General features: G+C 34.6%; 1 protein-coding gene across 2 annotated transcripts; it reads left to right on the top strand.

Moving 5' to 3' along the window:
• Positions 1–31,300: 31,300 nt before the first annotated feature.
• LOC101887518 (transcription factor btd) lies at positions 31,301–63,445 on the top strand. Of its 2 annotated transcripts, XM_020038102.2 has the most exons (4): positions 31,305–31,559; positions 52,677–53,417; positions 61,302–61,427; positions 62,004–63,445. In XM_020038102.2, the coding sequence occupies exons 2-4, from the start codon at positions 52,709–52,711 to the stop codon at positions 63,443–63,445; spliced, it is 2,277 nt and encodes a 758-aa protein (XP_019893661.2). In that variant the 5' UTR covers positions 31,305–31,559; positions 52,677–52,708. The 2 variants fall into 2 exon arrangements, with proteins under 2 accessions (XP_005187275.2, XP_019893661.2); XM_005187218.4 differs by having other exon boundaries at positions 31,301–31,559; positions 61,302–63,445.
• The last annotated feature ends 8,644 nt before the right edge of the window (positions 63,446–72,089 follow it).

Raw genomic sequence — 72,089 nt, 5'->3', positions numbered from 1 at the left:
AATCGTGAGGTACGATTATATGAAGGCTATACCAGAACGTGGTATGGGGAGGTACCATTATGTGGGGGCTATACGAAAACGTGGACCTATACATACTATGTTCCGCCACAGGAACCAGAACCTATTACGAACTACAAATACCAATTTATAGACAAATCCGTGGAAAAATGTGGCAGAAAACACCGAATATCGGGAGGTAGGGTTATATGGGGGTTATACAAAAAAGTGGACCTATATATACAATATTTTGCCACCGGAACCCATTATGACCTACAAATACCAATTTTTAGACAAATCCGCCAAAAAATATGGCGAAAATCATCAATATACCTAACATTGGCAGGTACCGCTATATGGGGGCTATCCCAAAACGTGGACCGATTTATCTCATTTTCAATACAAACCAACCATCCATCGTAGACACAAAGTAAACAACTATGCCATATTTTAAAGCTCTACGTCAAATAATGTGAGCTGTGTCGTGATTTCAACATGATTGTAGCATAGAGTATAAAGCGAGATGGAACAATAATTCCTTTCGATGATATGCATTCTGAGTCGATTTATGCATGTCCATCCATGTCCGTCTGTCCATGTATATACACACGTCTCGTTTGTAGCCCGATCGAGATAAAATGTTGGACAAATCATTTGTTTGGCTCAAGGAACATATTGGAAATGGAAATAATCGGTCAAAATTTAGATATATCTCCCACATACAGGGTGAGATACAAAAACTGCAACAAAGTCAAATGCCATAAGCTTTACACTTTTTTTCTTTAAATTGTATTGAATGAAAGCAAAAAATCTCGGAAATAGCGTCAAATTTTAGAATAACTTTAGATTTGTTCGAATTGGTCACCTTTGCCACGAATTATGGCCTTCAAACGGCCAATGAAACCGTCACACGCTGCCCGAATGTTGCTCCGCGGTATTTTGGCCCATTCCCGTCGAAGTGCTCGCTTGAGGTGATCGACATTTTGTTTTTTTTTTAGTGTCAACCTTGCTCTCCAAAATACTCCAGACACAATAGTCCAACGGATTGGTATCCGGAGATTTTGGTGGCCATTGTGCGCTGGAAATGAAGCGAGGAACCTCATTTTGTAACCATCCTGTTGGAATGTCCAAGTTCTGCGGCCAAAATGTTTGCGAGCCCAAGGCTTTAATACACCCTCCAGAATATTTTCGCGATATTATTCTTATGCCACGGTCGGAGAGCGACCATCGGCTGTTATGGCGACCCACACCATCACCATTGTCGGGGCTTGAGTTCTTGTAGCCAACCAAAGGTGCACATTTTCAGCTGACCTTTAGACACGATGATTTTGTTTGTTTACAAACTGCTGGAAAACGAATGTTTTCTCATCGGAGAAAAACTAATTCTGCAGTTCACCACTTTCGGCCAGGCGAAGCAACTCTTTAGCTCTATTGAGTCTAATTTCTGTTGTTTCTGTTACGGTGTAATTTCTTGCACTTTTTGGAACTGCAATGGCTTTACCCCAAGCTCATTTTTCAATGTTTGCCGAATGGAATATTGGGACATGTTCAGCACACGAGCCATTTTTCGGCCCCTGCGACGACATTTTTCGGCCCCATTTTTCGGCTACGCTACCAGTACCACGGTAACAAGCGATGGTACGACACACAAAAGATTTATTCACATTTAAATGCTGGAGTGCGCTAACGATAACGACTTGTGGTTTTCCAGCCAAATACAAAGAAATCACACTATCACGCTTGAACTCCATCACGAATAACCTTTTTTCTGGAAAATTCACACCAAAATGCTGGTTGCAGTTTTTTATCTCACCCTGTAGCTATTTGGTATTTTAATGATTTTAGAGAAATTTTTCAGTGGTAGTGTTTTAAATTTTGATAAATTTAGCTTTTAATATTCGAAATATAGTCACAATAATTGTCTACATAGGTCATTGTTTTCTAATACCTTCTATATAATGCTACAATAGATTCTACCTTTTGTGGAAGATTATGGCCCAGGCACCAAGTTTTTAAAATTTTACATTTATTGTTCACACTTCAGCTTCTGGATGGCATACTCGTTTGGTGTTCGTTGTTCTACGAGTCTCTGTTCGGTATAAGTGTTTCACACAGCGCAACTTATTTCTTTTCTGGTACTGCAATTATATCCTCTATTGAGTTTCTCATAGTGACCTATATAACTGCTTGACGGTATGTTCTGGGACTATTATTGATCCACTCTTCCATCGCTTTCAGCCTCAAGGCTATCTCATACCTAATCTGCATTTCTAATGGCTGTATATAAAAAACAAGTAAAAAAACATTTAGTTCGGCCGGGCCGAATTTTTAATACCCTCCACCTTAGGGTAATGGAAAATTAGAACCAATTATGACACACAAAACACCTATTTTTAGACAAATCCGTGATAAAATGTGACAAAACCATCAAAATATTGACTATCGGAAGATACCATGGAAGCTATACCAAAGCGTGGACCTATACATACGATGTTTCGGCGCACGAACTAGGACCCATTATGAGCTACAAATACCAATTTTCAGACAAATCCGTGAAAAAATGTGGCATAAATCATCAAAATACCGAATATCGGGAGGTGCCGTTATATGGGGACTATACCAGAACGTGGACCGATATATCTCATTTTCAATACCAACCATCCTAGACACAATGCAAATAGCTCTGCTAAATTTTGGCGCTCTACGTCAAATAATGTGGGCTGTATCTTGATTTCAACAGACACGGACAGACAGACAGACAGACAGACGGACATCGTTAAATCGACTTAGAATTTTATGCTGATTATGAATATATATACTTTATGGGGTCTAAGACGAATATTTAAGGATGTTACAAACGGAATGACAAAGTTAATATACCCTTCTTTCCAAGGTGGAGGGTATAAAAAAGAAACAACGCTATTTCGTCATGCATTACAAGGCGACAATGGAAAATTTCGTTAGACCATGAAGTGGAAATTTGTTCTTAAGCGAAAAGGCCTTTCAGCACCAAAAGGATATCAAAGGATATCAATTTATGTCACCGTATTAAATGTTATTATATTTGGTAAATGGCATCAATTTCAAAAAAATTGTATATGATTTTTTTTAAATTTCATGAAATTGTGAAATATCATAGACATCAAATTTTCCCTACTTTATACTCATCTTCAAATCTTTACGATTTCAATTCCATGTTGTTGGCCTTCTACGAACACTTTAAAGATGATCAGTCGCACTGATCAGACATTTTCTTGCTCAGAGAGATTGTAAGTCATAATATTTTGTTGTTTTTTTTTTTCTCGAAAATACCTTGTTGTTATTGTTTATGCCATATTAAGTATTGTCAATGAGAGCAGAAACAACAACAACAATATGTATACAAAATTATTGCTGTTGTTGTCGTTGTTTGAAGATGATTACTTCGTTTCAATTGTTTTGTTGGGGTTCGTTGAAAAAAATGTTTCTCGTCTTGTCGTTTTCTTTGGTTCGTTCGAATTGTTTGGTTAACTCCACCTCTTTGGGTTCCATTGTATTGTTTGTAAGTAGTTGGTGTTGTTGTTTTTGTTGTTATCGACTCTCGTAATTTCACATAACATTGACAAAAAACGTGAAGGCATTGGTAGCAGCAGTCATAACAATAACAACAACAATTCATAATAATAATTTTATGGTTCAATTGTTGTTTTGTGGTTATTTGCCTTTCAGACATTTTGTCGATTTGATTTTTTTTTTATTATTTTTTTAAAATGATTATTTTATTTGTTGTTGTTGTTATTATATACAAATATGGAGAAAAATAATATTAATTTTGGTTGTACCATAGAGTGGGTCGCCTTGTTTAGGATATTTGTATAATCAGAATTTATTTTTTTAGCCACAACCCCATTCTTGTTATTAACGGTTTCTGATGAAACTCGATACCCAACAAACATTTGGGAGCAGTATGAGTCGAATAACCCATTAAAAGTAATTTAATGTCGATACACACTGTGAGCGACCAACTAAAAATCCGAAGTTAGGGAGTTCGAGACTCGGCCATGACAAATAAAAACAAACAATTAGAAACGGTGACTTATTGATGAAGTTGTAATGTTCGCATCCGGGCGCAGTGTGTAATGTGCTTAACTACATACAGGGTGAGATGAAAAAACTGCAACCAACTTCAGACTGCTATCATTTCTAAGCCACTCGTTCGACAGCTTTCAAAATTAATCCAGTGACAGCTCATTGTATTGCTTACAAGCGTACAAAAGCATTTTAGTTAGAATTTTCCAGAAAAAAAAGTTATTCGTGATGCAATTCAAGCGTGATAGTGTGATTTCATTATATTTGGCTGAAAAACCACAAGTGACTATCGTTTGAGCACTCCAGCATTGGAATGTGAATAAATATTTTGTGTCTCGTACCATCGCTCGTTACCGTGATTTGGTTTTCTCCGATGAGAAAATATTCGTTGTCCAGAAGTTTGTTAACAATCAAAATTATCGTGTTTACTTGCCAAAGAGGTCAGCTGGAAATGTGCACCTTCGGTTGGCCAGCAGAACTCAAGCGCCGGCCATGGTGATGGTGTGGGCCGCCATAACAGCCGATGATCGCTCTCCCCTCGTATTAATCGACCGTGGCATCAGAATAAATGCCGAATATTATCGCGAAAATATTCTGGAGGGTGTATTAAAGCCTTGAGCACGCAAACATTTTGACCAATTCGAACAAATCTAAACTTATTCTAAAAGTTGATGCTATTTCCGACATTTTTTGCTTTCATTCATTAAAATTAAAAAAATATTAAAATTATGGTGTTTGGGAGTTTAGAGAGTTGGGCGCCAATTTCGCTTACTTTGGGTAGGGAGGTACCAGAAAAAATGAGACGGTCTCTACCATCTTTATAATTAATTTCGCGTTTTCTGAGCTATATGGATATTCAAAATGTTGACCGTTTGTGAGAGATGTACCAGAAGGAGTGGATCGATATTTACCATCTTAACAGTAGATGTTGTGTTAGTAGAAATAATGGGTTGTGTGAAGTATTAAGACAACTGGATGCTTATTTCGGATCTTATAATCGTTTTGGCTATTCAATACATGGACACTTTGTGGGGGAGGTACCAGAAGGAATGGTCCGATCTCTACCATCTTTATAACATACCTTGTGTTGATGGAAATATTGAGATGGGGCATGTCTGAATGGAATCGGATGTTAATTTCGCGTTTTGTGAGCTCCATTGGTATTCAAAATGTTGACCCTTTGTAAGGGAGGGGCCAGAAGGAGTAGACCAATATATCCCATCTTAACAGTAGATCTTCTGGTAGTAGAAGTAATGGGATGTGTGAAGTATTAAAACAACCTGATGCTTATTTTGGATTTTATAATAGTTTTGGTTATTTAATACTTTGACCCTTTGTAGGGGAGGTACCAGAAGGAATTATTCGATCTCAACCATCTTTATAACAGACCTTGTATTGATGGAAATATTGAGATGTGAATGGAATCGGAAATAAATTTTGCGTTCTACGAGCTTCATGGATATTCAAAATTTTTACCCTTTGTAGGGAAATGGTACCTTCCCTACGGAGTGGTCCGATGTATCTCCACGATGCATCTCCACATAGACTTTGAATTAACAAAAATATTGTGGTGTGTGTAATTTGAAGACAATTGGACTCTTACATCACATTTTGTTCAAGTTATAATTATTCAAAATTTGGAATCTTTGTGGGGGAGGTACTTTATAGAGCGGACTGACATTATCCATTTTCGCAAGTGACCTAGTGCTGTTGCAAAAATTAGGATTTGCAAACTTGGAGCAAAATCGGATTATTCTTTCTCTTTCTGTGCAGTGAAATATTTTTTTGATAATGTCGACCTTTTGTGTGAGAGGTACCAGAAGAAGGGGACCGATATTGTCCTTTTTCGAATCCAATCTAAGTTTGATAATAATATTCCGATGTGCCAAGTTTGGATTAAATCGGATACTCCCTTCGAGAGAGAGTATATCGGGCGCACCAGCCAGACAGACGGTCGGGCGGACAAGCGGAAACCTCTAGATCGACCCCAAATGTCCTGAAACGGATTTAGTCCCAAGAGACCTAGTGTCTAAAACCGTTATTTCGATGAGGCACGTTTTAGCCGCATCAAATGATAGCCATATGTCTGATGTGTATACCAAGTAAAATAATTCGTATAGGCCGAACTTTAAATACCCTCCTCCATTAGCTATAAAAAAATCGTGAAAAAATCTGGCTAAAATTATCAAAATATCGAATATCGGAAGGTTCCGTTAAATGAGCGTTATAGGAAAACTAGAACCTATATATACAACGATCTTCCACCCCAGCTTAACCCCATTACGATCTTCAAATACAAAATTGTAGACAACTCCATTAAAAAATGTGGCTTAAATTGTCGAAATACCGAAAATCGGGAGGTACCGTTGCATGGGTATAGCCCCCCATACATATGTTCCTAAATCGAATCTTTTTTACTAGGAGAGAACAGATCTACCGAGATCCCTAATTGTTAAGTTTTAGCTAATTTGATTGAAAAGTGTGACCGGAACCTTCAAAATATGTAAAATCAGGAGGTACCGTTATATTGGGCCATACTAATTAGTGCACCTGTACCGAATATTTTTTCAAGGAGGAAACAGACCTACCAAGAACCCCACATGTAAATTTTTAGCTGATTTGCTTGGCAGAAATATGTGGCAGGAACCTTCAATATACCGAATATCTGAAGATACTGTCATAAGGGGGCTATACCTAAACCTGAACCGATATAACCCATTTTCAATTCCAATCGGCCTGCACATAATATAAGCTTTTGTGCCAAATTTCCAATATCTGGATTAAATAATGTGGACTCTATGGTTTTTTCGACAGACCGAGGGACGGACATCGCTATATCGTCTTATAATTTTATTTTGATCAGAAATATGTATGTATACATTTTGGGGTCTCCGACGAATATTTCGAGGTGTTGCCCAAGAAATGACATATTTATATATAACCTCCATTGTATGGTGGAGGTTTTAAAAATATTCTTATTTATACAATTTTTTTGAGCCATAGACAAATATAAAGCCAAGGTCTTCCCTGTCGTACCATGACTTCTTAGATAAGTGAGAAACAAGTTAAAAAGCAGTGTGTTTGGCCGGGCCGAACTTTGAATACCCTCCACCATTTGGAACAAATTTGGAAATTTTCAAAACAAAAAAAAATCCTTAAAAAAATTCTGTTGACATTTTAAAAATATCGAATATAGCCGTTATATTGGGGTCTATACAACGTGGACCTACATAGACATTGTTTTTCATACGCTATTACCATATCCAAATTCGAAACTTGAAATAAACGGTGAATAATGTAGCTAAAAATATCAACATATCGTATATAGAGCGGTACCGTTATAACGGAGCTGTGCGAAGACCTAGACCAGTATAGACAATTCTCTGTCACTGCAGCATCCATTACGAACTTCAAATACAACATCTCAAACAATTTCAGTCTGTATTGCACCTAAAATCGTCAAAACACCGAATAAAGGAGGGTACTGATATATGGGGCCTATACGAAGACTTGGACCTGCATATACAATTTCCGGATACAGACTGTAGTCCACATTACGAACTCTAAATACGTAATCTGAAACAATTCCGGTGAATAATGACACTAAAATCATCAAAATACCGAATATAGGGAGTTATTGTTATATGGGGGCTATACGAAGACGTGGACCTACATAGACAATTTTCCGTCATAGGTTGAAGTACCTATTTACGAACTTTAAATACGAAATTTGAAAAAATTCCGGGGAATAATATCTCTAAAATCATGAAAATATCGAATATCGGAAGTTATCATTATATGGGGGCTATACGAAGGCGTGAATCTGCACAGACAATTTTCTGTCTTAGGCTGTAGTATCCATTACGAACTTCAAATACCAAATTTGAATAAAATTCCGGTGAATAATACCGCTAAAATCATCAAAACACCGAATGTCGGAAGGTACCGTTATATGAAAACGTGGACCTACATGTCCAATTTACAAACTTAACCTGCCTACAGGAAAAATAACCATACGTGCAACATTTCAGCCTTCTACCTCAATCCGTTAGAAAGATAGCGTGATTACAACAGACAGACAGGCTGACATCGCTAAATCGACTTAGAATTTTACGCTGATCAAGAATATATATACTATGTTGGGTATTATATGAGTATTTCGAGGAGTTACAAACGGAATGACAAAGTTAATATACCCTCCATAGTATGGTGGAGGGTATAAAAATATAACTTTCAGTTAATTGAAAGAAAGTAGGACATAAGCCTGTTAGACGCGTCGAAGAAGCTTTAGATTGTGTGCATACATGTCGGAGAGCCTTTGGAAGACTCTAAAGCAATCGCACTAGGTTAAAATCATCTAAACTCGACTAAAGCCAACCTGCAAATAATACAAATACCCCTGAAAACCTCATTCAGAATATTCTCTCAGTGTACCATTTGTCACCTTAGGTACCAAGAAACGCCAAGTGTTCACGTAAAAAAAACACAAGCGTTTCTTTTCGGTTTTTAATTGCAGAGAAATACACTCAAAACGATTTGACGACGGACGACCTATGCCTCTCTAAACTAAGTTCACATCCCACTCATTGTTATTGGTGGATGGATGGATGGCTGAATGGATAGATATCTAAGTGTGGCAAATGTAATTGTGTGACTGAGTGGCGGATGGACGGACGGACAGACTGGATGATGACGGTTTGCTGTTTGTTTTTACCGCCAAGTAATAGTTTTGTTGCGTTAACTTGAGCTGGCTGACTGGCTGACTGGCTGGCTGGCATGAATGAATGAACGAACGGCAGCGTTTAAACTACGCGGTTCGCTTCGCATGAAATAAAATCATTTGAAATGAATCAATGTGATGAACGATCGAGCAACAACGAACAACAACTGACTACAAACACTTGGAACCAGTGACAGCAACAACAACCACAACAACCATTTGCAATTGTTTGACCATTTAAGGTAACCTGGTGTTACCATTTTCGTCTGCTGTTCCAGCTCCATTCATATTTTGTTTTTTTTTTTCGATATGTGATCGTTCGTTTCTTCATTTATCCAATGACGCAGTCTCATTAAGAGTTTGTTTTTTATTTCAGTTTGACTGGAAAGTACTTTATTTAGTCAAGACCGTTTTTTTTTTGTATTTGTGTGTATGTGTGTTTGTGTGCTGTGAGCCACATTTACAAAACATTTGATGTCAATTGGACTTGAAGTGAGCCAGTAAGCGAGCGCTGTTCCACATCAAAATGGCAATGGCGTTGATCATTGATGAATTGATTGTGCCGCTGCTGCTACTACAGCCGCTGATGTTGATCATGATAACGATAATGATTGTGAATGAATTATTTGAGGAGTTATCAATTTCGGATTTTTCGTCAAAAAATAGTTTTTGATTTATTTTTAGTCCTTGATAATGAAGATGAAAATTCTGCGTTGCAATGTTGTCACTTTGGTATATTTTAACCACAAATATTGGCATAGAATTTTCAAAATATTTAGTCAATTACACTGTGCGACAAATTTTATTTTTTTCAGTAATGTCGGGGTACATCGAGAAGATAATGAGAGTTGAGCTAATAAAGAAGACATGTGTATCGGTGTTTTGAAAGTTTACATCATAAAGTAATCTAAAAAGAGTGGACCATTTCCCCACTCTTCCACACTTTTAGAGACTTTCGAATTAAGATTTCTTGAAATTCGTGCAATACATATAGAGTTCGGCAATATAGCAGATAAAATAAGAAGAATATTTTGCTTGGAGCTTGTCAACAAGGAGGTCTTTTTGGTCCCTATTTTAAAATATGGTTAAAAACTTCCTTTAAACGGAATCCTAGCAAGTCAAAATATTCCACAAATTTCAATTGTGTGCCAAAATATTTTTGTATCAAAATTGCAAACAAAAATCCAAAAATATTTCTTAATATTTTTTTATCAAATTTCTCCCGAACTTTTTTCGAGTTTGACTTAAGACAAAAACGTTTAAAAGAAGAAATATTCTATACAAAATTTCACTAACAATCTCTGAATAAACTATATAATTATATTCGAAATTTATATATCATCAGAGATATACCTTTTTTAAAAAGGTCCAAAAAGACTCTTTTGGTGAAACGCTTGTGGGTTAAATTGTCCTTCCAAAATAATCCCTTAGAGATAACAATTTCTAAAATTCCCAAGAATCTTAGTCCGAAAATTAGAGAAAAAAAAAACAGTAAGGAAAAGTTAAAAGTCGGGCGGGGCCGACTCTATGATACCCTACACCACTATGTATATTTAGTAGAGATCCCGTAACAAAAGAATTTATTTGAAGTAGATCATATCACCTATCAAAATTTAGCTTTAGAGCAGTTATCTAAATAATAATAAACCTAAAATCAGACTAAATATATATATATATATGGGACCTATATTCAAATCTAAGCCGATCTCGAAAAAAAATTTGGTATTTCCAAGCTCATACATATCTGGTATCAAATATGATTGTCGAATGCATATTACGGATGTGAGGGACTTAAAGACCAAATCGAATGAGAGAACTATAGTTATTTCTGAACCGATGTACTTGCTTCTGGCCTGAATTCGGTCGGATGTACCAAAACCCAGGACTTTTGGACTGATATTAGCAATTTGGTGCACAATTAACCCGAAATCGGTTGAACATATATATGGGAGCTATATCCAATTAAGAACCGATCTTGATACAATTTGGCAGAGGTATTTCTGGGCTGTATCTGATATCTGGTGCCAAATACCATTTTTGTCGAATGCATATTACGAATATGAGGGATTTAAACACCAAAAGAAATTTAGGTCATTTGGACAGATATTAACCAGATAGAGATAAAAAAAACAGTAAAGAAAGTACTAAAGTCGGGCGGGTCGACTTTATGATGCCCTATACCACTTTGCACATTTAGTAGAGCTTCACATAACAAATAAAAGTTTTAATGGGGAATTTGTGAGAATTAGATCATACCAACTATGATTATAGTAATAATTTAAAGTCTAAAGGAACTAATATATGGGAGGAATATCCTCTATCCGATTTCTACTAAATTTGTCGAGACATTTGCGCCTTTTCAATTCGTGCTTGTATAATCCATTTGTTGCACAATTAACTTCAAATCGGATAGATATATGAGAGCTATATCTAAATCTGAACCGGCATACATGTTGCTAGACCCAATTTGGTCGTAAGTACCAAACTCCATTCCATTTGGGCTAATATTACATGTTTGGTGCACAATAAAAGGCAAATCGGACGAAGATATATGGGAGCTATATCCAAATATAAACCGATCTCGATAAAATTTAGAGATGGTATTCCTGAGTTATATTTGATATATTTCCCAAATATCGTTGTTACAGAGTGCATATTACGGCTGCGGAGAACAAAAATAACAAATCGAATGAACAATGAATATGGGAGCTATAGCTATATCTAAACCGATTTCAATTCTTGCGTCAAACAAATTATTTGTGCAAAATTTCATCTGAATCAGGCTGTAAATGCGACCTGTACTTTGCTTACAAAAATACATGGACAGACGGACAGACAGACGGACGGATATGCATAAATCGGCTCAGAATGTGATTCTATATAGATCATCAATGGGTCTACTCGTTTCCTTTTGCCTGTTACAAACAAATGCACAAAGACATAATACCCTGACCACCTTGTGGTGTAGGGTATAAAAACTGCAACAAAGTCAAACGCTATACTTTTTACATTTTTCTCAATTTATTGAATGAAAGCAAAAAACGTCGGAAATAGCATCAATTTTAGAATAAGTTTAGATTTTTTCGATTTGGACACCTTTGCCACGAATAAAGGCCTTCAAACAGCCAATGAAACCGCCACACTCTGCCGGAATGTTGCTCTGCGGTATTTTGGCCCATTCCCGACGAAGCGCTTGCTTGAGGTGATCGACACTTTGGTATTTTTCAGTGCCAACTTTGCTTTCCAAAGTACTCCAGACGCAATAGTCCAACGGATTGGTATCCGGCCATTATGCGCTGGAAATGAAGCGAGGATCATCATTTTGTAACCATTCTTGGGTGGGGCGTGCTGAGTGCGATGGTGGTGTCTTATTGGAATGTCCAAGGTCTGTGGTCAAAATTTTTGCGTGTTCAAGGCTTTAATACACCCTCCAGAATATTTTCTCGATAATATTCGGTATTTATTCTGATGCCACGGTCGATTACTACTAGCGGAAAGCGACCATCGGCTATTATGGCGGCCCACACCATCACGCCGGCGTTTGAGCTCTGGAGCCAACTGTAACATTTTCAGCTGACCTCTTTGGCAAGTAAACACGATCATTTTGTTTGTTTACTAACTGCTGGACAACGAATGTTTTCTCAACTGCCATTCGGCCAAGCAAAGCAACTCTTTAGCGCTTTTGGGTCTATTTTCATTCTGTTGCGTTGTAAGTTCATGCACTTTTTGGAATTTCAGTGGCTTTACCCCGAGCTCAGTTTTCAATATTTGCCGAATGGAATATTACGATATGTTCAGTTCACAAGCCATTTTTCGGTCATTGTGACGCGGATTTCGATCAAGTCGCTTCTTTACTTTTTGAGCCATTTCTGCTGATGTTGCTGTTTTACGTTGCTTCCGTACCCTTCCTTGATGTCGGGCCGCAACCAGTATCACAGTAACGAGCGATGGTACGAGACACAAAAGATTCATTCTCATTTAAATGCTGGAGTGCTCTAGTGATAGCCACTTGTGGTCTTCCAGCCAAATTTAAAGAAATCAAACTATCACGCTTGAATTCCATCGCGATTAACTTTTTTTCTGGAAAATTCTCACCAAAATGCTTTTGAACGCTTGTAAACAATATAATGAGCTGTCACTGGAATAATTTTAACAGCTGTCGGACGAGTAACTTAGAAATGACAGCAGTCTGAAGTTGGTTGCAGTTTTTTCATCTTACACCATATGGTTTTAACTCTGAAATGTTGTTTTTAAGATGTGGACTTTTGATGACTTCTGGAACAGATAGTAGAATTTTATGACAAATTATTTTTAGAGTATTTTGACTTGGTATGATCCCGTTTAAAGAGAGTTTTGGCCATATTAGAAAAAAAGAACCACAAATACCCTTTTGGTGACACGCTTGACAGTTAACATTTTTACCAAAATAATCCATATATTGTTATCTCCAACATTGCCAAAGACGCTGTACACCTAAAACATAAGGATTCTTCCCCTCTCTTTAGGTTACTTTGCGATGTAATGACAATAAAAAATCTGTGTTTTTGCAGTGTTGTCCCTTTGGGATTTTTCGACCACAATTATCGGTATAGAATTTGGTAAATTACCAATTTATTTTAATGGATCTGTGACAGTACTTTAGCCACAATTTTTTGAAAATTAAATTTTAAATTCCAACACTTAATTTTGGCTCATTGAAGTCTAACTCAGGCATTGTGTCATCATCACCATTTGCCTGGTTACAGACTACCCCAGCGATGAAATTTAAGTTTTTGTTCATGGCTATTTTAATACGCCCAAGATCTGTTTTTTTCTTGCTGTTGTTGTTTTGTTCATTTGTTAAACTTTGAAACCTGAAAGACGCGTGCCATATGTCAATATTTCTTGCATGTCAATTCATTGAGATATTTTGTTGTTTGGTCGCGCTTTTTGTGAAATATTTCAGTGTGTTTTTTTCGCTGATGCTGCCCCTACGCGTAAATTTTTTTGGTATTGGAAAAATACTAAAATTCAGTGTGTGTGTTTTTTTTTAATTGTATTTATTTGTTTCAACCAACCAGCAAACAATCACAAACACATGTTTGATGTTTTTCCTTACAGCAATAGTAGGCTTTAGACACACACACGCACAGTGGGATACCTTCCAAAGAATATCCCCAAAAATTAACAACTCAACTTAATTTTAATGATCCAAACATCAAACGTCATTCCGCTCCACAGTGCAACATTGAATTTGATGCTTCATGCTGTTGTTGCCGCCGAAAGTGTGCCTTGAATTGATGCCCACTCATTTAAGCCAAGTCTGATGATGCATACTTGTTGTTCTTCTTGTTTTTATTGTTGTTTTTTTTTTTCTTGTGTTTTGTGACTGAAATCAACCATCCAACTGCTGACTAGTTATCACTTGCTAATGGCAATACCTTGCCCGCTGTTATCTTCGGCAAAAGACTGTAATGTGAAGAGGTATTTTTTTTTTTATTTTACAATGATACAACATCAACTCGAAGGCATAATTAAAAAATAGTGTAAAGTTATTAATAAACCTAATGATATGTAATAATTCATGCGAATGAAGAAAACCTGTTAAATATTATATTATATAATTTGGACTATTAGTCACGTTTACATATCCTCTCTGAGAACGTGGATTTTGCTAATATATTTTCAAATTATCAACTTCTCCTGCAAATCGAAGACCTTAAAAATTGTTTTAAAATAAAGCTTCCAAGGAGAACAGGGTAATCAAAAAATTATAAATTTTGTTGTTGATCTTTTTTATTTAATAAATATTTTATTTATAGAAACTAGGTACCTTGAAAAATATGTATACTTTTTGGGGATGTTGCCAAGGCAAGTGGGCCAGTATTGTCCAATTTCACACCTGACCTAATGATGTTCCAAGTTTGAAGTGTACCTGGTACTACCATCGCTCAAAATAAATTGTTATACCCTACACCACATAGTGGTAAGGGTATTATGTCTTTGTGCATTTGTTTGTAACATGGAGAAGGCAGCGAGATAGACCCATGGTTACATTTGAGGATCTCCATAAAATCACTTTCTGAGTTGATTTATGCATGTCAGTCCGTCCGTCCGTCTGTCCGTCCGTCTGTCCATGTATTCTTGTGAACAAAATGCAGGTCGCATTTATTATCCGATTGAGATGAAATTTTGCAAATAACATTTGTTTGGCCCAAGGACGAACCCTATTGAAATTGGAGATAATCGGTAAAAATTTAGATATAGCTCCCATATATATCTTCGTCCGATTGCTTTTTATTGTGCACCAAACTTGTAATATCAGCCCGAATAGTATGGAATTTTGTACATACAACCAAATTAGGCCTGAAAATAAGTATGCCGAATTTTATCGAAATCTGTTCAGATATAGCTATAGCTCCCATATATATTGTTCATCCGATTTGTAATTTTTGTCCTCCGCAGCCGTAATATGCACTCTGTAACAACACTATTTGAGGAAATGTATCAAATACAGCTCAGAAATACCTATGCTAAATTTCATCGAGATCGGTTCAGATTTGGATATAGCTCCCATATATAACTTCGTCCGATTTACATTTGATTGTGCAACAAACGTCTAATATTTGCCCAAATGGGATGGAATTTGGCACTTACGACCGAATTGAGTCTAGAAGCTAGTATGTCAAATTTGAAGATCGGTTCAGATAAAGCTATAGCTCCCATATATACTGTTCCTCCGTTTTGTTATATATGTTACCCACAGCCGTAATATGCACTGCGTAACAACGATATTCAGGGAAATATATCAAATACAGCTCAGAAATATCTTTCCCGAATTTTATGGAGATCGGTTCCGATTTGCATATAGCTCCCATATATATTTTTATCCGATTTCAAATTAATTGTGCACCAAATGGCCAATACTAGTAGCCCCACGTCAAGGAAGTGGACGGAAGAAAACAGCAACATCAGCAGAAATAGTTCGAAACCCGCGTCGCTGTGGCCGAAAAATGGTTCGTGAGCTGAACATATCCAATATTCCATTCGGCGAATATTGAAAAATGAGCTCGGGGCAAAGCCAATGAAATTCCAAAAAGTGCAAGAACTTACACCGCCACAGAAAGAAAATAGACTCAAAAGAGCTAAAGAGTTGCTTCGCTTGGCCGAAAGTGGTGAACAGGCGAATTTTGTTTTCTCCGATGAGAAAACATTAGTTGTCCAGCAGTTTGCAAACAAACAAAATGATCGCGTTTACTTGCCAAAGAGGTCAGCTGAAAATATGCACCTTCGGTTGGCCACCAGAACTCAAGCGCCGGCCATGATGATGGTGTGGGCCGCCATAACAGCTGATGGTCGCTCTCCACTCGTATTAATCGACCATCAGAATAAATACCGAATATTATTGTGAAAATATTCTGGAGGGTGTATTTATTAAAGCCTTGGGCATGCAAACATTTTGGCCGCAGACCTTGGACATTCCAACAGGACTCAGCACCATCGCACTCAGCACGCGCCACCCAGGAATGGTTACAAAAAGGAGGTTGCTCGCTTCATTTTCAGCGCACAATGGCCACCAAAATCTCCGGACACCAATCCGTTGGACTATTTTTTCTGGAGTACTTTGGAAAGCAAGTTTGGTACTAAAAAATATCAAAATGTCGATCACCTCAAGCAATCGCTTCGCCGGAAATGGACCAAAATACCGCAGAGCAACATTGGGGCAGCGTGTGACGGTTTCATTGCCCGTTTGAAGGCCATAATTCGTGCCAAAGGTGACTAATTCGAACAAATATAAACTTATTCTATAATTTAATGCTATTTCCGATATTTTTTGCTTTCATTCAATAAATTTAAAAAAATAATGTAAAAGTGATGGCGTTTGACTTTGTTGCAGTTATTTTTATCTCTCTATAAGAAATCAAAGATTCTCTTTGTCCTTGGAGAATATTATTCTATACCAAGAAAAAGTGAATTATTCACGTTTCTGCAAGGAGGTGGATCGAGGGGTTTAAAAAAATTCATTTCTGCAAGAAGATTATGCCTGGACCTCTTGGACTCCAAGGATTTTTCCAATAACTCCTTACCCAAGATATCTTTCAATAACTTTTTTTTGGCAAAAAATTATTAATTTTTTACCTAAACTTTTTTCAAGGACATCAAGGTGAGGGTCAAAGCAAAAATTTGCTGCCCAAAAGAAATGGAGTACTTCTGGAAAAATAGGATTATTTCTGCCACTTGGGTGATTTATTTTTGCTCGTCTGAGGGGCGTATTTCTATGAATGCCATTTTATCCATCATTTTTAGCACCTCTCCCTCCCTCACATTATATCCTATTCACTTTTTAATTAAAAACTACCAAATGACTTTCACGGAACTTAAACGATGACCCTTATTCCCAATAAAAATATGGCACCATGCACTTCATAATTTCCCATCATGTCACACTTAAAAATACTAGATTTAGACGGTTCGCCATAGTTCATTTAATCCCTTATAATATTTATTAATACAAATTATCAAGAAAAAAATTGTCCGCATCTCTTTAGGTTTTAGTTTTAAGGTTTCTTTTTTCTTATCAACAAATCTATTTTTAGGCATTCCGACACGCTTTATTTATTATTAAAAAAAAATATTTATATAAAATTAGCCATTATGAGAACCTCTGTCGGCAATTAAAAATTTAAAAAAATAACATAAGAATGCTACACAAAATTAAAAAAAAAAACAGCAACACACACGACAACCATTCCCCACTCTGACTGACGTCAACGAGGTGCAACAGCGGCATCAACCAAGCCAAAAACCCGGCAGCAATGTAGCATCACCATCACTACATTCATAATCATCAATATCCTCATCATCATCATGATTATCAATAGATAGATACAATATAAATTGTTTTGAGATAAACAAACCCTTGATTATGGCCAAAGTCAAATATATATGTTTAGACGAATGTCGACAATATTTGCTCAAAATTTCGAAAAAACTCACACACAGTTGTTCATTTTTCTTTTTTTTTCATAAATTTTTCATTTGCCTGAGAGGAAATTTGAAAGAAAATTGCATATGTGCCCTGCCAGAAGAAGAAAAACATAACATAAACAGAGAGCTGGCAAACAAGGTGAAGGTGAGTGAGGTTGCAGATAATGTGTGTGTGTGTCGATGCCAAAAGGGGGCACACCAACCCCCTTTTTCGAGACTCCCTCCCTTCCCCTTTAGTTTTTCCCACCTGGCCCCGATGTATGACCGACCACCTAAATGTATCCACTGTTTGCTAAATTTCTAGATACAACATTTACACGTACTCAGCCTCTAAAAATTTCATGGGTGATTCATTTTGATGTTTATATTACAAAAACACTGAGAGAAATTACCATCCATATATTCGATGTTGAAATCCATTAGGGGAATTAACAATTGAGTTATTATTTTCTCTGTGTACATACCTATAAGAGAAATTATAAATTTCTTTTATACACCATTCTTCCTCAACCTCCTGCAACCTTAACCCCCCCAAAATCCATGCCAACAGCCAGGCCACCTGTAGCTTTGATAAAAATAAACAAAAAACAACATTGGCCGCTGATCGTGAATTCATTACGCTATAAATTGTTAAAAATAGATTCGCGTGATGGCAAAATTTAGATAGAACGGCACAAACTGGTGGGCACACGAAACATGCCTATTTTTGGGAAATTCTTAGGGTTTCTTTCACTCTCCGACCAGATGATGCATTAAATACGTAATTTCTTTTTTGTTTAGTGAAAGCCAAAACAATACGGCAATTGTTTACGTCTAGTTGGTGTCGAGCAGAGAATTGGGATAAACAATTTCGTTATGACGTCTAACGAATGATTTTTCTCGGGAGAAAATTATATTGGAAACGGAAAATAACAATGACGTTAGTCGGTGATTATGGGGATTTTTTTTAAATGTGTACTATTGTTTTTTTTTATTTTGGGGTGCAAATGAAGGCGTTAGTTAGTTAGCCTTTGAAGAGCATAGGTTTTTCTTTTTTTTTTTTTTCTTCAGTGCACTGTATTCCTATAGGTGAAGGTTCCATATTGGCCACTAACTTCTGCAAAACAGCACGTATATTTCTGAGAGGTACCATTTATGTTACAGCTAAACTTTAAAGTTTGGATTAATGGCGATTATACTTAGATTTGTCTATGATAATCAAATATGTGAGCGGAGGACATTTTTGAAAATCGTACTAAAAATGTAAGAAAAGTACTTAATATAGTACAATTTGTATTTGGATAGAGTTAGACATTTGCCAAGAGTGTAACAAAGATGTTCCAAAGCGTTTTTAGTAAATTTGAACTCATTCGAACGCATTCCAAATTTGGAAACTGTATCTGTAATCGATCAATAGATATGTGCATATAAAAACTAATTTTTTGGATGATACATCCGATTCTGATGATATATCTCGAATGATCATTTAATTTATTTTCATACCCTCTGCATTATGGCTAGATACGGTCAAAACATGCCTCATCCAAATAACGGCCTTAGACGCTAGGTCTCTTTGGACCACATCCGTTTCAGGACAGTCGGAGTCGATCTAGCGATGTCCGTCCGTCGGTCTGCCTGGCTGCTGCGCACGATAACTCTCGGAGGGAGTATCCAATTTGGCCCAAACTTGGTACATTGTAATATTTTTGTCAAACTTAGATCGAGTTCGGAGCTGGGCAATATCGGTCCGCTCCTTCTGGTATATCACCCACAAAATGTCGAAATTTTAAAAAAAAATATTTTCTGCACAGAATGAGAAAAGGTAATCTGATTTTGCTCAAACTTTCAAATCCTAATATTTGCATCAGTGCTACGTCAGGTGCGAAAATGGACAATATCGGTCACTCCATCAAGTACCTCCCCACAAAGGGTGAAAATTTTGAATAATTACTACTATCATAAAACTATTATAAAATGGAGTCCGATTGTCTTCAAATTTCACACATCCAAATATTGTTATCAATTCAATGTCTGGTGTTAAGATAGAAAATATCGGTCCGCTACTTCTGGTACCTCCCCCACAAAAGGACGATTTTTTTTTTCAAAAAATATGTTTTGCACAGAAAGAGAAACGATAATCCGATTTAGCTCCAATTTTGTATTTTGCGTTACTCCATCAAGTACCTCCCCCACAAATGATCAACATTTGTAATAATTACTTATAACATGTTATGTAAGAGTCCCAACAATAATGTTATTAACCCAAGGTCTGGTGCCAAGATGGATTACATCGGTGCACTCCTTCTAGTACCTCTCCCACAAAAAGGTCGAAATTTGCCAAAAAAAAAAATTTTTGCACAGAAAGAGAAGCAATAATCCGATTTTGCTCCAAGTTTGGATAATATCGGTCCACCCCATCAAGTGCCTTCCCCACAAAGGGTCAAAATTTTGAATAATTACAACTCTTATAAAATACGATGTAAGAGTCCGAATGTTTTCAAATTACACATAACAATATTTTGAACAATCTAAGATCTAGTATTAGGATGGTATATAAGGGTCCACTCCTTCTGTTAACACCCCTCACCCCAAAAATGTGACAAAATTTTTAATATTTATGAAGCTCATAAAACACGAAATTAACATCCGATTCCATTCAGATTTGCCACATCTCAATATTTCCATAAACACAAGATCTGTTATGAAGATGATAGAGATCGGGCCATTCCTTCTGGTACCTCCCCCACAAAAGGTCGATTTTTTTTTCAAAAAATATGTTTTGCAGAGAATGAGAAACGATAATCCGATTTAGCTCCAATTTTGCATTACTCCATCAAGTATCTCCCCCACTAATGGTCAAAATTTTTTAATAATTACAACTCTTATAACATGTGATGTAAGAGTCCCAACAATAATGTTATTAACCCAAGGTCTGGTGCCAAGATGGGATACATCGGTGCATTCCTTCTAGTACCTCTCCCACAAAAGATCGAAATTTTCTAAAAAAAAATATTTTTTGCACAAAAAGAGAAGCAATAATCCAATTTTGCTCCAACTTTGGATAATATCGGTCCACCCCATCAAGTGCCTTCCCCACAAAGGATCAAAATTTTGAATAATTACAACTCTTATAAAATGTGATATAAGAGTCCGATTGTTTTCAAATTACACATCACAATATTTTAAACAATCTAAGATCTAGTATTAGGATGGTATATAAGGGTCCACAACTTCTGTTAACACCCCTCACCCCAAAAATGTGACAAAATTTTTAATATTTATGAAGCTCATAAAACACGAAATTAACATCCGATTCCATTCAGATTTGCCACATCTCAATATTTCCATAAACACAAGATCTGTTATGAAGATGGTAGAGATCGGACCATTCCTTCTGGTACCTCCCCCACGAAGGTTCAAAGTTTTGATTAACCAAAACGATTATAAAAACCAAAATAAGCATCCGGATCTCTTCAAATTACACACATCAAACCCCAAGGTCTTATTTGAAAATGGGATATATCGGTTCACTCCTTTTGGTATCTGCCCCACAAAGGGTCAACATCTTGAATATATATGAAGCTCATAAAACGCAAAATTAACAACCAATTCCATTCAGACTTAGTACATCTCAATTTTTCCATAAACGCAAGATTTGTTATAAAGATGGTACGATTGGACTTTTTCTTCTGATACAGCCCCCTCATAGGGTTCTAGATTTTTTAAAAAACAAAACGCTCAAAGAAATCGAAATAAACATTCAACTCCTTCCCAATTTTAGACATTAAAATTTTTTTTGCTAACGCAAGATCTATTATGAGGATTACATATATCTGCCAACCCCTTCTGGTACCTCGCTCACCATTTCTATCTGTCATAACGTGCGAAAGAAGTCGCTGATTCTTTACAACCTGCTGTATCTAAATATTTTTCATAACCAGAAATCTGAGATGAATATATAATTATGATTTCGCATAAAATTGGATATAAATGTTCGATTTTCTTGTAATTTTGCCCATACCAATATCTTTATCTGTATTAGATGAACCATAAAATTAAATTCTTCGGTCCACTATGTCTGGTACCTCCCACATATTTTAAGATTTTCTAGGAATTATCACATATCTCATATAAATTGAATGAAGTAGTTGATATAGTCTAAAGTCGCAAAGTTTATATCATATTTATTTAGGTCTGATACAAAATGGGCAATATTGACCCATTTCTTAGAAGTCATACTAGAAGTCAAAATATATTGAAAGAATCGATCAATTGCTGAGGGTATACATCTGCCGGCAAAACCGAATGATAATTTTTAAATTGTTTGAAACATACTTTCATAAGTATATGAAAATAATTATTGAAAAAATTTAATTTTGTCGCTTAGTGTAATTCATTTCCGTTTTAATTGGTATATTTTACCAAGGGATCGAGGAAAGGAACTGCAGTTCAAATTCGAAGTACGAATGTGTTATTTGGGTAATAGGGAATCAACCCACCTAACAGAAAATTGTATATCTATGTCCAGGTTTTCATATAGTTCCATGTCATACCTGTTTTTTTTTTTTTTTTTTTTTTTCAAAATATAAGGGTTTTTACGTCATTTTCAACCGTACTGGTATTTTGCATTGTAAGCAATCAAATAGTGGTCACAAATTATCGTTGGATTGTTAGCAAATTTCTTGTTGGTGAAGGATATGAAAAAATTGGAATGTTTTTTATGATTAATTATTAATATTTAATTTAAAATGTGTTACCTTCCGAACTCCTCGAACCGCCCTACGTATATTTCACATCGTCATCATTTCCTTAATATTTTTGTTTTGCCCAAATTTTACGTAAGTTCAAGATTCATATGCACATTAAAAACAAATCAGAAGAAATGTTCATATTCCGATCCAATGTGAAAGAGCGCAAAACTGAACGAAACAACAATGTAAACAAAAAATGTTTTGCATTAATATAAACACAGAGAAAAATGATAGCATAATAGACTACACGGAATGTTCAGATCAAAACATGACTGTTTCATAGTTATTTTTAAATTGGCGCGCAATCCACATATTGACCCACAAAAACAAAAAAAAAAAGAGAAGACGGAACCATACAAAAATTCAGCAGCAAGACAGGCGGCAGGCATGCCACACCAATCAGCCATTGGATGGGAAAAGTTGGGAATCAATGCTACTATCAACAACTGACCGGTTAATATTTGTTTCTTCTCATTTTCTGCCGATGAATAAAATTCATAGACTTATTTTTGAGGCAACAAAATAATTTGCATTTTTTTTGCCCAAATGATTGGCTGGGAAGCGTGAAAGTGGGATGTGTGGAAGTGTGGAAGTGTGACTGTGTCTGTGGCAAAGGAAGTGTGTCGCGTGTTTCAAGTGCCTTTATTGTTACGATACAATCTGTCGGATTAATGAATAACACTTGAAAATATTCTAAAAATTTTCAAAATATTATGGCGAATATTTTCACATATCAATCATCACGTATATTTATTTTGATTGAAAATATCGAAGTGAGATCGTATATTTAAAAGGTAAATTAGATTAACTTGAATATGTAACTTAAGAGTCAAAGGGGATATTCAATCATTAGAAGGATCTTCGAGTACGAAGACTGGGTTTAAAGAAGAATTAAATTTTTAACACAAAATCTGTCTTGCAAATGACCACTGCTCACTCGGAATAGTTCACTGTCTTACTTACAACCGCAGCTACAAAGGCTACAAAAGGTATATATCATTTCATACGGCCAAAACGTGCCTCATCGAAATAACGGTTTTAGAGCCTAGGTCATTTTGGGCCAAATCCCTTAAAGGCCATTTGGAGTCGATCTAGGGGTGTCCGTCCGTCTGACTGGTGTACACGATAACTCTCGAAGGGAGTATCCGATTTGCTCCAAACTTAGTACATCGTAATATTATTATCAAACTTAGATCGAGTTCGGACATGGGCAATATAGGTCTACTCCTTCAGAAGTTCAACATTTTCATAGAAAATAATATTTCGTATAGAACAGTATAAAAAAGCTCTACCGATATGGCTCAAATTTGGTCAATCGCAATATTATTGTCAGTGCAAAAATGTACAATATAGGCTCACTCCATCAAGTACCTCCCCCACAAAGGGTCAAAAATTGAGAATAATTATAACTCTTATAAAGTGTGATGTAAGAGTCCGATTGTCTTCAAATAATACACATCACAATATTTTTATTAACCCAAAGTCTGGTATGATGATGGAATATATCGGTCCACTCCTTTTGGTACCTCCCCCAAAAAAGGGTAAAAATTCTGAATATTCATGCAGCTCATAAAACGAGAAATTCAAATTCGATTTCATTCAAACTCGGCACATCTCAATATTTCCATAAAATCAAGATATGTTATTAAGATGGAAGAGATTGGACTGTTTCTCCCGGTTTCTCCCTCACAAAGGGTAAATATCCATGGAGCCCATAAATGCAAAATTAACAACTGGTTCCATTCAGACTTGAAGCTCATATTAGCAAATTTCCATATTTCCATCAAAAGAAGATATGTTATAAAGATGGTAGAGATCGGACCATTTCTTCCGGTACCTCTCCCACAAAGGGTCAAAGTTTTGAATAACCAAAACTATCATAAAATCCGAAATAAGCATCCGGTTCTCTTCATATTTCACGCATTCCATTATTTCTACCAATACAAGATCTGCTGTGAAGATGGGATATATCGGCGCACTCCTTTGGCCCACAAAAGGGCCAAAATTTTGAATATCCATGAAGCTTATATAACCAAAAATTAACATCCGATTCCGTTTACACTTGGCACATCTCCATATTTCTATCAAAAGGATATCTATTATAAAGATGGTAGAGATCGGACCATTTCTTCCGATACCTCTCCACAGAGGGTTAAAGATTTTGAACAAGCTAAAAAGCAGTAAGTTCGGCAAGGCCGAACTTTGAATACCTCCACCATTTGGAACGAATTTGGAAATTTTCAAAAAATAAAATTCATTAAAAATTCTGTTAAAATCTTAAAAATATCGAATATTGCCGATATATTGGGGTCTCCACGACGTGAACCTGCATAGACTTTGTTTGTCATAAGCCATTACCATATTCAAATTCGAAGCTTGAAATAAACGGTGAATAATATAGCTAAAATCATCAAAATACCGTACATAGGGAAGTACCGTTACATCAGAACTATACGAAGACCTGGACTTGCATACACAATTTTCTGTTGCAGCCTGTATCATCCATACGACATCTAAAACAATTTCAGTGAGTATTGTACATAAAATCGTCAAAATACCGAATATAGGGAGGTTCTGATATATGGGACCTATACTAAGACCTGGACATTCATAGACAACTTTCTGTCATAAGTTGTAGTATCCATTACGAACTTCAAATACCAAATTTGAAACAATTTCGGTGAATAATGTCACTAAAATCACCAAAATACCGAATATCGGGAGGTACAGTTATATCGGGGCAATACGAAAACGTGGACCTACATGGCCCATTTATGAACTTAACCTGCCTACTGGCAAAATATATATGTCTGCAAAATTTTAGCCGTCTATCTCGATTCATTCGAATGATACGACAGACAGACGGACATCGTTACATCGACATAGAATTTTATGCTGATCAAGAATATATATACTCTGTTGGGTCTTACAGGAGTATTTCCAGGAGTAACACATATAGTCCAAATCTGGCACGTCGCAATATTTATATCGTATTGGCCCATTCCTTCGGAATCTACTCCATAGGGGGCCAACAATTTAAATAATTATAACAAAAGTCAAAATATATTTAAATATCTGTCGGCAAAACCGATGGACATTTTTAACGTGTTTTGCAATTTTTCATTTTTCTCTTACTTTTTTCGGCCTACCCCTATTACGACCAATTTCGTAATGTTACATTTTAGTATTCACCAAAGGTCATTGATACCCATTTTTGCAGTACTTTTATATCGAACATTACTCTACATCCGGCAAATTCCCACAGTCAAACATCTGACTTCATTATTCGATTTTCATTGCTGTAAATCGAATTGTGTGGGTCAGTAAGGCATGAGGAAATGTAGAGATATGTGTATGTATCTATTTATCCATCCAGTGATGATATGTCGATGAAACAAACGCGTGCCTCTTTATTATCTCTGACTGTTAATGATGGTGGTGATGGTGGCGGTGGCTGCCGTTCACGCTGTACTTCAATGTGTACACCGACCATTCGAAATCAGGCACATCCCATAGAGACTCACTCCCTTTGTTCGATGTATTAGAGTGCCGCCACAAATCAACAAGTGTGAAATTGCCACGTGTCGAACATGAACCCATATCTTCGCTGTTGAGGGCTGCTCACAATGGAAACTGTGTTGTGCCTTTTAGGTGAAGTGGAACAATTTAATCAATTAACTGAAAGAAAATAGAAAACACTAAAAGAATTTTAGATAAAGGGCGGAGTAAAATTGAGAAAGAAAGACTCCAATTTTAGTACCTGAGTACAATTTAATTTGTGATTTTTAAAATTGATTTTTTTTTACGTTATATATTCCGGAACCTCAAAAACTGGTGTAGGAGTGAATTTCCATCAAAAATTCATCAGAAAAACAACAGAAATTTCGTTAATTTTATTTAAAATGTCCGTCAAGTGAGTTTTGGAAATATTCACATATTGGCGTCAAAATGTTGGTATTTTCCATATACATAACTATGTAGCTATTTGAAAAGGAATTAAAAAAAATAATGTAATATTTTTGTATTGGTGGCATTGTTCCATATAATGTAAAATATTTCCAGAGGGGGTACGCCGATATCTAAATAAAAAAAAAATATATTGGGATTTGTGAAACTTGACGAGAAACGGATGTTTATTTCGAATTTTATAAGAGACATAATTATTCAAAATTTTGAGGTTGGTGAGGTATCTCATTTTGCATTCTAATGACTTCATGGTTATTCAAAATTTTGACACCTTCGTGGAAGAAACAGTTTCCCCGCTAGAATAAATCTATTAAAAGCCACATATATTAGAAAATACGGCCAAAGGCCCTCCCTATAATTTTAACCAGGGGATATCTTTATAAAACGGCTTTACCAAAAGAAGAACTACAGGGTGAGATAAAAAACTGCAACAAAGTCAAACGCCATAATTTATATATATATATATATATATATATATATATATATATATATATATATATATATATATATATATATATATATTTTGTATCCATTCTTGGGTGGCGCGTGCTGATTGCGATAGTGCTGAGTCCTGTTGGAATGTCCAAGGTCTGCGACCAAAATGTTTGCGTGCCCAAGGCTTTCAAACACCCTCCATAACATTTTCGCGATAATATTCGGCATTTACTCTGATTCCACGGTCGATTAATACGAGCAGAGAGCGACCATCGGCTGTTATGGCGGCCCGCACCATCACCATGGCTGGCACTTGAGTTCTGGTGGCCAACCGAAGGTGCACATTTTCAGCCGACCTCTTTGGCAAGTAAACGCGATCATTTTGTTTGTTTATAAACAGCTGGACAACGAATGTTTTCTCATCGAGGAAAACCCAATTCGGCAGTTCACCAATTTCGGCCAAGCGAAGCAAGTCATTAGCTCTTTTGAGTATATTTTCTTTCTGTTGCGGTTGGAATTTCAATGGTCTTACCCCGAGCTTGTTTTTCAATATTTGCCGAATGGAATATTGCGATCTCTTCAGCTCACGAGCCATTTTTCGGTCACTTCGACACGGTTTTCGATCAATTCGCTTTACTTTTCAAACCATTTCTGCTGATGTTGCTGTTTTCTTCCGTCCACTTCCTTGACGTCGGGCTACGCTACCAGTATCACGGTAACTTTGTATGTGTGAAATTGGGGAAGAGTTGGATGCTTATTTCGCTTTCTTTGAGCGTTTTGTTTTTCAAAATCTTAAACCCCCATGTGGGGAAGGTACCAGAAGAATGATCCGATAATAACCATTTTTATATCTGATCTTGTGCTGATGGTAATATTGATATATACCAAATATGAATGGAAGCGGATCTTATCGTTTAAGTGCTTCATGAATATTCAAAATTTTGACCCTCTGTGGGGAGGTAAAAGAGGAGTGAACCGTTATATCTCATCTTCACATCAGATCTTATGTTAATAGAAATAATGGGATGTGTGAAATATGAACAGAAACGGATGCTTATTTTGCATTTTATAAAAGTTTTGATTATTCAAAACGTTGACCCTTTTATGCGGGAGGTACCACAAGAAATGGCCCGATCTCTGTCATCTTTAAAACAGATCTTGTGTCGATAGAAATATTGAGATATACCTAGTCTGAATGGAATCGGATGTTAATTTCGCGTTTTAAGAGCTTCATGGATATTCCAAATTTTGACCCTTTGTTGGGGAGATACCAGAAGGAGTGGTCCAATATATTCCGTTTTTACACCAGACTTTGAAAATATTGCGATGTGTGAAATTTCAAGACAATCGGACTCTTATATCACATTTTATATGAGTACTAATTATTCAAAATTGTTACCCTTTGTGGAGAAGGTACTTAATAGAGTGGATCGCTATTGTCCATTTTCGCTCTTGACTTAGCACTGATGCAAATTTTAGGATTTGCAAAGTAGGAGCGAAATCGAATTAATCTTTCTCTTTCAGTGCAGTAAAACATATTTTGTAGGGGAGGTACCAGAAGGAATTGACCGATAGTGCCCATCTCCGAAACTGATCTAAGTTTGGCAATAATATTACGATGTACCAAGTTTGGATCAAATCGGGTACTCCCTTTGATAGTTATCGTGCGCACCAGCCAGACAGACAGACGGACGGACGTACGTACCTAAATCGACTCCAAATGTCCTGAAACGGATTTGGTTCAAAAAAGACCTAGGGTCTAAAACCATTATTTCGATGAGGTACGTTTTGGCCGTATCAAATTATATATACCCTCTCTAGCCATATGGCTGAGGGTATAGTAATTTAATCATGTTTTACTGATTCGAAAACTAAACAAAATTGAATCTGAATAAATTCAATATTGTTGCAATTGAAAAATTCCACTTAGAGTGGTTAAAAATTAAAAAACACGGAAATCCTAAAAGTGCCGACTACAGCTACACTTACCCTATAATGTAATGCTTTCAAAACCCTAAATAATATGATGTATGCTCTATCTAGATTTCCATAGATAGACGTCGTAATATCGACTTATATTTTTGTGCTGATCAAGAATACATATCGGTGGAATATTAATGTTCGAATCGTCCATTTAGCAAAATAAATATATATATATTTTTTTAGCTTTGTTTTCTTTATATCAAGACAATATTAAATAAAAATTATTCACAAAGAAAATGTAGTTCGCCAATGAACTCAAACGCTTTGAATACCTCATTATACTACATACGTTTCACTACAATTCCACCTGATATGAAAACATCACAATTGCCAAAATCGAAACGAAAAAAAAAAAACTAAACAAAAATCATCTACGAAATGAATCATATGGCTAAAATTTGCAATATTATGAATTTTCTTTGGCTAATTTTAAAAACGAAGCAATGAAAACAATTTTTGTTGTTGAAATGTTCTTTAAATTAATAAACAACACGGTGGTGTTATGCCGGTAGCAATGCCAACCCAAAAACAAAAAAAAAAAAATTGATAATGTTTGTTGCTTGAAAATAAGTTTGTGGCTCATATGATGATGCCGTTGATGAAGACAATGACGTCGAAGTTATTGACGTTGTTTTAAAAAATCGAAGAAAAAAAACTGAAAAATTAATAATAAAACCTAAAGATGTTTACGATTTTATTTTTCAGGAAAGCAAAAACGAATAAAAAAGAATAATGAAAAACAAAATACCTGTTGGTTATATTTTTAGCGGGTGAGTTGGGTTTTACGAATTGCCCCTTCTTTCAAACATCATATGAGAGAGCCCTCTCCAACCAAGAAAGCTCTTGAAAAAAGGGGAAATTGCTGTGGTAATTAATTTCGAAAATACCACGAGAGAGCAGTAATTGGGACCACTGAGAGTTGAGTGTGTGTGGTGGTGAGTGAGGAGCGAGAGTCCCCCCTTTGTATTAAACAAACTGTTGATTGGCTGTTGTGCGCTTGCGCCAGCCTAACAGCCTGAAAATGGCTACACAATGGGGAGGCAACCACAACCATCATTGGTTCAGCACACACACGCACTCACACACACTTGTACGCTCTCTCGTTGTACGCTCTATGAGTGTGCAATGCAAAACGAATAAACACATTTGCAGGTGCCTCTTGCTGGCACAAACAAAACAATCCCCCTTTTTTTGTTTGACTGGGGACCATTGTGTGAGAAAAGAGTATGGCTGAGAGTGAGAGCATGAGTAAGGGGTTTGTGTGTGTTTTTGGGGTTTTGTGTTCGAAAGAGGGGCCACTCTGTGTGTGAGAGCGCATTGCTAGATGGAAAACCTATCTATGGCCGACCAGTGCATGCATTCAACCATCCATCCATTCAGTGAGCATATCGATTTTGTGTATGCCAAAGGGGCACCACTCTGCCCGTTGTTGCCGTTGCTGTTGTTGTACAACGTACGGCTGTGGCTATATGTATCTTTTGGCCGGTTTCATTCATAAAAACCAAATGAATACTCATCTCGTGCTTCAGTTGTGTTCGAACAAGCAAACGTATCGGTTATAACCAACTACAAAGCAAAAGTTTACCAAAATAAAATTTTCTCACACAAAAGAAAAGCAAATAAAAAAGGAAAGAAATCTTAGTTTCAAATACACAAAAGAAAAGCAAGCAAAGAAATCATTTAAATAAAAAAACAACAAATAAATTTTGTTTTAAACAAAAAGAATTGCAAAGCAAGAGAAAAAAATTAAAAACAAAGCAAATAAATTTAGAAATAAAATATTGTGGAAAAAACAGTTCAAAAATAAATTCTTATTGGAATTATCATGGATATCTCTAACTAGCTATCTAATTTGCCAAGCCAATTAGATAATTTGAAATACTTGTGACAACACAAAAAAGAAAGTGAAAACAGCAATTTACCAAGGAATAAAGTGAAACTGAAAGCAAAAAAAACCTCCTCCCCCATACTACAAAGAGAGAAAAAAAAATCAACCAGGCCCCAACCTTACCCACCACAACCTCCACCATTCATAGATTGATTGTTCGCCAGCAAAACAAAAAAAAAGTGGTTGCAGATTTTTATGAATGAAATTGAAGAATTTTGTTGGCTCAACTTGGACTACTAACTTGCAAACTTTAAGGCAGCAAAAAGCTCAAATTTCTCATTCCTACAAAAAAAGCAAAAATTACATTGTGACGTAGGTACATGGCAACAAAGCCAGCAAAGCAAAGTAAAAAATAAAAAAAACATTGCAGTAAAATAAAATTCGTTATCGATTTTTTCCGTAAATCGTAAGCAAATGAAATAACATTGGAACAAACATTACAAAGAGGAAAATTATTGAAATTTATAAAAAAATAATATTTCATAAAAATAAAAACAAATTTTAAATGTGTTGAGCAAAAATCTAATTCGAAAAAAAAAATTGTTTTGCTAACAAGTGTTTTTCGGGAAAATTAAAAAAGCAGAAAACCAAAACGTGATCACCCCGCAATAATAATAACAACAACACCATCGACTAGTAGAAGGAAGAACCCCAAGCAACCACCACCCTCGTCATCATAGCCACTTGCGTATCGTAAACGGACGCCTACGATTTCCTTGGCTTTCACCGCAAAATTCTTCGTGTTCTCAAATTCATTTTTTTCATTTGGGTCTCAATCTTCTCTGCACGTGCCATTCATATCCAGGTGGGTGTTTTATTGAAAAAACAAAAAAATAAATAAAAATAATAATAAATAAACAACTATGAAAAAAAATAATAACAATAAATAAAAAATATATATCAGAACTACTGATGGGAGAAAAGAGTTATCAATGAAAATTTTTGTGAAGGAATTTAAAATTATAAAAAAAAAATAAAAAAAATAGAATTCAGATCTAGGCCCTTTTTGAAGCTCTTGAGGTGTTATGTGAAAAATAGTTGATTTGGAAATTGTTTTGGAGAAAATCATAGCTCCCTGGGTTTTTTAAATTACAAAAAAAATAATAATAATAATAACGCAGATATAGGGTGTTTTTTAAGCTCTGGAGATGTTATGTGTAAAATAGTAGATATGGGAATAGTCTTGGAGAAACCCTCTGCGGCAAACATACTTTATTTCTTTTTTTTTTTTTTTTTGGTATTTTTCTGTATTTTTTTTTTTTTATTTTGTTTGTTATTCAATTGAGTTAAGGTATTCGAATTTTTGTTTTTTTTTTCTATTCCACCAAATCACAAAAAAGATTTTGACCATTATTTCGATATCACTTCGGATGGCTCCATGAAAAATATCATAAAAGAAAACTTTTCAAATTAATAGAAATTATAAAAATTAAAAATTATTAGAAAATGCTAGACAAGAGTCCTTGGTCCAAGGGGCACCCTCTTTTTTATTATTATTATTATTATTTTTTTTTGTTATTGAACTGATTTAAGGTGTTCAGATTTTTTTCGCGTAAAGACTATTCCTCCAAATCTCAATAAAGATGTTGGCATTCATTTCGATATTAGTTCAGATGCTTCCACGAAGGATACCATAAAAAATTAAAATAATACAAATTATAAAAATTAATTTAAAAAAAATAGGAAATGCTAGACAAAAATCCTCTCTATTTTTTTTTAATTTAATCGAGTTAAGGTTTTCATGTTTTTTTTGGCATGAATACTATCTCCAAATCACAAAAAAAATGTAGACATTCAATTCGATATTACTTTGGATGGTTCCATGACAAAATATAATAATAATAAAAAGTTAAAATGAAAATAAATAAAAAATGATTAAAAAATTCTACACAAGTAACCTGGCCCTGGTCATATTTTAAGCTCTAAGATTTGGTACAAGTTGTCACCTCTATACTTTTCTTGCTCTAGGATTGGGAGTTGTTTTTTTAAGACCACAGTTTGAAATTAATGAAAGCTATAACAATTAAAAATAGTATCCTGACCCGGTCATATTTTTAAGCTTGATTTTATGGTAATAACTAAAAACGAACAAATTACCGACACACCCTGACATTTACTTTGAAATCCCTTCGGAAGATCAATAAGGGCTCAATTCACTTTCCATGCGGATTTTATAAAAAAAATCAAATTATAAAGAAAATATGAAACTATAAAAAAAATCTAAACAAGAATAGTGACCCAGATAATATTTCGAAGCTCTAGTGATACAATGAGATTTCAGATTATTTATTTTATTTTTTTTTTATTTTATTTTATTTTTTTTTTTTTTTTAATTAATTCTGCTGAAATACTCTTCTTCCGAAGCACAGGCAGACATATATTTATATCGAAGCCAAAAAAAAAAAAAAAAACAATAAATAAATAAATAAAAAATGCTAGAAAACAATTCTAATCCAGACTAAAATAATAGATTTTGAAATCGTCTTGGCCCCAGTTGGCCTCTCACTTTGTGGATACACAGCATATTTCCTTTTTGTAATTGAATTGAATTCGTATTTCATATCATGACGAATTTAAACAAAAAAATCAACCTAAGAACAAATCAAAATCTTATACGAGGTTATATTTGGAAGCTAGGGAGGTTTTTGTGTAAAATAGTATTTTTTTACTTTCCATGAAGATTTTATAAAAGAAAATCAAATCAAGAAGAATCCTGACCCAGATAATATTTTTAAGCTCTGGCGGTACAATGATTCAATTCAATTTTCAAATTTTTTTGCCTTTCCTCTGAATACCCAGGTTGTATATGGAAGCTAGAGTGGTGTTTTGTGCAAAATAGGTACACCACACAGAGTCCTTTTTTTGTTTTGTTTTTATTTTTCTGAGTTATATTCAGATTTATTTGATAATTAGCACAAATACTCTTTCTCTACAATACCGACCCCGAAATTTATTACAAAACAAATTTGGATGGTCCATTTGAGATCTGCTCAATTCGCATAAAGGAAAAAATTCAAGTGAAAAAAATTTTAAAAACCAAAAATTATAAAAAATATGCTCGACAAGAATCCTGGACAAGGTCAGACTCTGCTCAATCCGTATAAAAAACTTTCAATTGAAAAGACTGTAAAAACCAAAAATTATAAAAAAAAATCTAAGCAAGAATCCTCAACCAGGTCATAATAAAAGATTTTGGAATTGTCTGGGTTTTCTGAAATTGAATTGCATTCTTAGAGAAAATTTTGACATTAATTCTCTTCACTTTTAGATGGCCAGCAGGGTTTCAATTCGTGTTTTATGGAAAATAAAAACTCAAAATTATATAAAAATATCGATAAAGTTCATGGCTTAAATTCGTGTTCCATGAAAATGTAAACTCCGAAAATGTATTTAGGTTTCCCTCTCAAAACTATCAAATTACAGCCACATTGGTTGGAAGATGTAACGAGGACCTCTTAAACACTTTGAATACATTTTTCGTAGGGCAAAAAATTATTCAATTAGAGCTCAAATTGGACCCCAATCGGTTGGAAATCAGGCCTTCATAGCACCGACGCAGCCAGAAATGCCTTTAGAAACCAATTCGTAGGGGGGCCAAATCGAAAAAACTAGATTTTCAACCAAATATCTAAAAATTTACCATTTGTGTAGTAGAGAATTTCACACTGTTTTTTTTTTTTTTTTAAGCAGGAAAACAAACTTTCTATAACAAAGCTTCGGATCATGAGAAGATCAAAATAAAACTTCATTTTGTCAAAACTTTTCTCATTTTTTATATGTATTTTGTTCATTCCCTGTTACCAATCGATTAGAACAAATTGGATCTTTAAAAATATGTTTTATTGAAAACAAAATGTCATCTTTAAAAATAAGTTTATTTTTTTTTAGCAAATTTCCATTGAGAATTTTTTAAAAATTAAATTTTCAAAAATTTATATATAGACAACCTATAAACTAACCCATAAAGAAATATCGTAAAAAAAGCGGATCATTAATTCTATATTTTTATACAAATTTTGCTACCGTAGGTTCCATTTCCCCCCCAGCATAGAATATTTATAGCTGACCTTCAGCTAATTTTTTCGGTTTGGAAAAAATAAGCTACTTAATAATATTGTTATGTTTTTTATTTGGCTTGCTTGTCTAGAAAATTGTCATTTTTTATGCTAGACTGTGACAAAGAATTGTTTTAAAAATTTTTGGAAAACAAACTAGACAAAAATCGCTCTGGTCATTTATTTTCGAAATTGAGCAACAAATTAGCGTAGATTCTGTTTTTAATATTAGCATATTTTTTGGTCTTCAAAAAAAAAAAAAAAAACAAATTGAAAATATATTTATATATGAATATATGTTTATTGGTTTTTTTTTGTTGGCCATATATTTAAAAAAAAAACTTTGTTGTCGCCAATAAAAAAATACATTTTTCGCTCATTAACTCATTCATTAAAGAATTGAGTTTCGATTGTTTTTTTTTTTTGTTTTTTTGGCAAGAATATATATTGTTTTTGCTTTTCATGTGTCTTTAATTATGGCCAAAAAATTGTTGCAAAATAAATATGAAATATATATATGGAAAATATTTTATAGAAATACCATGCTATGCCATGCGTGTTCTTAATGACCATTTCGAAATTGCATCTACATTTCATTTTGGAACATTTTTTCGTCTGGTCAAGATTCATGGCCATTTTGTTAAATGAGTTTGAAAATACCATCTAATGGCAAAGAATTGTGGCAATTAAATATTAATAATAATCCAAATAAATAATAAAAAAATGTATATTTAATTTCAAATGCAATTTTATAGCTTTTTTATTTGATGGCAAAGCAACGACAATTTGCTTTGAGAGATACGTTAGAGATGTTAGAGAAATGGGAGGGCAAAATGCAAGAGCGGCAAATTAAACACTAGGAATTCAAACAATAAAAACCCCACCAGGGAATGATTCAAATACTGTTTTTCATTTTTTTAAAGCGACATCTACCTGTGAGAAATTACATTGGAACTAGAATTCAAACAAGAGAACCCAATTTGTAATTTTTCTTGGCTTTATGTGGTGCCCCTCTAACCGCTTATATGATAGAAATTGTCTTTAAAGTTTTTGGAGCCTCAAAGCAACGACATCTGTCTGTGAGAAATATCTAAGGAAGAGAAATGGTATTCCAAAATACAAGAGTGATAAATAAAACAAAGAGATTTCAAACAATAGGCCGAAAATGATAAAGGCAATGTATCGGATCGAAGGTAGTTGGAAACTTATATTTTAAATACAATTCAATATTTTTTATACCAGCGACATCTACCTGTGAGAAATGCGAATTTTGAGAAATCATATGAAAAACCAAAAATAAATTTAAAATGACTGGACTGCAAAAAAGAAGACACAGCGTGAGATACAAAACTGCAAAAAAGTAAAACGCCATAATTTGCACTATTTTTTAAATTTGAATGAAAGCAAAAAATTTCGGAAATAGCATCAAATTTTAGAATAAGTTTAGATTTGTTCGAATTGGTCACCTTTGGCATGAATTATGGCTTTCAAACGGCCAATGAAACCGTCACATGCTGCCCGAATGTTGCTCTGCGGAAATTTAGCACATTCCCGCCGAAGCGCTTGCTTGAGGTGATCGACCCTTTGGTCTTTTTTAATGCCTACCTTGCTTTCCAAAATACTCTAGACACAATAGTCCGACAGATTGGTATCCGGAGATTTTGGTGGCCATTGTGCGCTGGAAATGAAGCGAGGAACCTCATTTTGTTACCATTCTTACTGAGTCCTGTTGGAATGTCCAAGGTCTGCGGCCAAAATGTTTGCGTGCCCAAGGCTTTTATACACTCTCCAGAATATCGGCTGTTATGGCGGCGCACACTATCACCATGGCCGGCGCTTGAGTTCTGGTGGCCAACCGAAGGTGGAGCTGACCTCTTCGACAAGTAAATAGATCATTTTGTTGGTTTACAAACTGCTGGAAAACAAATGTTTTCTCATGGGAGAAAACCAAATTCAGCAGTTCACCACTTTCGGACAAGCGAAGCAACTCTTTAGCTCTTTTGAGTCTATTTTCTTTCGGTTGCGGTCTAAGTTCTTGCACTTTTTGGCATTTCAGTGGTTTTACCCCTAGCTCATTTTTCAGCCACAGCCACGCGGGTTTCGATCAAGTCGCTTCTTTACTTTTCGAACCATTTCTGCTGATGTTCCGTCCACTTCCTTGACGTCGGGCTACGCTACCAGTATCAAGGTAACGAGCGATGGTGCGAGACTCAAAAGATGTATTCACATTTAAATGCTGGAGTGCTCTAACGATAGCCACTTGTGGTTTTCCAGTCAAATATAAAGAAATCACACTATCACGCTTAAATTCTATCACGAATAACTTTTTTCTGGAAAATTCTCACCAAAATGCTTTTGTACGCTTGTAAATAATATGATGAGCTGTCACTCGAAAAATTTTAACAGCTGTCGGACGAGTGGCTTAGAAATGACAGCAGTCTGAAGTTGGTTGTAGTTTTTTTCATCTCGCCATGTATTTTTTGTAATTCACAACTCCCATCCCTGATTTATTACTCCACTTGTTGCTATCTTTTTATATTTTTTTGTTTCTAAAATCCACTACATACTTTGGCATCTTTGAAGACTAATTAGATTTAAAACCATTAACCGAACCCAAAAGATGTTTATCAAATCTGCAACTGAGGAAAACTTTGCGCCGTCGGCTAAATTTCTGAAGCATTGCACTCTTCCAGTCAAAAGGTTGTTTTCCTTACAATTTTTTGTAGAAAACCAAAAAAATCTACATTTAAGCAAATATTTCATGCGATTATCTGCCACAATGTCTCAGTTTTTTTTTCTTCTCCATATTGGGGGCCTAACTCATTTTCCCGCTTGACTGTCTGTCTGTCTGGCTTGTTGTTGATTTTCACAATTTCATGGATGGAAGATTGCCAGTGCGCGGCAAAAACCACAACATTTTAAGCATTATATTAATTAACGTCTACAAGTGTTACCTACCTCCCCCCAACAACAAAACCGATCCTCAACAACCCCCTCCTCTTCAATTTCTGTTGTTAGGCTCTTTGCAAAGTTTGTTGTTATATTATTTAATTTGTTCGTTTTTTTGTGCTTCTTTTTTTCTTTATCGTTCAGTTTCATTATTTTTAATAGTTTATAATGTGATCTCTGTTGTCGCCAACAATGTGTGTGTGTCTGTGTATGTATGTCGTTTTTGCGCTCCTAAGTGGGGTGTGACTGACGTTGACACACTACTATACACTTCACTTCATGACACTGTCACCGACTACTGCCTTTAACACATCTGAGCAGCATCTCAGCCACCTTAGCCATCATCGGCATCATTGCCGCAGCTTTTTGTGCCGCTCTATAATACTGCTCAACTTATTACCACAAGACATGTCTTTCTTAATGTCTGATATGATTGCTGGTCCAAATGTCAGACAGACATTTGGATTTTTCAAAAAAACCAAAAAAAAAAAAAAAAAAAAGAGAGAAACAAAAAAACAACGAAAACAAAATAGTTTTTAAATCCCCCCGAAAAAAAAACGAAAACTACTACTAGACATGTCACTAAGAATACTATGTAAACAGTTGGATTTTTATAATTTATTTGCTAGGTTGTTTTACCGCTAGAACAACAAAAATGAGGATCATTTCATGTTCACATTACTTAACATGCCCTAAAATATTCTATATTTTTGGTTGGTAAAAAAACTAGGCCTCCAGCGCCAACAATTCTATTATTTTCTCGATGCCCATAAAATTATAAAGTTTATGAACACGTTTCATAAGTTTCTTCTTGCTAGCAACGACATCTATATGTATGTGTAAATATATGCATGCCAATGTTGTGTTGAAACAAACAAATTTGGATTTTTGGAAAAAGTCTCTTAAGAAAAATGTTACCAGAACGCCATCTTCAAGTCAAATACTAACTAACATAGATTTTTTGCTGACGGCTTCCTACGAAAAATGTTCATAAACACGCCATCTACATTCTGAATTAATTATTTTTCATAAGTTTATGGTAGAAGACAAAGTAATAATATAAACGTTTTGGCTATTAAGATATTGACTCTTTTTTCCGGGCAGATCTTTAGCCTTGTCAATCAGAAATACCAATATTTTGTGCCACAGAATACGACAATACCATTTACTTGTAGATAGTAACATGTATACTAATGGTATACTAAAATTATGTTTGATTTTTGCCGAAAAACTCAACCAATCTTAAAAAAAACGTTTATGAAATATATTCTTGGAGCTTTTAGCACCATCTATATTTAAAAAATCTAAATCATTCATATATATGTAAAATATGTAACAGATCAAAGAACACCAATAATTTAAAATCTGCTTAATTTCCCCTAAATATAATAAATCAGACAGTGGAAAATATTCCCAAATTTGTTGATCAGAAGAGCCATTCAGAAAAATATTTTAAATTCAAGCCAACGCCACCTACATGTAGAAAATTTCTTCAAATCAAAATCAAATATTCCAAACACTAAATTAAATTCAAATCTTTCAAATACAGGATGAAGAATTTTTTTACTTAACAAGTCTTTTGAATGAATAAATTTAATGGAATATGTTTTTTATTCCTGCAACGCCATCTACATTAAAAAAATCACATTCATATATAAAAACATGGTATGGAATTGAAATAACATCAGCTATTTAAAATCTGCTAAACTGCTCTAAAATAAAATGAATCAGAGAGTGGAAATTCGTTATTCAGAAGAGCGTTTCAGATAAATATTTTAAGTTCAAGCCAACGCCACCTACATATGGAAAGTCCGTGTATGAACGTGAATATTGGAAATGTTATAGAGAAAATTCAAATCGCTCCATCACCGAATAAAAATTAAGCTTAAGATCATTTAAATTAGTTAAATCGTGTAAAACCCTTGAACACCGAATCTTACCAAAAAAAACTTCTCATAATCTTAATCTTAGGAGATAAAGGCTTGTTTTTAAGCCTTCAATGTTTTTACCCAAAAATCTTTTGAAAAATATTCTTTATTGCCACAACGCCATCTACATTAAAAATGTTAAATCTGTCACAAAAAAAACTTTCACATTCGTTTAATCTTAAGAGATGATGAAGGCTTTTTAGGTCTTCAATATTTTTGCCCAGAAGCTTTCTGGAAAAATATTCTATACAGCCACAACGTCATCTTGATTTAAAAAATAAATATCATTAGTATGTGTAAAAATCAACAATTTAAAATCTCCTACAAAATATGTTCAACTAGACCGTAGAAAGTTTTCCCAATTTTTTTTATTCAAAAGAGTTTTTTAAGGAAATTATTCCTAAATCAAGTCAACGTCATCTATATGTGGATAAAATTCATATGTACTTCAGGCATGGAAGAAAACAAGCTAATTATATGGAATATTGTAGTGAAGACTAATTTCACTGAAAAAAATCTTGGTCCTAAGACAGCTACTCCTTTTGGATTCGATTATGTTAAAATTTAAGAAAAATATTCCTAATTTAAGCCAACGCCATCTATATGTAAGAAATATTCTGAAATACTTTCGTTATAGAAGAAAATCAGCTGAATAAATGAAAGGTTTCTATGAAGATTAATTTAACTTATTTGGTTATGGAGGTTCGGGGACATGTCAGTGTGATTCTGGTAATATATAAGAAAAATATTTTTAATTTAAGCCAGCGCCATCTGCGTGTAGAAAAATGCATTCACACTTAGGTTGTGGAATAAGATAAGCATGTCATATTAAATTTTTGAGTAAATACTGGTTTGACTAACTAAATTATAGTAATCCGGGTCCTGTTAATTGGTTTGAGATTTGATTTTGAATAAAGTTTTCAAACATCTTTTCCAATGACTTCCAAGAAAATTGTAGTCATATTAAAAGTTTGAGTAAATATCAATTTGACTAACTAAATTAGCCGGGACCTGTTAATTGGTTTTAGATTTCATTTTGAAAAAAATATTTTTAAATATATTTTCCCATGACCTTCAAGAAAATTGTAATTTTTTAAGTTTCTCCCCAAAGCTAAGCCAAACTCCAAACAAACTTAACTTTTTAGTAGCCAATTTTAAGTTTCAAAAAATACCAATACCCATTTATCCTAACTATTATTTGAATTAGCTGTTTATTTATTTATGAAAAAAAAACTTAATGCAAAAATATAATTGTTTTTTTTTTTTCAAATCATGGCTTAGGATTTCCAGACAAATTGCATACAAATCCATTTCAAGACAGCTAGGCACACAGACACTTTACATATATTTCAAAATAATAATAAAAATAATAACAATGTCAGTTATTGGAGCCATTAAGTAGACAATCGACATTCAAATCAGTCAAAAAACGTACACACACAAACCGACAAACATACAGAGCTAGAGATTTGCAAGCCCGATCTTAAAGTAAACAATTGGCAACAAAAAAACTATGTGTGTGTTTATTTAACAATATCCAAAGAAAACAGAAGTTTTAGTTTTTATTTTTTAAGACAGAAGAGAAAAAACCCCAAGGTTCCTATGGCCACCACCAGAAAAGTGAAGAAAGAGGTGCAAAAACCAAGCAGCCAACCAACACTAGAAAATAAATTATAATTGATACTTTATGATTTATTTATGATTCGCACTGGCTGTGGCCAAGTTGGTAGGGGAAAATGTGTTATCACAAACCAGTTTTCTTTAAAATGATTTGTTACCTTTCATTATAGATTGCAGGCGAAAACAAATTAAAAATTTGCCGTGTCCACTTCTTTTTCTGATTTGTCTACGGAAACAAGCTACCGAGTAGCTATGGGGGGATTAGCAGGCAATAACAATCTTAGATAAGTTATTCAAGAAAAGAACCACAATTATGCTAATCCAACAAGGAAACAAAGTAGGGGTTGGCAAAAAATATGCATATTTAAATCAGGAGCCACCTATAGTAGAATAAATGTCAATTGATACACAGATGGCGCCTGTGGTATGGAATATGATACACACCTTGAACAGAGCGCCATCTTGATATGGATATTGGTTAAACGAGTTGTGGTCCGAGAAACGTAAATTGGTGTAAATTCACATCAGGAGACAACAATACTAGAATGAATGGCAATTGATACCCACATGGCGCTTGAGGCATAGAATATGCTATGCATGGGAAAAGAGCGCCATCTTGATGGTGATATTGGACAATGAAGTAATTCTCTAAGAGACAATAAATAGGAGCATATTATTATCAGAACACGTATAATATAATGAAGGGAAATTTGTATACAGATGGCGAAAATGATATTCAAATTCAAAAGAGTGACATCTTTATATCAATATTGTTGTCAAAGAAACCTAAAATGATTGGCCTACTTTTAGGCGTATACAACTTTCACGGAATATTTTAATTCAATATCTTGGCCAATCCAGCCCTTAAGCCAATAGATTCGCACACCTCCATTTAAGTAGCTGGACTTTAAGTGCATGAACTGACGGCAATAACCAACATTAATGGATTTTTGTAGCCTCTGCTTATTTTAACGATTTTTTCTCCTTCAAACGCCACCGGCCACATTTTTTTATTTATTTAAATAATTTGAAAATTTGTTTTAGCGGTTTTTCTTCAAACGCTTTTTTTACAACTTCAAAGCCACTTTGGTCACTGTGACATTAAAGTGTAAAACACTGACACCTTTATTTGATTGATTAATAATGATTAACACTTTAAATGCAGAACAATGGGGTTGACTATATTTGGGAAGTTGTGCATGGGGTGATGTCATGGAGAAAACTACAAATTGACCGGTATGCAAAAATGGTCAGTCATTAGTAGTGAGGATTTAATTTGCAAGTCTGAAGAATAATTATAAGAAATGTGAGAAATAATGTGAAAAAGTGAGCAGCTTGATGAACGCCATTTACATCTGAAAAATTAATAGAATATATCATATTTGTCTCCCCTACAACATGGTCTTCAAAATACATTAAAACATTTTAAGATTGTAACACTTTAAACTGAATTCATCATACGGTTTCACCTTTACTACTTGTCGAACATTTGACTTGAGAAGAGCCATCTATATTTCAACATTTAATGGAGTATGCCATATTTGTCTACACAATCGTTGGCTCATAAATTCTGTAAATAAACTATAGTCCGGAAATTCGAAGAATTTAACGCTTAAAACACTTTTTTAATAGATTGCATTCCCCTGTTCCAAATGTTGAACATTTGACTTATAGATGGCGTATTTATAGAACATATAGAACAAACTCATTATTTTCTTATATTTTTTGTTTCATATCTGCGTATCTGAATTTATGGTGGGTTAGTTTACAAATCAAATTTTCCCCTGAATTCTCAAAATTTCTCTTATGTATTTTATTGTATTTTATATTCAATATTCCTCTCATATATGGTTATAATAAATCTAAATCTCCTCACCTTTTTGGTTTATTGTCAGGTATACTTTAGACAAACTGTGTTTTCAATTGTAGTGAACAACTCTAAAAATTGTTTCAATATCAATTAGTATTGTACCTCTGACACATAGATGGCGTAGCAACCTTTTACCCCAAATAAATATGCATATGCATATTTTCATAGATGTAGTGAAGAACTTTTTGAAACAGTGCAATGTTTAAAATATATTCTTGATATTCTTATTCATATATATACATATATATATATAAGCCGTTTTTGATATCGAACATTTGACTTTCCTCGGAATTCATGCAATTTTCATTGTATCTTATATTATGAAGTGAAAGAGAAGTACGCCATCTATACTTGAATAAAGAGGCAACGAAAACTACTCTTTCTCTGACACTTCTTAATAAAAGATACATTGAAAATTGCCTGAATTCCGAGGAATATCCTAAGAAGTATTTCCCCTAAATATGGCAAAGAATATTTCTGCTAAAGGCAGAACTGATTTGAACGATAGATGGCGTGCTTATCTTTTTATGTTTTTCATGGAAGCTATAAAATTAAAATGTTCGAGTTTTAAAGTAATTTCATATTTTTGTCAAAGCTACATTTCTTCTGAAGAGCCAAGTAGTTTTATTGGAATTCCTGCAAATTATAGATATTTTGTAATTGTCTCATGGATGGCGTGCTTATCGGATTTTTACTTTGGAAGAAAGATAAAGATAATGGAAAATATATCAGGGAATAATTTGCGGGATAACACTAGGCTGCAAATATGATTATCAGAATCTTACGAATATTTCCGCTAAATTTCTGTCTTACAATAGAGCTCCTTACATCTCCAGAGGATGACAGGATTTGTTAAGAGATGGGAAGTCTTCCAAAGGGGCAGCAGAAATAAAGGGGCTCAGTTTGCAGTAGTAGTGAGAAACTTTTTCATGGCAAGTCAGGGCATGTACTGGACGTTCCAGTTGAAATATCCATGAGAGTTTAGGCATGCGGGATAGATGGAGATAGCGAGAGAGAGAGAGAGTATAACCACTTATTACTTGTTGAGGACTGCTAATGTAGAAGGCATTGGTATTACCTGGTTAATGACTGTATCCGGTACTGGGCGTTTCAAATGGCGTATCCTTAAGATTTTGGGCAAGCGGGGGAATATTCAGAGAAAGAGAGAGAGAATTAGAGTAACCACTTATAAATTTTTGAGTGTCTGCTAATGCAGAAGACATTTTGACGTTACGTGGTTACGGTTATGGGTATGTTCGACATTTGATTATTTTTTTTTTCGCAATTTTCAATCAATTGAAATATTTTCATTTAATATTTTTTTATAAAAATCCATAAATAATAACGGAAATTGGGAAATGGAGAAGAAGAGAGAGAGGAACTACTAAATTCGTGTTGATTGATTGGTACTGCTGATGCTAATTGTCATTACCTTATAAGGCATATAATACATGTTTGATGTTCGATAATCGAAATCGTTCGAAATCTTGAAGTCTTGATCAAAATCCATATAAATATCAGATTTTATTAATTTTTCTCCAATGCAATGGTAATATCATTACCTTGTAAGGCATACACATGCTTGATGTTCGATACTTGTTTGTTGTTCCTTTGATATTCAATCAATTGAAATTTTCAGATGTACTAGGCTTCATAAAAATCCACATATAAATATTAGATTTTATTTACTTTTCCCCAATTATTGGATTTTTTTAATGGGAAAATATTAAAATTATTTCGTTGCCATAAAACTAACACCATCTCATTTATTATTTTTTTTCTTAAAAATAATAAAATATTTACTTTTTTCTCCTTTAATTGAAATACCGTTTTTTCTAAATTATAAAAAAAAAAATTGTTTCCATATTTTATGGTTATTAAGTGATGCTTGCGAAGCAAATGTCTGCTGTAACACCTTCAAAAAACAAAAAAACCTTTTGGAGAGAACACCTTCGATCTTAAGAATGACTTTTTCAACAGACAGCGGTATAATCACGACTTTTTTTCTGCTGTTCTGGTTGTTGTTATGAATTTTATTTTTTTCTCGATTTTTTTGTTTTTGCACTAAACTTCTAGCTAGACATGAATGAATGAATGAACCGGCCAAGTTATGGCAAAAAAAAAAAAAAAAAAAAACAACAACCAGGTTATTATTAAAGACATCCTATAAAAGACAGTTTTTATGGTCGTTTTGCTAGAATATAGTCAAGTTCAATATGCATATATGTATGAGCACGTCATACATATGTGTGTGTGTAAATATATTGAGTTAAAGACAAACGTTGATGCCAATGTTAGCCGGGGCAAGAAGGAAACTTGTTTGTTTGGCTTGATGTTCCAAAGCAAGTCTTGGTGGTGTCTCGAATAATTCGGTGTGTCGTGATGTTTCCGTGGCTTCAATATAGTGAATTGTTTTTTTTTTTCTTGGTTTAAAGGAGTGTCAATTGCCTTTACAACACCACCACTGCTACACCAATGTTCGATCCCAACCATAGCATGCCATCAAACTCATCGATATATCTCTCATAAAAAAACAAACATCCAGCAATCTTAGATTTCAGGTTTAAACGGTTTTAGGTTTTTTGTATTTTTTATTCTGAAATCAGAGAAAAAATTGGCTGCTGCTTGTGGTGTTGTTATTGTTGTTTTCTTTTGTAGTTTGATTTTTATTTTGGGGGGGTCTTCTTACCAAAAAAATAAAATAAAAAAAGAACAAAAACACGATTATCAATGAATGAATGACTGATCGAATGAATGAATAAATGGATATCGGAAACAAACAGTCATCATCTTAAGTTTTTGTTGTTGTTTTATTGACTTTGATTACAGAGCATGTGTTCGCTGTAGGCCCATTGAGTAGTGCTTGTACTCTTTTGTTTTTGAATTCCCAAATTCTTGGGTTACCTTAACGTTTTAGGTTTCGAACCTGGCTGGTTTTTATGAATGAAATTCTATTTTGGCTTTTTTTGTTTCTTGTCTATCATCTAATGTGTCAGGTTTTTATCTGGTTCTAATCGTCTTGTTAGTTTTTGAAACCAAAATTTATATTAAAAAAAAATTAACTTAAATAAGTTCAACAGAGTTTGATTTAGGTTTAGATTTTAAGCCGGTTAAGAATTTCTTAGTAATTAACATAAATTCAATTTATTTTAAAGTTTTGTTTTTAGTAAATTTTTTTTTTTTGCATTTTTGATCTGTAACCTACCCCACCCTCTACTCTGGATGTAAATTAAAATTGCCATGAAGTGAAATTATTATTTTTATTTATTTAACAAATTTATGTTCTCTTGTCACTTAGGGTGTTAGTTTATGTGCCTGTCAGTCAGTTGGCTAGCCAACTTGTTCGATGGACCTGACAGCCGTCTTACAACTGCCAATTTAGTACTTTATGATCCCGCTGGGTGAATGATTGACTTTGCTGCACGGCACAGTGTTAAGTAGTCCACGGGGGGAGCACAGTGACATTTTTGAGAGGGGAAAGGGGGACGTTTTGAAACAAAAAAAAAAAAAAAAAACTAAGAACAAAAAGAACGCATAAAATTTTAAAAATCCTAAAACAAAAATTTGTTTTTTAACGAATTTTGACTCTTTGGTAGGGGTGGTCTGATGTATTATATCTTCACGCCAAACTTGTGTTAGACAAAATATTGGGATATTTGCAATTAAGAGAGAATCGAATGCATATTCCGCATTTTATGGGAGTTATAATTTTTCAAAATTTTGACCTCATTGTGGGGGAGATACCAGAAGGAGTGGACCGATATATCCTATCTTTACACAAGATTTTGTATTAGAAGAAATATTGTGATGTGTGAAATTTGCAAAGAATCGGGTGCTTATTTAACATTTTGTGGGAGTTATACTTTTTCAGAATTTTGACCCCTTTGTGGGTGAGGTACTGGAAGGAGTGGTCAGATAAATTCCGTCTTCACACCTGATCTTGTGTTGATAAAAATACTTAGATGTGCCGAGTTTGACAGGAATCGGGTGCTTATTTCACATTTTATGGGAGTTATAATATTCCAGAATTTTGACCCCTTTGTGGGGGAGATACCAGAAGTAGTGGTTCGATGTATTCCATCTTTACACATGATCTTGTGCTGGTAAAAATATTGGGATGTGTGAAATTTGCAGAGAATCGGGTGCTTATTTCGCATTTTAAGGGAGTTATAATTTTTCAGAACTTTGACCTCTTTGTGGGGGAGGTACCAGAAGGAGTGTTCTGATAAATTGCATATTTACACCAGATCTTAAGTTGATAGAAATATTGAGATATGCCGAGTTTGAAAGGAATTGGATGTTATTTTTTCATTTTAGGATCGTAATAATTTTTCAACATTTTGACCCTTTGTGGGGGAGGTCCTACACGTAGTGGGCCGATATTATCAATTTTCGGACCTAACCTAGCAATGATAAAAATATTAGGTTTTGCAAAGTTTGCATAAAATCGGCTGATCCTTTCTGGTTCTATGAAGCAAATTATTTTCTGTGAAAATGTTGATGTTTTGTGGGGGAGGTACCCGAAGGAGTGGACCGATATTGCCCATCTCCTAACTCGATCTTAGTTTTATAATAATTTTACAATGCACCAAGTTTGGAGCTAATCAGTTACTAACTTCGAGAGTTATCGGGCACACCAGCCAGACTGGCAAACAGGCAGACGGACGGAAGAACACCCCTGATTCGACTCCAAATGCAATGAAACGAAGATAGCTAAGGTTTTAAAAAATTGGAATAGTAGTCCCTGGATTATTCTTCTAAATCCCGGATCATACGCCAAAAAAAAATCCTCAAAAACAGTCGTTCAAAACTTCATTTAAATTCCACAGATCGAAATTTTTCCACACCTCCTGCCTTCCTTTCCGTTAATTAAATTTTCAAACCAAAAAACACAAATTCCACCTCTTTCTCTCCATCAAAATTTATGTTTTTATGAATTCCAATAAAAATATTTAAGTGGAGGAGCGAAAGACAAAAAGTGGCGCCAATTAAAGAAAATTGAAAAAAAAAACACACACACAAAATTTCCCTCTCTACTATGGGAACTGGCCAGGCAGGCCATCACAAAACTAAGTGTGTCGTCTTTAGTTTTCAATTAAAAATTATTTCTCACATCACATGGAAGCACACAGGGGGACACACATAATTTCATAAAAAAAAAACACAAACAACAACAAAAACATGTGTATCTGCCGAATTACATTCTCACCGCTGCAGAATGTGGGTCAGTAGTTTGTTCCTTGCCAATGATGATGACGATCAATGAAATCAATCATGATGATGATGATGATCATCATCATTAACTTCATTGCCATTGATAATGATGATATTTATGGTGTTTCCATTTAGTCTCCCTTGTCAATTTCAATTGTTTCGATTTCGATTATTATGGAAAGTCCGTTCGTTCATTCTGTCCTTAACTGTTTTGGGCATTTATTGGTTTGCCATAAAAATTCAATTGAACATCTCCTAACATCTCTCTGGTCATTTTATTTTTTTTCCATGCCTATTAACCGTTGGCATTGTTTGTGTTTTTTTGTGACTTAAACAATATTTAATCGATTTTAATTTAATTGTTTATGTTCAACTCAATGACAGCTGTCACCTTTATTTCTGTTTATATTTTGACTTTGTTGCTAGCTGTGGGGTAAATAAAAAAAAAAAATAAAATGAATTAAAACCTCACATAGAAGACGCAGACGAAAAAATCTTGTGTGGGTGAAATTTTTAGGCATTTTTGTTTCTCAATTTGTTGTTTTATTTTTTTATGGGGTTTTTGTATTTTTTTTTTTTTTTGTTTTTAGGTGTCTTTTGTGGTATTTTGATTGTATGTCATATTACTATTTAATTTATATAAATTTAATTGCAGCATATTTTTTTGTTTCGTTTCCAATGTCTTGTGAAATCGTGAAAAGACAACAAGCAATTAATCGAAAAAGTTTAGAGACAATTGTTGTTGTTGTTGTATTTTATTTTTTGTTGTTTAATTAGAAAAAAAATTAAAATTTGTTTTTTTTGATGTAATGAAAATTAAATTAACAAGCCAGAATAAAATAGAATTTAATTAATTAATTAATTACAAAGGTAGGGATGCCAATTAAATAAATAATTAAAAATATTAAAAAAAATATTGAACACAAAGATTACCAATTGCCTCAAAAAGGGGTCTAAGCAATGTTTAAGACCGCCTTTGTGGGGGAGGTATATGAAACTGAGGGTCGATATATATCATCTTCACGCCAGATCTTGTTTTAGGAATAAATATTGGGATGTTTGAGATTTGAAGAAAATCGGATGATTATTTCGCATTTTATGAGATATATACTTATACAAAATTGTTGACCCGTTGTGAGGGAGGTACCAGAAGAATTCGACATCTACCATTTTCACATCAGATCTTGCGGTGGTAAAAATATTGGGATGTGAAAAGTTTAGAGAGAATCACATGCATATTTTATATTTTATGAGGGTTTTGGTTATTCAAAATATTGAACCCTTTGTGGGGGAGGTACCAAAAGGGTGGGACCTATATCTTCTATCTTCACACCCATTCCTGCCCTACCAGAAATATTGGAATATGTGAAGTTTGTAGAGAATCGAATGCTTATAAACCGTGGCATCAGAATAAATTACGAATATTATCACGAAAATATTCTGGAGGGTGTATTAAAGCCTTGGGCACGCAAACATTTTGGCCACAGACCTTCGACATTTTAACAAGACTCAGGTATGGTGCGATGGTACCATACCAAAGTGTCGATCACCTCAAGCAAGCGCTTCAAATGGGTCAAAATACCGCAGATCAACATTCGGGCAGCGTGTGACGGTTTCATTCACCATAATTCGTGCCAAAGGCGACCAATTCGAACAAATCTTAACTTTTTCTTAAATTTGATGCTATTTCCGACATTTTTTGCTTTCATTCAATAAAATTAAAAAAAAAATGTTAAAATTATGGCGTTTGACTTTGTTGGAGTTTTTCTTATCTCACCCTGTAAATAATTCTGAAAAGTAAAACGTTGTGTTTGTCCTAAAAATTTAGTTTATAAAAATCCACGTCAGATACATTCCTGAAGAATATTTCCACAATTTAAAAAAATTTTCCAAAAAAACAAAGCCCTTGAAAAAATTGCAGGATGTGCTATCTTTTAAATAATCCAAAAAATGACCCTTAAAAAATTTCACTTAAGCTCAAATTAAAAATTATGGCTTTGGACTTTGTTGTAGTTTTTTTATCACACCCTGTAAATAATTCTGAAAAAAAAGTTGTGTTTATGTCCTAGAAATTTAGTTATTACAAAATTTACGTCAGATACATTCTTGAAGAATATTTCCACCATTAAAAAAAATAATTCCCAAAAAAAAAAAAAATAGCCCTTGAAAAACTTGCAGGATGTGCTATCCTTTAAATAATTCAGAAAATAGCCCTTGAAAAAATTTCACTTAAGCTCAAATTAAAAAAAAAAATATAAAACTATGACTTTGGACTTTGTTGCAGTTTTTTTATCTCACCCTGGAAATAATTCTGAAAAAAAAAACGTTGTTTGTCCTAGAAATTTAGTTACTACAAAATTTACGAAAGATACATTACTGAAGAATATTTCCACTATTAAAAAAAAAATAATTCCCACAAAAAAAAAAAAAAATATAGACCTTGAAAAAATTGCAGGATGTGCTATCCTTTAAATAATTCAGAAAATAGCCCTTGAAAAAATTTCACTTAAGCTCATCCTTTAAATAATTAAAAAAAAAAAAACAATATTAATTATTAATATCCTTTTCCAATCCATCCTTGAAGTATACATTTCACTTAAGCTCATCCTTTAAATAATTAAAAAAAGAAAAAAATCAATATTAATTATTAAAATCCTTTTCCAATCCATCCTTGAAGTATATCTCTAGAATTTTGAAAAAAAAAAAATTTTAGCCCTTGAAAACATTTTCTTACAGCTTGCAGTTCTACTAATTCTTTAAAATTATGAAAAAAAAAAACAAATATTCAGCTTAGAACATGTTGTGTGCTATTTTCAAAATTCACCTCCAAACACGATTCCGATTCCCCAAATCAGGTTTACCTTATAATAAAAATTCATTCATAATTTGCTTGCCAGCCATGTGTTCTAAATCGCCTAATGATCATTAAATATTTAGGCAAAATGATCATTTGAGTTTGAACATTTTTGGGATTTTGTGAACCTGATAATGATGACCCATGGCCTTTGTCTCGATATTCATTCATAACCATGCATTGTAATGATCTCATAGGAATCCATAATTATCTTTAACATTATAGACATTTATGTTGTTGTTGTTTTTTTTTTGTGAATTATTATTGTGTTTTTTGTTTGTCCAGCTAGTTGTGGAAGTGTAGATGAGGTTTGAAACAAATCATGAAAATAGCCGAAAAAAAAATCTCTCAAAATAACAACAACACCTGAGATTTTATTGACCAGAAAAAAACAAAACGCACAACAACTTTGTCTCAATTGAGAGTGTGGCGTCATTGTTGTTTCGTTAGATGGGAGATGTTGTTCGAGCAGATCGAATTATACAGTGGAACCGGGTTAAAATGAATAAAATGTATTTTTCAAATACATGACTTCCATAAAGGGACGACCTCCAAAAGACAACTTTGCAGGGATGGATATGTCAATATTCCTATAATTTTTTAAATTATTTATATCTAAGTTCCACTGTCTATCATTTTTATCAAAAAATATCTTTTTTTTGAATTCAAGATTGACACACAAAAGAAGTATTTGAACAACTATTTACCGTTCGGCGTTTTCTTCTTTTGTTTTTCTTTCTTTTGGCCCCAGCCGGGCCTATAACCCATGATTTTCTTTGCAAGCGGTTTATTTTTCCCCTCCTCTTTGTATTGACTTATTTTTTTTTTATTATTATTTGCATTTAAAGTGGCCATAATGAAAGTTTATATGCGCTAAAAATCACTACCGTTTAATTGCAGTTTCTTTATTGACAATCTTGTGTTTTTACGATGGTGGCATTTGCCGCCTTCTCCCCCCAGAAGGGGGGAATCAGCGGAATGGCCATTATGCCATTAATGATCACCGAAAAAAAAACGTGTCCATTATTTTGCTTTTGTACATTTCATATTTGACGATGTTGTTTTGTTGGCTGGCACACATTGAGAACCCTTGAGTTGAAGTGTTGAAAAGTGAAATTTCATGTCTTCCGAATTTACATAGAGGCTGCAGACAGGCAACAGGCTGCCGTCGGCAAAATTTAGGCAAATTTTCGACAGAAACACTTGGCCAGGCATTTAAATGAAATGGAAAATTAATTGAAATTAGTTCAAAATAACAAAATGAAATTGGCCAAATTATTAGATTTTGTCTAGCAGCAGATACTTGAAGAGGCCCTCAAAGGCCTTTAAGAGAGGAACTTTCTATGAAAAAAAAAATTAATTAAATTGTTAATTTCATGATTATTTTCAAAATTAATTACGATTTTTGACATTTATTTCCCTCTTTTTTTAGGTGGCGTAGCCCCTGGAACCCCATCAGCGGCCATGATCATGGAAGGGCTTGAAACCCTAGTGGCGCCATCGCATCACACATTCCTACTCACCGAATCAGCTGCTGCGGCGCACTTCAATGTTTTGAGCTTCGACACATGCCTCTTTAAGACCTCCGCCCAGTCGAGCCCCTCAACGTCGGGCGCCACATATCTCACCACACCATCTAGTTTTGGCGGCGGCCCCTTGGGCAGCCAAACTCTGCTGCATTATAATCTATCAACATCGACCTCATCCTCATTGTCACCAACCTCGTTGGCGGAAAGTTCCAGTGCCACGTCAGCGGCAGCGGGCACAACGAGTATCGTAGCCACAGCAGCATCACGTCATCAGAATTCCCAACGTTTGGGTAGTATATCGGTGGCACCTGAAACGCAACAGCATCAGCACCAGGGCTCACCAATACATCAACACAATCATCAGCAGCAGCAGCATCAGCATCATAATAGTCCTTCAATTGCCAGTGCCGCTGTTACCATATCGACAAATACGAACAGTGGCCGCAGCTCGGCATCACATTTGAGTCTATTGAACACCACGCAACATAGTCCGGTGGCGTGTGCCAGCGTGGCGGATAGTGCCGATATTAAACACTCCCAATTGGAGGCTCAGTCGGGTGATTTGAATACACCCGTGACCACATCGAGTGATATACCATCCTTTTTTGGCCCATCCACCGTTGTCGAACCACCACCCATAACAGGTAAGGCATTTTTTTGGATATTTTTTTTAGGTGACTATCACAAAGAAACCAAGACCCTCCACCACTAGAAACAGAAACCTCAAAAATACCGAAAATCGTTATATATAGGGCAATATTAGTGGACCTGTTGAAAATAATTATTGTAGGGAGAGAACAGACCTACCGAGAACTCCAATTGTCAAGTTTCATCTAATTTATTTGGAAATTCTGGCAAAAAATCTTCAATCTTCGGGAGGTAGGGTTATATGGGGGCTATATCAATTAATGGACCTGTGGGGAATATTTCTTGCAAGGAGAGAACAGACCTACTAAGAGCCCCAATTGTCAAGTTTTATCTAATTTGTTTGGAAATTCGAGCAAAGAAGCTTCAAAATATCGAAAATCGGGAGGCATTTTTATAAGGGGGGCATATCAGTTTATGGACCTATAGCTAACATTTTTTGCAAGGAGAGAAAAGACCTACCAAGAACCTCAAATGTAAACTTTTAGCTAATTTAGTTTAAAATTGTGACAGAAGCCTTTAAAATACCGAAAATCGGGAGGTACAGTTATATGGGGAATATCAATTAGTGCACCTGTTGGAAAATTTTTTTTGTATGGGGAGAACAGACTTACAGAGAACCCCAATAGTCAAGCTTCATCCAATTTGGTTGGAAATTGTGACAGAAGGCTTTAAAATACCGAAAATCGGAAGGTACCGTTTTATGGTGGCTATATCAGTTAGTGGACTTGTAGCAAACTTTATTTGCAAGGATACTACAGACCTACCGAGAACCCCAATTGTCATGTTTCATCTAATTTGCTTAAAAATTCTGGCAAAAAATCTTCAAAATACCGAATATCGGGAGGAACGGGGAGGTAGAGTTATTTTATTCATTTATTTAAATTTTTAAAAGTATTGGACAATTTATTAATCACAATTTTTGATGGGAATTGAAACCTTATTACTTGAAATTCTCGACAACATCTCTCCGGATCTTTGAAAAATATTTTGAAAGAAAATTCAAGAGCTTAAAAAACATTCTCCGAAATATTCTTAAAATATTCGTGGATGTTGCTCCTATAATTCTCAACAAAATATTCTCATATTTTTTATAATGCAATTTTGAAATAATTTCGAAAAATTGCAACCCCAACCTAATTCGTTATAAATTTGATAATTTGTATTTCTTCAAAGCATTACTGAATGATCAGTGGCAAAAAAAGATTAACAATTAAATAAAATTCAAAACTAAGGGAAAAAAGCAAACATGCAAACTTAGGAATTAATTAATCATTTATTAAACATTTCCGTTCAGTGTCAATGTTTTGTTTTATTTTTTCTTTTTTTTCGAAAGAAAGAAAAAACCTCAAAACGAAACGCATAAAGCTGCAAATTAAAACAGTAATCTGAACTGGGAACTTGGGCAGTGGTTGCCTTGATGGCTGGCTGGCTGGCGGGCTAGCTGACTGCCCGCTTGGTCACTTGCTCAATTACATTTCAACAAATTATTGTTCGGATGGCATGTTGCTCATTTTATTAGAGCAATAAGAACAACAACAACAAGGAAACCCCATATGAAAACCCAAAGTATAAATCTTGATAATTAAATATTATTTAGTAGTTGAAAGATTTGTAGAAGAGGAGGTCTGGTCAGATTATGTGCATTATAGTAATTTTTTCTAATTGAATTAATGAAGATTTGAACACGAGATCATGTTATAGAGTTATTATGTAGCTGTGGATTTTTTTGTTTTTTGAAAGCGGAATAGTTTGTATTTAGTTTTTCCCCTAAGTTGTGGATGTTACTATAAATTATATTAATTGTGCATAATGAATTCCTTTTGTTTTGCTATAGGAAATTCTGAATTTAAGTTCAATTTTTCTGCAACAAAATTAAAATTGGTTTGGAATTATTTTTTAATGGGATATGGTTTGTAGCTATTAAAGCCAATTTTTAAATGAAGTCATAACTCAATTTGTAAATTCTAAAGTCTTTTTGTATTAGCCTCCAATTATTGGCCAAGCCAAAAATACAAATGTTGTGTTCTCCCCCTATTCTTGACTCATTATCAGAATAAGTTTCGCCATAAATCACAGCCAATTTAATTACTCTTAAAAACAAAACTTTTTTTGTTTTAATACTTGACTAGTTAAATGTGTTAAGACAAAATAATGGTCCAGCCAACCTCCCCGCAAAAAAAAATTTATATTTCTTGGGAGTAACACCAAGCAATTATAATTTTACAAATGATTTAAATAAAAAGCCATAAATGTTTGTTTTTTCCGCAACAAGCAGCCATAAAATTCCACACAAGACATAATAATGTATAGATCCTCGAGGATGGACAATGAAAATGCCTGCAGTTTCCTGGGAAATGCCATTGATGGCATATTTCCAGCCAAAAAAAAATCCCAATAGTTCTTGGCTTTTTGGCAAATTTCTATATTTTATTTTGACATTTCATTGAATTATTGTAGTTGGCTATTATTCATATTGGCTGATTAAGTCTCCACCCTCCGCCCCTTCCCCAAAAATACTTTCTTATTCCCGCATATTATTTTATTATCTTAACTGGCGGGTCAAAGCATCTACTAAGTAGCTGCCGCTGTCCTTTGCCAAACAATTGCGTTTTGTTTAAAATTGACTTTGTTTGTCTCGTTTGCCGCTTTGCTCTTGTTTCGTTCTTTTTTTCTCCTCCATCTCTTTATTATCTTAAAGGGTATTTATGGTGATTTTATGTCATTTCTAATAAATGAGCTTCGCTTGCCAAATTTTACGATTAAAAGCTGATTTATCAATGTCAAAAACGAGCGCAATACATAAATAAATACATGCACACGCTTTGCTTGCTTAAGAGAATTAAAAAAAAAATATATAAATAAAAAAAATCTCCACAATGACAACTTCAGTTAAGATTTGTTGGCATTATGGAAATAAATTTTTATTTGAATTTTTTGGAACGGTTTTGAGTGGATGGGGGGGGGGAGATAACATGTAACCCCCATTTCCATACGCATTTTTGTACCTGAAATGAAATGCCGAAAATAAGAGAAGATTTTCACTTCATGAAAAAGGGTCTTAAAAAATAAAGGGTTCGAAATCATAATTTCACGTACGACTGAACTTAGCCTAGAAACAAGTACTCCAAATTTGGTGAAAATCGGTTCAGATATAGATCTAGCTCCCATATATACGCTTTATGCGTAATATGCACTCCACATCAATGATATTTGGTACATGATTTCCGATACAATTCAGAAATACCTCCTTCAAATTTTATTGAGATCGGTTATAGCTCGGCAGATTGGGATATAGCTCCCATATATACTACACACCAAATGACTATAATCAACCCACATGGAATTAATTGTAGCACTTTCGAAGAAATTCAGCCCAGAAAGAAGTACTTCAAATTTTCATGAAAATCGGTTCAGATATAGCTATAGCTCCCATATATATGTGTCATCCGATTTGGTGTTTAAGTCACCCACATTCGTAATATACACTCTACAACAATGATACTTAGAACCAGATATCAGATATAGCTCAGAAATACCTTTGCTAAATTTTGTCAGATTTGAATACAGCTTCCGTATATATCTTCATCCGATTTCACGGTTACTGTGCGCCATAAGTTTGATATCATAAATTACGACAGAGTCCACATTACTAAAACTAGGGCTTTGAAAGGTTAATATTATATGCCAGCTTATTGGTGTGGAAAATGGATTGTATTGATCCACGGTTAGGTATAGACCCCATATAACGATACCTTCAGATTTTCGGTATTTTGAAGGTGTTGGCCACAATTTCTAATGAAATCAGCTGAAACTCGATAATTGGGGTTCTCAGTAGGACGCTTCCCACCTTGCAAAATGTTTTCGATAAAGGTTCACATCTCCGTATAGCCCCCATAAAAGGGTACCTCCAGATTTTCGGTATTTCTAAGATTTCTGCCACAATTTCCAAAGAAATCAGCTCAAACTTGACAATTGGGGTTCTTGGTAGGTCAGTTCTCTTCTTGCAAAAAATATTCGCTAAAGCGCAACTGATTTGTATAGCCGCCATATAACGGTACCCATAATTTTTCGGGTTTTCAAAAGATTCTGCCACAATTTCCAACCAAATTAGATGAAATTTTACATTTGAGGTTCTTGATAGGTCAGTTCTCTATCTACGAAAAGTATTCGCTACAGGTCCACTAATAGCTATAGCGGTACCTCCAGATTTTCGATATTTTGAAGGTTTCTGACACAATTTCCAATCAATTTAGCTGGTTTTCGGTATGTCTGTCATCTTCTTGCAAAAAAATGTTCGATTCAGGTATAGCTCAAATTAAGTGGGCTCAAAGTTAATGCTTTTAAATTCAAATTAAATTCCTACAGTTTTCCTATTAAATAATTACCATTTGACCAAAGTGGTGCCTACTTTTGGGCACTTATTACCTTTATTTCCAAAATATTTTTTTATCTTTATTTCAAAACTTCCTTAAGTTTGATTTTTTTCTAAAATCCACCATGTGTTTTGTCTTTTGTGACAAAACAAAATTCCCTGAAATATTTCTGTTTTGAAACTAAACATTCCTTGTCAAAATGACACTTTTGGCGTTCGGCAAAATAACATCAAATGAAAAAACAGAACGTGAATTGAAAGTGAAGCCTCTTCCATGTCTAGAAATGTAACGAAGATCATTTAAAACAGAGACACTCTGCTTCGGCGAGAATTCCTGGGAAATCACCTCACGGGAGGTCCAACTTAAAGGAGGGTTTATTTGTCTCTTGATGCTATTTTATGCTTGGCACTTGGGCTTTGATTTGACGGTTCGATCAATTACATTCTCAGGAATATACAATCATCAGCATCAAGAAACGAAGTTTTTTGTTTTGCCAAGATACGGAACAGAAGCAGTATAACTGGTGTCAACTCAATAAACAGAAAGACAGACGGACGGACTGTGAAGCTTGGAGAAGACCAACCCAGCACCCAGTCAGTCGTCCAAGTGTTAGTTGAGACATCTCAGCTGAGAGTGGCAAAAAAGAAACAACAAAGTCAAGCAGAAAATCACAGCTTTTGCTTGATCGCAATGAAGGCAAATGGAATAGCACAAAAAACCGCCTCAAACCTTGCAATCAAAGCTATTGCAATGGAGTAGAGCATTAATAGTTGCAATTGTTGTTGCTGTGGTTATTTATTGTTTAAGTTTTTGTTGTTGTTTTTGCTGATTTCCCCCTACAGTGGCGCTGTAGTTAATGATGATGCCAAGCTAAGAAAAAAACAAAAACAATGAACCCTCCAACAACCCTCCTTCTTATCGCACTCACACGCTCAGCTTTAATGGAAGCTGGCTGGCTGTATGGATGGAGTATTGTTTTATCGTCTCAGTCATTTCTTAATGTGAGGTGACATCAATCTCTTGGAGCGTTTTAAGTTTTTTGTTGTTGTTTTTTGCGTTTACATTCAATTCATTTCATTCATTGTTTATGATCATTTAATATTGGTTTTCAACAAATGACGGATATTCGATGTTGAGAGTTGTTGTGGTCCTGCCCGACTCTCTGTCTGTCTGTCCGAACAATCAGACCAATAATGACTTTATTTATATATGCATGTGTAGTACAGATGACGACTGACTCGTTACAAGTTTATTGACATACTGTACTCAATGTCAATGTTAATGCCTGTCGGCCTGGGAGAACGTTCAAGATAAATAAATCTGGTGCAGTTTTTATTATACTTTTATCACTGAGAGCAAAATGGGGGGTTGGGGGGTTTCGATGGGAAAATAAATGACTGTAGAAAATTATTACATAATATTGCGAGTGGTTACTTATGTTGATGTATTGTGGGAATAGAAGTGATAATAACATTTTTTTGCCATTTTCTATTTAAATGCAAACCTGGATGGAGTTTGGTATAATTTTATTTTAAATGTCTTTCTAGAAAAATACAGTTTGGTGTTTCTAAGATGAAAAAAGCTTTAGCTGCAGATTTTCAAAAAAAAAAAAAGGTCAAAAGCAAGACGGGCCGATTAATATTGGGAGGCATATCCAACTCTGAATCGATTTCCATCGAATTTGCCGAGCTAAATTTTAATAAGCTTTGAAAAATTAAAAAATTAAATTCCGCTATTATTTTAAAAATTTTAGAATATCTGGGGGTACAGTTATGGGGTCTACACGAAACCTTCGATCTCTACAGCCAATTGTCTGGCAGCGGTGGTGGCACCTACTACGAACTCCAAATATCAAGTTTGAGAAAATCCTGTTGAAAAAGGTAGCTAAAATCTTTACAATACCGAAAATCGGGAGGTATTGTTATATGGGAGCTAGACTGGACCTTCAGCGAATATTTTTTTCTAGTGGGAGGACAAACCTTTCGAGAAACTCACTTGTGGTGTTTCATCTCATTTGGTGGGAAGTTGTCCCAGAAACCTTCAAAATACCGAAAATCAGGAGGTACCGTTGTATGGGGCAACACCAATTAGTGGACCTGTAGCGAACATTTTTTACAAGGAGTGAACAGACCTAACAAGACCCCCAATTGTCAAGTTTGAGCTAATTTGGTTTGAAATTTTGGCAGAAATCTTTAAAACACTGAAAATCGGGAGGTACCGTTATATGGGGTCTATACCTAAACGTAACCCAATTAAGCCCATTTTGAATACCAATCAGCCTGCATATAATATAAAACTTTGTGCCACATTTCAAAACTATAGAATAAAGAATGTGGACTCTATCGTGACAGACAGACATACAGACGAGCATCGCTAAATCGCCTTATCAATTTATTCTGATCAGGAACACATATCCTTGTTGTGGTTTCTGACGAATACTTCGGAATGACAAATAAGTTTATAAAAATCTACCAAAACCTAAAATTTAAACCCTTTTCAATATTTTATTGGAAAGAAACAAATATGCAAATATTTTACCAAAATTAACTCCTAAAAGTAGACACCAAAAATTGTGAATATTTCCATTTCCTTTTGGCTTTGCCGATCTATAGAATATCATGAGAAATGTATCTAAATTAGGGGTTGAAAAATTACTTGAAATCAAATATAAATAGGTCAAGTTAAATAAAAGGTCAGGAAGAGCCTAAAAGTATGCACCATTTGATAAAGAATTAATTTCGAAACAAATGGTCGATTTTTTAATTTTTTACTAAATCAGATGATATTTAAATAGTTAATAAAGCCCAGGTTACATATATAATATTAGAGCTATATGGAAAGAGACTTATTCCACAGCTATCTGCAGCCTATGAGTTGCTCCTAAAACATTTTTTCCTAAAAAGAAACATTTTGTGGTACAATATTATTTAATATAGTTCTATTCCAAGTATAGAATATATAAAATTCAAGTTTATTTATTGTAAAATATAAAAAATTATTTATATAGTACGGTGTTATTTTTACATTTAAGAAAATTGTTGGATCTCCTCAAAGTATGCTATAAAAATGTAGAATATGAAATGTGAAAATGTCACTTTACATATGACTCCAACATCATGTGTAATCCGGCCTTAAGCAATTTAGAGTGCTTTTAACAATAAATGCTCCTAAAAGTAGGCAACTGAATTTACAAAATTTCTTTATTTTACCTGGAATTTGGTACATTTTTTATGAAAGCTTATAATTAACAGTAATTAATTTCTGAAAAATTCTTAAAAGAGAAGATTTAAAATTTTGTTTTGTTTTTTTTTTTTTTTTTTTTTTTGGAAGCCAAAATTAGCTTGAGAACACTTTTGAAGCTTTCTATGTATTTTTTACTTGACCCCCAAAAACAGACTCTTTCAAATTTTATTTCGACACTCACACATTTATACCTCACAATACTCCTTTTAATTTTTATCTTTTCATTATTAATTGAATTTTCATTTTGTATGTTTTTCATTTCAGGTTCAATTGAATCTGACGATTTGTCATTGGAGCCACACCCGGTGGCCGCCAGTCCGGTGTTGTGCAGTCCCCTGAAGGAGGAGCGCAGTACCCCGCCCACATTAACAATTGTTAAGGAAGAGACAAGTAATAATAGTTGTACCATGTATCCCATAACCACCACCACAAACACCACAAGTGCCGCAACCTTACACAACAATACAACAACAACACAACATCATCATCAACAGCAACAACTAAGTCAAACATCGGCCACATCCAGTCAAACACATACAACACAAAGCAATACCACAACGCCACACAACCAGCTGCATCATCAACACCATCATCAGCAACAGCAACATAATACACAACACATGCATGTGGGCCAGCAGTCGCCACAACATCATCAACACTATCAACAACAACAAAACCAAATGTATCACAATCAATTACACCAACAACACCTGCAACAGCAACAACAACAACACCAACTGCATGTGCAACAACACCAACACTATCAACAGCAACAACACCAACACCAGTTACAACACCACAGCCATCACCATCATCAGCAACAACACCAACACAATCATCACTATCAACAACAACAGCAACAACAACAACAAGACCAACAACAATCACAGCATGCAATTAACAATAGCTCCTCTAGTAGTAGTAGTAGTGGTAAAATATCATATCGTGGCATTTTTACTACCACAGGTAATAGCGCCGCCATGAGTGGCCTAAATGCCGCATCGGCCGCCGCAGCTGCGGCTGCAGCAGCCGCCGCCGGCTCTGCTGTCAATGTACATCATCAATCGCAACAACAACAACACAGCCAACAACAACAACATCAACAATCCCAGATGCATTCACCCTCCCTGGCTGTTTTGCCCGGACCCATGTCCCCACCCTCGGCCGGTTTGGGTAACAGCTGGAATCTGCCCAGTCCCGACAAGGCCCTCTTCCAACCGCCAATGTTTAGTCTGCTGGGTCCAGGACCCCAAAATGCCAGCCAAGCCCACTATGCCAGCCATCAGCAACAACAACAGCAGCAACAGTCAACCATTCCCGCCTCAACTCCCTCACCCTCGGCCCAACATCACATGCATGCCGCTGCAGCTGCGGCTGCTGCTGCCGCCGCCTATGACGATCGTCATGTAGAGCTTTTGGGCCTGCAAATGGATTGCTCACCCATACTCCTCAAGCAAACAGCTCCGCCCAGTTATGGCAGTGCCGGCACCTTCACCAGCCTGGCTGATATGCAGCAGCAGGCCCAGAATGCCCATGATTTGCAGCAGTATCGCCAGCAAATGGGTGTGGCCACACCGAAATATCAATGGCTTGATTCACCGGCTGAATACTCAACGGGTGGCCAGCAAACGGCCACATTGGTGCTACCCGGCCCCTCTTCAGCCTCATCAAGCACGGCCTTGGGTGGCGGCATCATACCCAAACAAGAAGCCTATGCCGAGCCCACACACACACCCACCCACCACATGCAATCGGCTAGCTCATCCTCGGGCGGACCGACCGGTACTGGATCTCAGGCCTCATTTTCGGTGGTCCAACTGGCCGAATACAGTCCCTCCACCAGCAAGGGCCATGAAATCCTTTCCCAAGTCTATCAACAGAGTGCCATGCCACTGAAACTGGTCCCGGTGAAGCCACGCAAATATCCCAACCGTCCCAGCAAGACACCGGTGCATGAGCGGCCCTATGCCTGTCCGGTGGAGAATTGTGATCGCCGTTTTTCCCGCTCCGATGAACTAACCCGCCACATACGCATCCACACTGGGCAAAAACCATTCCAATGTCGCATTTGCATGCGTTCCTTTAGTCGTTCCGATCACCTGACCACCCACATTAGAACGCACACGGGCGAGAAACCCTTCTCCTGTGACATTTGTGGCAGGAAATTCGCTCGATCCGATGAAAAGAAGAGGCATGCCAAAGTTCATCTGAAGCAGAGGGTGAAAAAGGAAAAACTTAGCCAACAACAGCAGCAGCAACAGCAACAGCAGCAGCAACAGCAACAAATGCAGGCCCAGTTGGCCCAGTCGTCGGCAGCCCAGCAGCATCATCAACATCATTCGCATCACTCGCATATGCTTCATTCCGCCGATATTTCCATAGTAACATCCAGTGCTACCAGTTTGTAGGTGGAGAAGAAATCCCAGGCAACAATGCCGTCGCCGTCTCCACCACCCTTACGACCACCACCGCCACCGCCATCTTTAACAACGGCGGGGGCGACGACGACGACGGCAATGGGGTCTTCATTGAAAATCTATCGAGCTGTGAATGAGGCCAAACGCTTACCACCGCTTATAAAACCCGACGATTTCTCCACCACCATATGGCACTCGCCGCTCTCGCCCAACACACCGCTCGACACAATGCCCACGGCAGAATTGTCGCTGAGAAAAAGTGAACAACAGCAACAATTTGAATTCGGCATGGATCACCTAAGGGCAATGGAGGTGGATGAGGATGTGGACAATGATCCCGCCAGCACCGAGGGTGAACTCATTGAAGATTCTGAATTGGAAATGGCATTGGATTTAATGGAAGAAAATGCAAACGAAAATTCCAATTCTAATTCAAATGATACGATTCTTACGACTTCGCCCGAACGAGCTGGCAGTGAAGAACCGGGTCCAGGTGGTTGTGCCACAATGGAATTGGTAAATGTCAAGAAATCTCGGGAAGCAAATAACAACAAACACATTGCCATATTGAGTGGTGAAAATAATCACGATATGGTTATATTGTTCCTTACCGAGTAGATTTTGCGGGATATGGCTACCTACCCATACATACAACAGATATGCACACATACATATACACAAACATACCTACATACAATTAGCTAGAGATAAAGGTTATTCTTTTTTCCGCCTCTAACAACAATATTCCAATAGAGCTCCCTAATGAATTAAGCAGATAACTAAAATTTAAAATGAAAAAAACAAAAAAAAAAACACGTTTTAAGTAAATTATACAAAGAAGCTAAAGAAGTAGTAAAAAGACAATAACTAACTAAATTTTAGTAGGTCTCAGAAAATTTTACCTTGTTAAAGAAACAAAAAAAACCAAAACGAAAATAGAAACAGGAAAATCATTAAGGAAAATATTACAAATCATATGGAAATTACAAAAATAGTCAGCTAAAGTTATTTAAAAAAATAGAAAACTCTACAGAACATGGAGAAAAAATTAGGAAAGGGAGAGGAAGAGATAGAGAGAGGAAAGGAAAGAGAGAGGGAGAGAGAAACGATGAAGGCATCTTAAGTTTTCCTTTTATTCAAATATTCATACCTTCATCTTAATGTCTCACCAACAATAATATAAAACAGCTGATTGTATAAAACAGCTGTTGGCAACCTAATTAAAATGCGTTCTCTCAGCAGAACAACATAAATCAGCTGATTGCTACATAAAACAGCTGTTGGTAACTTAATTCAAATGTGCTCCTAGGTCCTAATGAGTAGGGAGTTGAAGAGAGTGATATGGATAAAAGGAAAGAGAGAGAGAGGGAGGGAGAGTTAAAAAGGCTGAAGGCATCTTAAATTTTCCTTACATAAAACAGCATAAACATAAAACAGCTGATTCGTAGAACAAACTAAATTTAAAAGCGCTCCCTTACCGAATAGGTGAATATTTGTTTCTAGGTTCAATCAGTGGTCGTCAGTGCCTTATTCCATCCTACATGGGCTAATATTACACATTTGGTGCACAATAAAAGGCAAATCGGACGAAGTTATATATGAAAGCTATATCCAACCGATCTCGATAAAATTTGGGAAAAGTATTTCCATGCTGTATTCGAAGTATTTCCCAAATATCGTTGTTAGCGAGTACATATTACGGCTGCGGAGGACAAAAATATCAATTCGGATGATTAATATATATGGGAGCTATAGCTATATCTGAACCGATTTCGATCAAATTTGGCATACTTCTTTCTATGCTCAATTTGGTGAAAAGTGCCAAATTCCATCCCATTTGGGCTGATATTAGAAACAAATGACTTGTGCAAATTTTCATCTAAATCGGGAAATAAATGCGACCTGTACTTTGTTTACAAAAATAGATGGACAGACAGATGGACCGACGGACATGCATAAATCGACTTAGAATGTGCTTCTATGCAGATCATCTAAAGGAACTATGGGTCTATCTCATTTCCTTTTGCCAGTTACAAACAAATATCCAAAGACGTAATAACCTGACCACCTTGTGGTGTAGGATATAAAAAATGGTCCTTTAACTGCCCCTAAATTTATGCCACAGTTTTTTCTTTTAAATATTTTAAAACACCTGTTATTTTGTTTGAAATAATATATCAATTGATTGCTTGTGATGGCTCTAACTCCTCCCATTTTTTTTTTTGATTTTTGCATTCGACATTAAATGTGTCTTGTTTTTGTTGTTCCCTAACGGAAATCGGCCATAAAAACGACTACTAAATTAACCATTATTTCTTTGAAAGCAAAGCAAAAATGGGGTGGTGGGGCAAAACTGCAAAAAAAAATATAGCCAAAACAACACATTAAATCATTAACTTGCCTGAGACATGGACGCCATAGATGTGGTGATCTTATGTTGTTGTCGTTGTAGTATTTGAAATTATTATTTCTGTGTTTTTTTGCTATGTGTGTGAATATTCACGCTCATAAATACCGCAAAAATTAAAAGAGTGAAAAAAAATCGCAAAACAAGTTTTTAACATTTTGTTTGACACTGAAATGTGTTTTTTTGCAATTGTTGGCTGGATGGATGAATGGCGGGACAATAAAAATGTATTTTAATAATAGTCGACATTTTAATGATTGACCAAATGCAAAAAATGAAAAATATTTTGAAAAAGTCTAAAGGAATGATTTTGAGTTTATTATTTTGTGAATACCAGCCAATTTCCCTGGGTGAGTGGCCTTTTTGGAATTGAGTAACCGGCTTAAAAAGCTGTAAAATTATGGCCACACCAAAAATAAATGTCAAAAAATTATCAATTGTAATACATTTTTTGTGAAATAATTTGAATTATTTTGAGATTAACATCATCCGAATTTTGTAAATGACCTCAAAGTGCAGACTTTAAGTGGCCATAAATATAAAAATGGGTATTTATAAATAACCACAATGGTTTCAAATTCCCCCCTCACCCTTTTATTCCTAACAGGAATATTTTTTCCCTCTTAAGGGAACTTGTTGCCATACCTGTTTCAATGGGATTTTTATTTTAGTTCAGATTACTGCATTCGTGGATAAAGCAATGGCTTAGATTTAAATATTCTAAAATTCTCTCTTTCACAGTCGCTTTTTCCCTCTCTCTTATCTTTATCATTATCTCCCCATTTGGGCGCCATGGCGGTAAAATGCCAACAATTTTTATTGCCACTTCCATCAATAGACTCTGAAACTCTCTCTTTCATTATCTTTTTGACCCTCTCTCTCGATGTCTTTGTTTCTCAGTTCCTTGTCATTTTCTCCCCATTTGGGCGCCATGGCATTAAAATTGCAGGGACTTTTAATAACGGACTTTTACAAGTTTTATTACTGATGTCCTTCAATACAAGCTAAAATTCTCTCTCACTACATTTTAGTTCCTCTCTCCTCGCCTTTTTTTGTTTTCTCAGATCATGGTAACTATCTCCCCATTTAGGCACCAATTCGGTAAAATTTTAGTGTCTTTTAATAAAGGCCGTCTACAAGCTATTTTGAAGACTTCCTTCAACACGAGCTTATATTTTCTCCCTCACTACATTTTTGTTCCTCTCTCTCCTTTCATAGTTTTCTCAGACCCTAGTCATTATCTCACCATTTGGGCGCCATGGCGTTAAATTTGCAGTGACTTTTATTAACGACCGTTTTTTTTATTATTGCCTCTCTCCTTCTCCCTCTCTCTCTCTCTCTTTCGTACTTTTCCATGCGTGTATACAGTTAAAAAACATCCTAAGTATTTTAATCTCTCTCTGGCTCTTTTTTTGTGGAAACATCTTTTCAAGCCAAAACACAGAGCTGTATTTTTGTGCCAATATTTTTCTTAAAAAAATAAACAAACTATTAAAATAAAACAAATACAAATTTTTGAGTAGCTAAAACATACAACTAACTTACAACAACAACAAGAAAAAGAATATGGTATTTTATTGATGATGTTATATAGAAAAAAATAAAAAAATATATATTTATTCAATCCTGGACAACACACAAAGTAATAGGTTGTAAAAAGGATTAAAAAAATAAATTAAAAATAAAATAATTATTAAAAAAAATTGCTGAATGAAGAAACAAAAACGAACAAAGTTTAAGACATTTTAGTTAAAAAAATTAAAAAAATATACAAAAAAAAACATATTGTTTAAAACAATATACAAAATACCACATACACACAAAAAGCTAACAAGATTCTTATTAACAAACAAAAAACAAGGCTTAATTTATTAAAAAAAAACACACACACAAAGCTAAAACACACACAACAACTAATTTATTATTATTATTATTATAAATATTATATATTACGAAAAAAACACAAAAACATACTTATATCTCTAATACTGTGATCTCATGTGTAATAAATTATTAATACAATTCTTCCTTAATATCATTATTATTATTATTTTTATTTTGTTAACAAAACACACACAAATTACGAATAATTTTAAACTAATTTTCCTTTAATATATCGATATATAAATATATAAAAAAATAACTCACACATACACTCGAACATTAAACACACACCACGACCACACACATGTCCCACAAAGAAATGTAATTTTAGCCAATTATTCTTAAATGTTTATATTTTTTGTCTAATTTAATTATTTTTTTATAAATATTAACAAATTATTGCTTATTTTTTAAAATTAATTATAAAATAAAAACAAATACTTTATATTATATTAATACAAAAAGCACAAAGGAATAATAATTATTTTGCCATTAGCCCAAAGTAGTTAATAAGTTTATTATTTTTTTGTGTAAATTTTAAGCAAAACAAACAAACCTTAAATTAAAATAATTTTTAAGCCACTAAATTAACAAAATCTCCTCCCTTAAGAAAAATAATTAGTTTTTTAAGTTAAAATAATTACCATAAAATTATGAAAAAACAATTGTTATAGCATATCATTGAACAAAAAATTAAAAAAAATATATATTTTTTTCTCTTTGCTTTTTAAAAAGCTCAAAAATTACAATTGTGCCACAAGATAATTGTAACTATATTTTTTATTGTTAAAAAAAAAAAAATTAAAAAAAAACGAAACGAAATTTACGAACGGCATCCTTCCACAACTATTTTTTTATTAAATATTATTATTATTTTTTTCTCTTCTATACTATAAATATGATAAAATCATTTTTTGTATTATACACAAATTGTTTATTGCGGCTCTTCCCCCTTTATTTTTTGTTAAATATTTTATTGTTTTAATTTTATTATTTAAAATTTATGAACTTCTTCCCCTATCTCTAAGATCAACTGAAAGTGTATGTTACCCCCTCCAACCCTCCTTAACTATTATAAATTATTTTCTACTCATGTTTTTTTTTTTCATAGAAAAAATAAAATCTTTTTTTATAATTTATTTTTTATTTCCAATTTATATTATTATTTTTTATTTTGAGAAAAACAAAAATATATATAACAAATGTTTTTGAAAAAAATTAAACAACAATATGTGTTTTATTTATTATTTTCTCTCTATCACACTCTTTTGTGTATTTTTGTTTTACTTTAGCAAAATTTATGCATGCCATTAAATAAATTTATTAGCTAAGCTATGTCCGGCTAATTGGAGAAAATTGGCCAGAGGCCAAATATGATACCTTGACAAAAATTGAAATAGAATCTTGAAGAGGTTTTAATGGGGATTTTGAATTGGTTGGTAATAAAAAAATAAATGGACTTTAACATTGCGGCATTAAAAGAAAATTGGATGTGTTAAAGGGTGGATATAGACATACGAGACAGCTAAATATAAATGTCTGTTATAATCAAGCCATCTTTCGGAGGAGGTGGAATTGAGACAAATATTGTAGATTAAGAGAAAAAAATTGAAGGAGCAGCATTTGGATTGAATTTGCACATTTTCAAAATATAAAAAAAGTTGAAAAATAATGGTAAAATCTTTAAAATACCGAATGCAGGAAGGTACTGTTATAACGGAAGCTATACGAACACCTGTACATGCATATCCAATTTTTTGTCATAGGCTGTAGTTCCTATTAGGAACTTTAAATACGAAATTTTATAAAATTCCAGTGAATAATGTTGCTAAAATCAACTTAATACCGAATATAGGGAGATACCGTTATATGGGGTCTAGACAAAAATCCTGAATATGAGATTTTCTATCATAGGCTGTAGTACCCATTAGGAGCTTCGAATACAAAATTTAAAACAATACCGGTGAATAATAACGCTAAAATCAACAAAATATCGAATATAGGGAGCCGTTATGAGGGGGCAATACCAAACGAAGATGTGGACCGCATAGGCAATTTTCATTTATAGTTGGTGGTACCAATTAGGAACTTGAAATACGAAATTTGTAACAGTTTTGATGTCGCTAAAGTCATCAAAATACCACTTATAGGGAGGAAAAATATTTTTCTTTCTCTCTGGGCTTTAGCTTACGCATTGATAAATTTCTTTCTGATTTTTACATACCTATATTTAGTTGCAAAAAAACTGATTTAATTCTTGAACAGCTGATCACAATCTGAACAGCTCACTACAGTCTGAACAGCTGTTTACGGCTTTGAGCAGGTGGCTTTTGGATACACCGAAGGAGTGACGTATAAAAATGTTGATTCTCGTTTTAATTTATTTTTACACCCTACGCCACACTGTGGTGCGTAAAATTAGTCCGAATCAAATGAAAATGCAAAGTTCAGTCTAGTAGTATGGCTGGCAATTTGGTGAATATCTGTTTAGGTTTAGATATAGTTGCCATATATGTATTTTCGAAGCATATATCATCAAGATGGGATCAAATTTTGAATATGGCTCTTCTATGCATATCATTATCCGATTTTATGTTTATTGTTCACCAAATTGTAAATATCAGCTCAAATGGAGGGGATTTTTGAACATACGACAGAATTTAGCCTAGAAGCAATACTTTGTGAAAATTGGTTAAGATATATCTATAACTCCCTTATACGTGTTTCTTCCGATTTGGTTGGCTTAAGTCCCTTATTCGTAACATACACTTCAAAACAATGATATTTGATACCAGATATCAGACACCGCTGAGAAATACTTCTGTCAAAATGTACCAAGATTGGTTCAGATATCCAGCTATATCCATATATGTCTTTATCCGAAAAGAAACAAAATGTAATTTTTAAAGGAAAATGTTCTGAATACATCTAAAAATACACTATTTCGGAAATACACCAATGGCATCTGGCGATTATATTTTTGGCGTTTTATTTATAGTTTTCATCCGAATTTTCTGTTAATTGGCAGTACGAGTCCCTTGCAAAGAACTGTTCATAGAGGATTAAGTTGAGGAGAAGAAAATATATGATGATACCATCCGATATTCGATATTTTGATGACTATAGCCACATTTTTGAAGGCGGTCCTTTGAATTCTATTTATAGACATATTTGTTTTTACTCTTACTTTTCATATGGTTGAGGGTATGAATAGTTCTACGTTAAAGAACTCAATTTGGTTATTATATGGTTTGGTGTTCCTTTCTTTGTGGTTTAAAATACTGTAACCCTGCCTGTGGTTTCTTTGCAGACTTGACCACTGAGATCTTCCGATATCTTTACACTCAATGTATGGCTCTGCATATTGGGTATCCACTAACCCATTCTTGAGGAATTTCCCCTTTATCGCGATTCTTGTTGGAAATGCCAATTTCACGATTAACCAGTTGCGGTTTCTTCTCCGTAGCTTCAGCCTTCCACCGAACCGAAGTTGGCTTTTTGGCCAATTTTAAAGGACAAACGAATGGAATTTTGTAGCTGATGGGGCAAAATAGATAGACTAAAAAGTAAAAAAGATGCTAAATTCGGCAGAGCCGAACTTTTAATACTCTCCTCCATTTAGAAGGAACTTGAAACATTTCAACAAATTCCGAAAAAATGATAAGCTTCATAAGGTGGCTATGCGAAGAAGCGAACCTGCATAGGTAGTTTTTTGTCATAGGCCCATTAAGATCTTCAAATACGAAATTTGAAACAATACCGTTATATGGGGCTATACAAAGACATGGACCTGGATATGAAATTTTTAGGCATAGGCTGTAATACTCATTACAAACTTCGAATACGTAATTTGAAACAAAATCATATGGGGACTATACGAAAACGTAGACCGACATGGCGCATTTACCAACTTAACCCGCCTACTGGGAAAATACACATGTTATGACCAGATTGAATTTTATTGGGACTATTTTTTTAAGTTACGTAAAGGTCTTTCGTTGTACCAAGTTTGGAACAAATCGGATATTCCTTTCGAGACGAATTTCCAAGATCCGCTATATCGGACCACAAATGGTCAAAATTTTAAGAAAAATCTTAAATCTCATGGCTTTGTGCATAGTAACGTATATAGGTTAGGCAAAATCATAGAAGTCAAATTAAGCCCCTAATTTTCTTCCACTCTTAAAGATCTTTATTTAATTACAAATATTCGACCTTGTGAGATTTTAAACGGGTTTTATCGCTTAAGAGTTGGGGCCCCCCACCGTGTCTCCAACCCTTCCAAAAAGTTGTAAATTTATAGTAATCATAGCTCTTATAAAATGTAAAATATCCTATCCTGTA

This window comes from Musca domestica, unplaced genomic scaffold (genome assembly GCF_030504385.1).
Source record: "Musca domestica strain aabys unplaced genomic scaffold, Musca_domestica.polishedcontigs.V.1.1 227, whole genome shotgun sequence".
Classification (NCBI taxonomy): domain Eukaryota; kingdom Metazoa; phylum Arthropoda; class Insecta; order Diptera; family Muscidae; genus Musca; species Musca domestica.
The sequence above is the reverse complement of the archived record's forward strand: the minus strand, read 5'-3'. Positions and strand labels throughout refer to the sequence as shown.

Excerpts from the sequence above, each read along its gene's own strand:
- LOC101887518 (XM_005187218.4), top strand. The coding sequence starts at position 52,709 with ATGATCATGGAAGGGCTTGAAACCCTAGTGGCGCCATCGCATCACACA. Across the intron at positions 53,418-61,301 it reads CGAACCACCACCCATAACAG|GTTCAATTGAATCTGACGAT; the intron begins GTAAGGCATTTT and ends TTTTCATTTCAG.